The 72,089-nt window shown below is 42.4% G+C and overlaps 1 protein-coding gene and 3 long non-coding RNA genes across 8 annotated transcripts; 3 read left to right on the forward strand and 1 right to left on the reverse strand.

Moving 5' to 3' along the window:
- The first annotated feature begins 5,491 nt into the window (after window positions 1-5,491).
- Window positions 5,492-11,698, forward strand: LOC125383715. Its single transcript, XR_007222877.1, has 2 exons — window positions 5,492-5,811; window positions 11,210-11,698. It is a non-coding gene; the product is annotated as an uncharacterized LOC125383715 (long non-coding RNA).
- An 8,220-nt stretch (window positions 11,699-19,918) lies between these two features.
- Window positions 19,919-21,886, reverse strand: LOC125383696. The gene is made up of 3 exons (XR_007222862.1): window positions 21,734-21,886; window positions 20,852-20,913; window positions 19,919-19,986 (listed from the first exon to the last, which is right to left on the reverse strand). It is a non-coding gene; the product is annotated as an uncharacterized LOC125383696 (long non-coding RNA).
- An 8,202-nt stretch (window positions 21,887-30,088) lies between these two features.
- Window positions 30,089-48,440, forward strand: LOC124126964. 3 transcript variants are annotated; one of them, XM_046490489.2, is made up of 6 exons: window positions 30,092-30,683; window positions 34,781-35,062; window positions 36,444-36,833; window positions 40,079-40,201; window positions 45,000-45,083; window positions 45,260-48,440. In XM_046490489.2, exons 1-5 carry the CDS (start codon window positions 30,623-30,625, stop codon window positions 45,068-45,070), a joined length of 927 nt encoding a protein of 308 aa, XP_046346445.2. In that variant the 5' UTR covers window positions 30,092-30,622; the 3' UTR covers window positions 45,071-45,083; window positions 45,260-48,440. The 3 variants fall into 3 exon arrangements, with proteins under 3 accessions (XP_046346446.2, XP_046346445.2, XP_046346444.2); XM_046490490.2 differs by lacking the exons at window positions 45,000-45,083; window positions 45,260-48,440 and adding an exon at window positions 37,025-37,120 and having other exon boundaries at window positions 30,089-30,683; window positions 40,079-40,186; XM_046490488.2 differs by having other exon boundaries at window positions 45,000-48,440.
- Window positions 35,075-36,085, forward strand: LOC124126965. Of its 3 annotated transcripts, XR_007222879.1 has the most exons (4): window positions 35,075-35,266; window positions 35,531-35,728; window positions 35,801-35,872; window positions 36,035-36,085. It is a non-coding gene; the product is annotated as an uncharacterized LOC124126965 (long non-coding RNA). The 3 variants fall into 3 exon arrangements; XR_007222878.1 differs by having other exon boundaries at window positions 35,531-35,872; XR_007222880.1 differs by lacking the exon at window positions 36,035-36,085 and having other exon boundaries at window positions 35,760-35,801.
- Window positions 48,441-72,089: the final 23,649 nt, after the last annotated feature.

Raw genomic sequence — 72,089 nt, forward strand, 5'->3', positions numbered from 1 at the left:
AGGACATGACTCCATTATGACAGGCTCCGCCATCATGCATGATAGCGGAGCTTCAAATTAAGACAAGAGATATTATTGGATGAAATGGTAGCGGATGTGGAGGTACTGGTGGACTTCGGCAATGAGCTTAACCCCTGTTAAGCAACCCCAACTGCAGCAACCGCTGCCCTGCAACAACCGTTGCCAAGCAACCCATGTTGCTTACCAATGCAGCGCCTGCTGCCCTGCAACTACCGTTGCCAAGCAACCCATGTTGCTTACCAATGCAGCGCCCGCTGCCCTGCAACTACCGTTGCCAAGCAACCCATGTTGCTATGCAGCTATCGCTGCCAGGCAAGTACCATTGCCAAACCATGAGCGAGGGCAACTATTGTTGCCAAGCTGACCATTCGCTGTAAAACGGACACTAAGCCATCTGCTGTAAAGCAGAATGGATAAATTGGTTCCTGCTGTAAAGCGGGTAACCCTATCCTAAATAATTTATAATTTGGGATGTATCCCAAGACGCCAAATGTAACTTGTAATGCAGTCCACCAGCACCCCGCCACAAGCACCAAGGTGCTTCCCCACAACCGCGACCATTCGCGCTCATGTACACCCACCGTGTTATCCTATACTGAAAATGTTTCCTACAAGCATGCTGCGGAAAGGGAGCTGCCAATGTTTTGTGTGTAAAGATCAAGTCCGGCCGGTGACAAATGAACCCCGTCACGCAGGTACAGTTGCTGCTCCTGCTGGTTGAACACTGTGTTGGGAACCCGTATCCCCCCAAGCTCACGGGCCCTGTTCCCCACTCGTCTGTTCAGCTTCTGCCTGGCCCCGTCCAGGTCCCGGGCACGGCTGGCTACATGCCAGTACCTCCGTGGCAGCATGTCTGACCACAGAATGACAGCACCAGGTAGGAGGAGGTGTATCCTCAGGAGTGCCAGCTTGATCTCATGATATAGCTGACACGTGGTTACCTTACCCAGGTCGTTCGAACCAAGGTGAATCACCACCGCCTTTGGTGGTGTCTGCATTGCTTTGACCTGGGCATCTATTAGCTCGGTCAGCTCTTCCCACCTCATGACGCCCCTTGCCAACCAGAGACATCCCCCTGGAATACCGAAGTCACTGTCCTGTAGGTGCTCTCTCGCCCGGGTCAGGAAGCTGGACCCAATCAACCATACTGAAAACCTGAATCAATAGGAAGAAAACTGTTCTTGCATGGTTGGCGATTTAAATGTTTGCAGGTATGCGTATATAGCTTTTATAACATTCTGACCCCCACCTACCAAGGTGCTGTATCAAATCTGAACTCACTCCGTTTCAGGCTGCTGTCGTTGCTGCGCCAATCCTGAAGGAATGCGAAGAGTATGCTGCTGTGCAGATGCCGCTATGCGCCAGTGCTCTTTTTAGCACGGCCTGAAATTGATACCTGGTCAGGGGAGATTTATCAAAGTGTACGAAAGCTTGAGTCTGACCCTGTGATCGAACTGTTAGGTATGCTTTAACTGCAGCCACTGGACACAGATTGTGGCCAGGTATGGCGGAAATGGAAACAACTATGCCATGTGAGTGCCTGTCCGTTTTTGAATGCCTTAGAGCGACTGTTACTGTTTTAGTCGTGTCTTGGACTTCTAGGTCCAAGAAAGCGCACCCTGGCTGAGAAAGTTTGGTTTGCACGAGTTCACTCACCCGAAAGAAACCAAAGAAGGCCAAGCAATATACTGCTTTGAACAATCTTACTTCATAGGTAGAAGAGCAGACAAATTGCAGGTTGTTTACAATTACTTTGAGAAGGTCTATTGTTATTGGTTTTCTGTGATCCTGCCTCCCCTGACACTTTTGCATCCCCGTAATCATTTTAGTAATAACAAAGTGGCCTGTGCGGTCTTCCATGCTGTGTAGCCTATGGTACGTTGAGATACCGGCCATATACGTTCTTACCGTACTCGGTGCATGTCCTGACACTGACAGGTGAGCAATAAAATGTACCAGATGAGTTATTGGAACCGGCCAGACATCTCCCAGGTTTTGTGATGCCCTGAATGCTTGCAACGCTTGGGTTCCTGCCTGGTAAGTTGCCCACGTGTTTGCCGCCAATGATCGCTGAAGGAGCCTCTCTGCCTCGATTGTTAGCCCTGCCAGAGATTGTCTGGAAGTGGTGTGGGATGCAGATTGGCTGATGGAGCTGCATTGCGGAATCGTTCCCACTGAAATCTCGACAGTGCATCTGCGATAATATTGTCGTGTGTTGTTATATATCTGGCCTTGAACAAAATGTTGTGTTTGAGGCACTGCAGCACTAGCTGCCTAATCAGTGACATGATTCTGGGTGCCTTTGAAGACTGTTTATTTATTATTGACACTACAGCTTGGTTATCACAAAAGAAAAGTACTTTCCTGTTAGCAAAGACTGTCCCCCACAGACAAACTGACAGCACAATCGGAAACAACTTCAGCAGTGTCATGTCACGAGTCGAGCCGTCCTCCACCCACTCACGGGGCCAGAGCCCGTTTGCCCAGTTCCCGTTATCGTATGCGCCGAACCCCACAGTGCTGGCTGCGTCAGTAAACAGCTGCAGACATGTATTGTCAGCCCACTTTTTATTCTGAAAAACCGACACACCGTTAAATTCCCCCAAGAACCCGAGCCAAACCTCTAGGTCCTCCTGAACTCCCCGCGTGATGCGAACACGGTGTGCTTGATGACTTACCTTTGTATAGGCATCAATCAGTCTGCGGCAAAACGGTCTACCCATGGGTATTGCCCGGCACATGAAATTTAGCTTACCCACCAGAGACTGCAAAGCTTTACGGGTCACTTTGTGCTTACCTGAGGCCAGCATATCGTGTATGATTGCGTTGATATTTACAATCTTTTCCTGTGGTATTCTAACCTGCATCCTGACTGTGTCGATTTCAAGACCTAGGAATGTTAAGCAGGATGCAGGACCTACTGTCTTCTCATGTGCTACGGGTACGCCCAGCTCCTGGAAAGTACTGAGACATGTATCAAGGTTGTCACCACAGTCTTTTGTTCCTGCAGTTCCGCCTGTGAGAAAATCATCAAGGTAATGCATGAGTTGGCCGTTAGGCAACTTTTGCTGGACACACCATTGCAAAAAGGTGCTGAATTTTTCAAACATTGAGCATGATATGGAACAGCCAAACGGCAAGCATTTATCAAAGTAGTATTTACCTTGAAAGCACAAGCCTAGCAACTCAAAGTCCTGAAGGTGTACCAGCATAATCCTGAAAGCCGATTTCACATCAAATTTTGCAAGTAGAGCATTCGGACCAAGTTGCTGTACCATACTGACAGCCTCGTCGAACCGTGCATATGACACGGAGCATGCTTCGCTGTCTATGTTGTCGTTGATTTATCTGCCTTGAGGATAAGAAAGGTGGTGTATTAAACGAAAATCGTCTGTCCCCAGCAAGGACTGACTCTTACCCGTTTGCTTTTTGGGTACGAGATCGATGGGTGAAACTTGTAGGTTCAACAGGGGCGGCGTTTCAAAAGGACCTGCCACCCTACCTAATTTTACTTCCTTTTTCAATTTGGCAGCTACTATCTCTTGTAAAATGGGATCCCTGGCTGAGCGTAGATTCTCAGACCAACGACTTAGGCGTGCCCCACTATATTCCAGTTGAAAACCTGATTCCAAACCTTGTAATAAATAAATGGCATGGGCATGGTTAGAATGCTTGTACAGTTGCAAATGTCGCTTTAATCTAGTGAGTATGAGTGGAGTTGGGGCCAGTGCCTTTAGCATGGGTTGCCTGTGTGGAGTTAAGTTGTTTGGAGGGTCTACGACCCCCCTTTGCGCGAAAGCAAGAATAGGCGGGATGTTGTTCGCCACAATTGGAGCATTTATGAATAAACTTGCATTCTGGCCTGGCGCACCTTGACCTGTTGTAGTCCCAGCATGTAAAGTCACGGCCCCTGCTGAAAGGCACTGTAAAGTCACTCCAAAAAAATTGCCATGGGCTGAACAGCCCATTTAAACAGGGTACTATATTCTCCTATTTTCCTTCCGGTTCATGGTAAAACTTAGGGGGGATAACTGTGGTCTGAGGCCTATCAGGACAGAAAAAACTATGCAATTCAAATAAAACTTCATCAATACTAAGCCCATACACTGTTGAAGGCTCACAGAAAATTTGGAATCCCTAACTCATACACAGCTTGACTTATAGTCATTTGAAATCATGCTGCATCCATAGCACTTGAGAGTACATTTTTGGCATGAATTCATTTCAAATGCAATTCTAATTAGTCCATAACTCCATAACCAAAAGGAAATTGACAGAACAAGCAAGTGTTCCTGTCTCGTCATTACATATACTATCAACAGACATCAATTTCAGTCCGGTATATCAATTCTTTCTTTTTTTTCCTATTTTTAGGTACATGCATGCATTTTTTAACAAAAAACTTAGGGGGGATAACTGTGGTCTGAGGCCAACTTTGAAACTGGTACCCAAAGCTTAAGAAAGCTGCTTTCTAAGTGGCTAACGTCGACTTCCTGTTGGTCATTTCATTGGTAGGTCATAGTTCGCGAAAGGTTGTTCTGACGTGACTTGTAATGGGATGTCCTCGTCTATAGCGAGAACTTGTATCTGATTTTAATAAGATTGAGGTAATCTAAGCATGTGAATTATCCTGTTTTCTTTATTTAAAGCATTAAATGTTTATTGTTAAGTAAGTTTACCGCTGCAGCTTTGTTATATGCAGCTACCAGCCGACTCGCCTCGCATCAAAACACTGGCTGTGTACTCGCGGGCAGATGACCACGGAGTACGCTGATCACTGTGTCGGATTAACGAGACTGATTAATGAGTGATTTCGGTATTTCGTTGCAAATTAGGTGTGTCGGAGTCGGAGTGCGAGACTGTCGGGTTAACGGGTCTAAATAGCACTGATTTAATCGGTTCCCATCATTAGTGTCGGATAAAGCCGATTGTCGGATTAACGAGTGTCGGATTAATTAACGAGACTTGACTGTACTCTACTCAGCGCTAATAAGCGGTGCTATTTGGTGTGTGATTGGATTAATGTAAGGTTGGATTAAGGTGAAGATTCTCCTGTAAACCTGACAGAGGACATTTTGTTCAGATAAATATCCACTGATGCTTGAAAGGAGGGGGTGTCGCATTCATATTGAGTCGCATTTTTTGCTAGGGGCCAGCGGTCGCATTCTTTTGGAGACGCATTAATTTCACGTTTTACAGTATATGGTTGCTACGCCTATATTTTTTCAACAAAGTCTGTAGATCTCCACATTAGACTTACTTATATTACCCTTCCTGTGCTGCGTAAAACAACTACAGTAATCAAAACTTAACGAATATTAAAAAAGCCCAAAATTATTGTCTTCCATCATACTCACACATTATAGAAGCCATTACACCAAACGAAAGGCCGGGCACATGCTAACCTTTGAAGGGGGGAACAAAGGCAGGTTACAAATAAAACATTGATTGATTTATGAGATATTTTTACAGTCATGTAATGTAGTCGACACGAGGAGACATTGGTAACCTCTCCGGTCCAGTTAGCCCCAAAAGAGGAATGTGTGTGTACATTCGTTGTTTGGCGACTACCACACACGCTGGGTTTTTTTTCTGTCCGTTCGGCTATTTCCGTGCAAGTTGTTCCAGCACACTCTGTCGTTGGGTGTATCTATTGCGCAGTTGTGCCTGGTAGACTGAGCTTTTTGTTCCCGTTTGAAAAACTTGAAGGATTTGTTTGTTGGAGTTTACCAGTGCCGTCCTTTTGTGGTTTTGATTCTGTTACCGATACACTGAATTACAGACAGAATGGTGAGTATGATTGTACTATTAGATGTCTTAATTTCATAAATTACCATCAGTGTGTATTCGTACGAGTAACGAGGCTGCCAATCCCCTTTTGGTATCCATGATTCGGGGGTCTATTTAAAGGTTATTTGGGACACAGTGGTGTGTAGTGTGTTACGTGGTACATAGAATTTATTTTGCTTTCAGCATTAAGAAAATGTGTATTTGAGATTAATGTTTGAAAAGGCCTTATTGATTGCTTGAATTGTTGTTTGTTATGGCGTAGCCATGACAGCTATGTGCGTGTTGTATGGTGAAAGACGTGCAGGCCGAGCAACATAGGAAGATATACTGAAATTTAGAGTTTTAACTGGACTTAAAAAAGTGGGGATCCAAGGGACTCCCAATTATTCGGTTCAGTGTGATTTAATTCTGCTTCTTCATATACCTTCCTAAAACACAAGGGGTAATCGTTAATAAGAGATGTTCACAGAAATGCCAAGAGATATCGAGTCATCATAATGGATGGGTAACATGGTCAATTTGAGGAGTCTTGTCCTCTCCTCTTGCAATGCCTTCCCCATTTCGGGGAACGTAGAGGGTGGCATTTGTCGCCTACGGACGTAGCCAATATGTTCAATGCGTCTAAGTCTGTGATAGCAGATTTTTTAACAGATTTCTGCAGACACAGCATGACCAAATGTGCACAAAAACAACAACACAAGTCCAGGATCGATTTATTAATCTTTATGAAATGGAGTCGAAATCGAATCGCTGTTCTCTTGCACCATTGCCACCAGAGTTCCTCCCAAGTTACTGACCGCGCAATTAGAAACCGTCTACTTGCAGCCAATCTGCATGTTCGGGACCACGTGTTGTACTGGTCAACCTTAAAATATCGACACATTCTAGCCAGGCGTCAATGGTGTTCAGAGCCTTAAAACTGTGGTAATCGCCGATTGACCTTCACTGGTGAGTGCAGATTCAACCTGGACTATTGGGATATCGGTTGATGTCATGCGAACGTCAACGTAAGGCAAAATGACAGATTTGGTGATGGGTCATGATATGGGGCGGGATCACCATGACTGAGAGAAAGCCACTGCATATTGTCCATGGAAGGGTCACTGGACACTACTTTTGAGACAGTATACTCGCGCGAATAGTTGTGCCGTTTGTGTGCCATGCTGGTCAACGTTTTGTCTTTCAAGGCGATAACGCTCGTGCCCTCCGTGCACGTATGGCAACTGACTACCTGCAGCAGCAAAACATCACCAGATGCAGTGGCCAGCTATGTCCTGACCTTTCTCCTATAGAGCACGTTTGTGATAAGGCCACCCGTTACTCCCTCAAAGTGTCATTAGGAGATTGATTCGGACCATGCCACGCTGCATAAAGGAATGTTTGACCAATTTCTGCAATCCCATGTTATTTTCGAATAACCCTACAATTTTGGAGAGAGTATAAAAAAACTGCATGCTGCGTTGAAATGTTGAAGAAGAGTCAGTATAATATGATAATACCTTCAATGCCTTTACATCGACCCTCGAGCCATGAGCATTGTTGTCTTGCAAGTCTTATTTATAGTGGGTATATGCATTTAAAAAACCCCTTGAAATCCATTATTACCTACCGCCTTTATTATATAGGAATAATGGAAGTGTATTTTCGGGGGGTTCACAAGACAACAAAGTGGTCTTAGGTTCAAATGAGGGTGGGGTTTGTATCTTGGGGATAACTCAATGAACATGTGCTCCCCGTTCTTGCTAATCTGTTATTTTATGTATATAAATCAGAATTTCTGTTCGGATTTGCAAAGTCAAAGCAAGGTAATTTGGCGAAGAAGTTTAGCTTAAGCTTCAGGTATATCGATGATCTGATATCATCAATAAAACATCAAATAGCCAATTCCCTTCCACTGATTTACCCACCTGAACTGGAAATAAAAGAGGAGCAGTGAGACCGCCTCATCTGTTTCATATTTAGATCTATGCATAAAGATTCAGAGAGACAAAACACTATCCACAAGACTGCATGACAAGAGGAATGACCTCAACTTTCCAATAGTCAACTTTCCCTTCATGTCGAGCAATATTCCAGCGCAGCTCCAGCCTTTGGTGTTTATATTTCGCAACTTTTGAGATACAATCGAGCATGCTCTTTCTACCAAGATTTCAAAGAGCGTCATATGACTTAATCAAGTTTACAACATTCTATGCCTCAGTAAGCTTTCAAAAAAAAGGTTTAAGGGAGACATGTGGAGGAAATTTCAAATATTGACGCATCAGTGACAAAAATGATGTCCGATGCAATTCCCCATTTTGACCATGTATTTTCAAGTGAACAGTTGACTGGCTTACGCATGTGTTTGTGACGGGTGCCACTTGTTGGGCAGGATACGCTCACCTATTCGCGAACACCTAGTATCATTACTATTTGATTGTGATTCTTAAACACATGCTCGTGATGTAGTCGGAATTGTACAATCAACTATGCTCTATGCAGATACTTGGATATGGAAAGGGTTTTGTCGCTACTGTATATTTAAAGTGATAGACATTTCTTTGTGGGATTTCGTTTTTATACTGGGTGATATATTTTTAAAACCGGAAGTACAAACTAATTTGCTTCAAACTGAGCTTGTGTTCGGGAGATAACTCTAGTTAGTGGAAGTGACAACAAATGTAAGACTGTCAGTGAGTTTGGACATTCTAATGTTAGTAAGTGTTAGGTGACACCTTCGACAAGCTCCCAAAATAGGCCGAGGCTGGATATCCAGGGTGAAAACACGATCTTCATACAACCGCTGGTCTTGATTATCGTGTATAGCTGTTAAAGATTCCAGATTACAAACTCCAAAACCATGTAAACATAGTAACTGCCACGGCTCTGCTTACATTAGATAATACTACATTCCTGACAACTAACCATTGTCAAAATCTCAACAGAAAGAAGGTAAGACAGTTACAACATTGTTGAACAATAAATTATACTGCCCTATAACAGTAGGTAACTGGTAAGTGACAGTAACTGATCGACTGTTTTGTATAAGTCGCTATGATATCAAGTGTGGAAGTAGTGAGTGAGTGAGTTGGGTTTGCCGCTTTTAACAGTAATCCAGTTATATCGCGGCGTGTCAGATAAATGTGTGAGGAAAGCCCAAAGTGATGCAGGTTTCAGACGTTTACCACTTCGGTGAAACCCACGAGCACGGATATGGTACTGACATGCCTTAAAACATAATCGGGGAGAACCAGCATTCGAAGCCACGATCATAGGTTTCTGGCGCAAGGGACGCAACTCTGCACAGCGAATCGCGGCGCCTCAGACACCTGGGCCTCTCGTGCTCCCTGTGTGGAAGTAAGGGATATTGTAGGAACGCCAGTTTGTGTCTAGATCTGATATAAACAAGTTGTATTGTAACCCGTTTTGTTACGGTCTTTCACTCGAACCATGGACATTCTGCTTTCATAGAGAAATAATGTGTTTCCAACATCAGGAGGTAACATAATCCAAACTGGAAGAACTAACACCTTTCGTAGCTTGAACCATATTTTTTGGCTTCCGAAAACGGAAGTTATTAAATAAAGTTGTTTAATACAACTATATAAACAGAAAGTCCTCTCACTACCTTAATAATTGAGTTATAAGTACTTTCGGTTTGACAACATTACTTCCTGTTTGGGGAAACACAAGCCAAATGCAGTACAGGTTCGAAACTGAAAGAGTGGCGTAAAACCATAATCACTCACTAATTCACTCACCTAAATAACGCAGCCATGCGCAACCCCGGTTAAATGGCATCACTTCCGGTTTTGGAAAACATGCATCTGATGTGTTTCTTCCAGATGTCCAAGGCTATATTTTTCATTTACTATGGCAGAATTTTAGGGTAAATGTGTACAAATATACAATATATATATTGTATATATATATAGTCATGACTCGTTAATCCGACACTCGTTAATCCGACAATCGGCTATATCCGACACAAATGGTGGGAACCGGGTAAATCAGTGCTATTTAGACCCGTTAATCCGACAGTCTCGCACTCCGACTCCGACACACCCTAATTTGCAACGAATTGCTGAAATCACTCATTAATCAGTCACGTTAATCCGACACAGTAATAAGCGTTCTCCGTGGTCATCTGCCCGCGAGTACAGAGCCCCGTGTTTTGATGCGAGACGAGTCGGCGAGTAGCTGCATATTTCAACGGCTGCAGAGATAAACTTGCTTAACAATAAACAATTACTGCTTTAAAAAAAGAAAACAGGATTAATCTCATGTCTAGATTACCTCAATCTCATTTAACTCGGATACACGTTCTCGCTACCACTACATGTCACGTCAGAACGACCTTTCGCGAACTATGGCCGACGAATGAAATTACTTACAGGAAGTCGACATTAGCCACTAAGATAGCAGCTTCCTTAAGCATTGCGTCACTAGTTTCAAATAAGCGACTTCCATTCCTGACTATGTTTTAAAAATCAGTCAATTTTGAATCAGTCATACAGTCCACAACAGTAGTCTTGTGTTAAACTTTAGTGGTTGCATGATTAGAAAACAAATTCCGCTGACAATGTAACACAACAATATGAATATTTCATTTTTCATTTTCCTACGTGTCTGTATCGTTATATATCGTGTAGTTGTCCAATTTTCGATCACGAACGTTTATACTACCTAATTTCGTTTATCCGACATACTCGTTAATCCGACATAATCATATGCAACAAACAATGTCGGATTAACGGGACTTGACTGGGACGGACTAACCCTGTATAATCCAATATATATAATATAATCCAATTTATCTCAATTGTTCGTCCGTTTGTTTGTTGTTTAACGCCCCACACAGCAATAGTCCAGCTACATGACGGCGATCTTTAAATAATCGAGTCTGGACCAGACAATCCAGTGATTGACGTCATGAGCATCGATCCACGCAATTGGGATACGATGACATGCATCAACCAAGTCAGCGAGCCTGACCATCCAATCTCGTTAGTCGCCTCTTACGCCAATTTATCTGGATCATTGACATTGATGTTAAGCATTGGTGTTTAACAAGTGTGCAAGATGGCAGATAGCCGTGTGTACATGTGACTATTATTCATATTCATGTGTGTTCAGTCAGTTCAGAAGTTGTGTTTGCTTCACAATCATTACTAGCGGGAAGACCATCAGACGTGAACATCTTTGTGATATTACTTCTCGCTTCTCACGTGCAGGCATACAGGCGTTTTTTATTCCTTGTGATGCCACGCACAATGGGTAACAGAGGTCATCAAATAATGTCAGTCAGTAACTGTGTGCAGCGTAGTGACATATGATGTATACGTAATACCTTACAGCAATCTGACGGGTATCACAGTTGTATAATAAAAACACCCTAATGTTATTATTTGTTTTCAAGGACAAGGACAAGGACAAGGGCAAGGATACTGGGGAGAATTTTGCAGTGAAGTACAAAGACGTAACAGTAGCAGCGGCAAATTGTGAACCTGGAACTGTTAAACATGTCGCAACGTGTGCTGCAGTTGCTACGGTTGTCGTAACTGCTGGATATGTGGCCGTGAAGATACACGATTCCAAATCCAAACAATAAGGCACTTTGTTTTCTGCCTTTCTGCTTTTCACAAAGATTTCTTATGAATATGAAAATGGTTTCATACCATTTGATAGAGATTGAGAAACACGTGATGCAATCGGAATAGTACAATAAACTTTGCTTTTGATAGATATTTCTTATGATTATTAAAGGGATTTGTCGCTTCTATTTCTATTCAATAAAATGCCTTTATTTTCCACAGTAGTAACTTCCACACTCCAAGATAAGTGGGTACTGTACTGAACATTTTTATGCAAGAATTCTATAATTTGTAAATAAAAGTTTACCGCTGAGGCTTCGGTTTATGTTTTTGGAAATATATTTTGAACTATTAAACAGAAATTATTCTGGATTGTTCGTCAGTCTGTTGAGAAACATGTGCATGTATTAGACAAATCAAACGACATAATAACATGGTGTCTGCTCTCAAAAGACCTACTCCCTGTAGATAATGACGCATATCTTGGATGTGTCTACATACCCCCGAGAACAGTCGATACGCCTCACCTGACCACTTTCTTGGATGATTATAGTCAACTTCTCTACTCATTCTGACTATATTTGCGTAGCGGGTGACTTTAATGCAAGAACTAAGAATTTTCATGATTTTGTAAAAATCGATGAGTTTTTCGTGACGAAAGACAATATTGAAGGTTATATATTATATTCGAGTATTCAAGTGCTTGAAAATCTAAAATCTATCTCACTCAAACAACTACGGGAGGAAGCTGTTAGACTTATGTAAGAACACTGGAATTTATATCGTTAATGGCCGTCTCGGCTATGATAAGGAACACGGGAAGTTAACCTGTAAGGACGCCAGTACAGTGGACTATTGGGTTCATTCTCAGGACGACGACCCCCTGTGTCGTATGAAAACAAACTAGCAAAAAGTGAGGTCGTCGTCCTGCGAATATTTTAATCCGCCAATCTAGTTAAACAATGGGTATCGAGTGTTATTTTAACAACTCGAGCAAGTAAAAAAGTGGAAATGGATTTGAAACGAACGAAAGAAAGACAATGAGGGTGGAATATTGATTTGTTTTTACAAATAATTTGAATGTATACATGTATGTACAAGATGACGTAAAAGTTATGGGCAATTAGGACAGAAGAAGATGAGACACTGAGTCAGTCAGAAAATTACGCTGACTTCATTCTAGATCAGTCTGGTCTTCAGTTAATCGATTCTGCCTTGTATCTCACAGAACTTCTTCTCTTTTGGTGGGAGACGCTGGCCGGCCTGGTACTATCTTTGTCGCTGCTTCAAAATCCATCTGAAAATAGAAAAATATAAATAAAAACTTGGTATATGCGCTAATATGGACAGGTTTCATAAATCACATTACACTAAAATATACACCCCAAATAAACACATTTGTCCTACCTGTATTGTTTGGGTCAGTAGCTGGAACCCTCGGTTCTCAGCAGCATCCTTGACCAGGCGGAAGGCTCTGTCGTAGGTCTCCTTCTTCTTGTCTGGCAGCAACAGGAATACCAGGGGCACCATCTTGTTGGCGACGAAGGCGTGGATGGTGTACAGCTGGTAGAAGAGACGTGGAGTAACGTAAAAGGTTCCATCTCCGTAGATGGTGTCGGCCGCACACAGAAATCGCAGGTTGCTGATGGTACTGAAGCCAAGGATCTTGTTGTCATCGCCATCTCGTACAGTAATCTAGTCTGTTTTACCTGGAGGACTTGACTCTTTCGTCATGATGTCATTGACTGTCGATACTGTGGAACGACAGTCTTTGTTGGTGTACTTCCAAGAGATCCAGGGGGCACGGGTGGTCCAGTCGTCTGAGGCGCCGCGATTCGCTGTGCAGAGCTGCGTCCCTTGGGCACGCCAGAAACCTATGATTGTGGGTTCGAATCCCGGTTCGAACCCAATTATGTTTCTAGGTTTGTCAGCCCCATACCCGTGCTCGCGGGTTTCACCGAAGTGATAAACGTCTGAGATCTGCATCACTTCGGGCTTTCCTCCCACATTAAGCTGACACGCCGCGATATAACTGGAATACTGTTAAAAGCGACATTAAACCCAACTCACTCACTCCAAGAGATCCAGGTCCAACTCGGTAGGTGTAGCCACCAGTACAAAGGTATCTACAAAGGTAATGACAGTTATATCCCTTGCGTTTTGCTTTGGTGAACTCAATTATTGCACTTTTTGATGGATTATATGTTAGGCGCCACCTTGAGGCATATGTATGTACAATATCAAGGGATGTTTGTAAGCCTCTCGGTGATGCGCTAATAAGTGTAGTATCGTCGGCAAGCAAGACTGCAGGAATATCCATACCATATGCACGAATGCCACATTGTGCATGTCTAAGGGCTGTAATGAGGTCATTTATAAAAACAAGAAAAAACCAAGCAGAGATTACTCCGCCTTGGCCAACACCTTGTTGAACCATATATCTGTCTGATTGTTCACCTTGGTAGGAAATATAAGCATAACTATTTGTATAACAATGATGTAGTAATTTCCATGTATTACCTCTAATGCCAAGTTTATGTACTTTGTAAAATAATCCATCGTGCCATATCCTGTCAAATGCTTTTTCATTATCTAAGCTGCATAGACTGCAGAGTCCCTTTGTATGTAATACTGAATGCCTTCGATCAAAGTAAATACTGACATAATAGCTCGATGTTCTTTTCTAAAACCAAACTGTAGCATATCAGGAAAGTCTGGGTTAAGCCTACATAGTTTGTCTTCTATACGTTTGAGCAGTATTTTTTCAAAGAGCTTACAGAGACATGATGTGAGAGTAATGCCTCAGGCTATAATTTCGAGGGTCAGATTTTTCATTCTTCCCCTTATATATTGGTATGACCATACCAAGTCTATAATCATAGGGTACATATTGTAGTTTCATCATATGATTAAAAAGTATACGTAAGGAATAAATAAGATTTTCTCCTGCATAGATAATATGTTCATTTGTAATCTTATCCGGACCTGGGGATTTATTCCTGCTGAGGGATTTGACGGCCTCTCTTATCTCTTGACATGTAAATTCTTTTTCCAATTCCTCATCAGGCCTCTCTCGAACTTGTTTAAATATCTGTACCTTACTAGTTATATCTTCTTTAAATACATCATCAAATCCTTCGGAATGGTAGGGTTTGGCTAAATCTGAAAAATATTTACCCCATAATCTGCAAATAGCTGAGGTTGTAGAACCACATTCATCCTTATAGTTATAGGTATCTCGGCCACCCGCCCTCGTTGTTTTCTAACAGTTTTATAAAAAGAATTTATATCAAGTTCAGCTGACCTCTCAATTTCCCTTAGGGTATTCTTTTTGTTGGACCTTTTCGAGTTTCGATAGAGGCGCCTGAAGTGTCTCTTTTCAGTTTTATAAGAGATGCGCGATTCCGAGTTTTCGTCCCTGGGTTTACCGTTATTTAGCCATGCACGTCGAGCAGCCCTCATACGGTAATGTGCATCATTTAGTCCATCAGGTTTCCAGATTGGTTTAAGATAAGGTTTATATTCACATTTAGGGATACATTTGGAACTTGCAAGTAAAAGGCATTTACTTATATGGTCGCTATATGTATCAACATTTTCAGGCTGACAAGACAGATTACAGTCGTGAAAGGAGTTAAGATATGTACCAAATTCACACTGGTACATGAGTATATCATCTTGACTTGCTTTGTTCCATTTTGGAACAGGGGGGTTAATATTGAGATTATTTCGACCAAAGGCTCTCAATGACATAGATAATAAACATGGGAGATGATCTGACACCGTATAAGGGCATGTATCTATAACATGGAGATCGGTAACAGGGTCTTTTATCCACGAGGGTACCAGGATATAGTCAATCATACTCTTTAAGGTGTTACCCTTGGATCTACATGTATAACGTGGGAAATGGGTTGCGAGCTCACTAATGGTGTGTAGGAGGTGTCTATCAGATATAGCAGTGCTAACTAGCTTATCCCTGGCAGAGAGATTGTGCTTACAAATATCTGCATTAAGATCACCAAGGATAAAGGTAACACCCTGTTCACAGAGATCATCATACATATCTATGAGTTCGTTAAGGGCGTCACAATACACAGAATGTAGTACATTAGTTGAAGGTAGGCGACATGCTATTACATAAATATCACAGAAGTGTCGCCGAGTTATTTTGATAGCTATTGCGTGGTCTGTGCTTACAGTGATAGTGTGAGCTTTCCACTCGCTGTTGCTATTAACTAAGATTGCTAGTACATCTGATCCCCGAAAAGCATGTTTCCGGAGAAACAGCATTATAGGATATCAAATTTAGATCCTGAAACATATTTAATTTAGACATTCAATTTGCAGGCAGCCAATGCTCCTGTAGGGCCACAACATCAACAGGTCGAGACAATGTCTGACGAATATAGTCCGTACCGTGGAGAACTCCACGTACATTCCATGTTAGTAATGATAGCGTCATTAGGAGTACACCCACCTTGATCAAGCAAATGATGCACTGAAAATGACAATCATACCGCGACCGAGAAAGACGTCAGAGCCCCCCAAAGTTGGCTGTGGTACAAAACTCGAGCTTTCAGAATCATGGACAATAGGCAGAGTACATAAACAATCGCTCACGATCAATAACAAGTCATTCCATTAGTATCGTGTGTGACCACCAAATGCCTCAATACACGCAACAACTCTTCGACGCACAGAAAAAGTCAGTCGTCTGATGAGGTCACGTGGGATTTGACGCCATTCTTCTTGGAGGGCCAAGATCAGTTCTTGCCGGTTGGCTGGAGAGTGTGGTCGTTGTCGAACACGATGATCCATCAAGTCCCAGAGGTGTTCTATGGGGAACATGTCGGATGAGCGTGCAGGCCACTGCAGGACGTTGACGTTGTTGGCTGCGAGGAAGTTAGTGACAATTCTGGCTGTAGGGGCTCTAGCGTTCTCATTCTGATAAATGACACCACGTGGCTGCTGTTGGAGAAACGGTAGGACAACTGGACGAAGGATGTTATCAATGTACCGCTGAGCTGTCAAGTTTCCGTCAACGATGACCAGCGGTGTCCTCTCCTGCCCACAGATCCCTCCCCACACCATGACACTCCCTCCACCATATGGTAAGACCTCCTGCACGCAACACGCCGCCGTTCGTTCACCCCTTCGGCGGTAAACACGTTGTCTTCCGTCAGCCCTAAACATTCGTCAGTGAAGACAACCCTCTGCCAGTCACGTCGTTGCCAACGCCGTACAGTCCGGGCCCATCTCAATCGCAGACGACGATGTTGCGCTGTCAATAGCTGTCCTCTGTATGGTCTAAAAGCCCTGAGTCTCCTAGCCACTGTCTGTCAACTAACCCTGTGACCTAAGGCATTTGTCGCCGATGAAATCACTGTGAGGAAGCGATTTCGGAGGTGCAAGGTATGCAAGTACCGGTCATCATGGGGCGTGGTCATCCTGGGTCTGCCTGTTCTTGGCCTGTCAGCGGTCCGCCCTGTCTGTCTGTAACGTTGCATCAAGTTGGTAACGGCAACACGGGAGCAACCGAAGGTTCGTGCAATATGGGCGTGGGTTGCTCCCATCTGTACCATACCCAAGGCTCGTTCACGTTGTTCGACTGTGAGTCGTGGCATTTCTTTTGTGTGTTTTTTTTTATCACTGTGGATGTCTGACTTGCCGTTGCAATCGTTTTATACCCTTACCCGCACGCGCATTTGCAGTTGTCCGTGGTGCACGTGTTTATCTCGCAAACATGTAACAGACGATTAACATCTTCTGCATACACTATTGTTGTATTTAGGTTATGTGTTTTAGATAGACTTCATCGAAAGAAAATTTATACTTTGTCTGAAATTTATATTTTCAGTTGGTAAAGTTTCTCTTGGACGTCAGTTTATTTTAAAAGCACTCGTAGATGTATACGTAAACCATAATAAGAGGCTGTATTGTGTTTTTGTTGATGTTAGTAAGGCCTTCGATACGGTCTGGCGTTGTGGCCTATGGTACAAAATGATTTAAAGTAATATCACTGGTAAATGCTTTAATGTTATCAAAACATGTACAAACACATAAAATCATGTGTTTCTCATAATGGTAGTGTCACTGAATTCTTTCCTTGTAACATAGGAGTCAGGCAAGGTGAAAACGTATCGCTATTTCTCTTTGCCCTTTATCTAAATGACCTTTTTGTCAGATAACGACGTTATTGGGCTTGAAAAAGTTAACGATTATGTTCTAAAAGAAATTGGATGTTTTATTAAGCTATTGGTAATTCTTTGTGCGGATGATACAATCCTAATGTCCGAGACACCTTCCGACCTGAAACTATGTTTAAACGTATTTGAAAAACTATTGTAATCATTGGAAACTCAAGGTAAACACTGCTAAAACAAAAAATAGGGCTAATTTGGTGTTATTGCTTTAAACGACTTCCTCTCTGGAACTAAGAGATAGATCTCAACCATATTTGGTTGGTAGCATTCTCCAATGTGGGGATTAAAATTGGTGAAATGGAGGGGCTGAATCTCTACCCCACCCCCGGGGACTGAGGGGCGGGGCTAAAAAGGTAATTTGGTAATATTGCTTTAATCGACTTCTTCTCTGGAACGAAGAGATAAACATCAACCATATTTGGTTGGAAGTATTCTCAGGTGGTGGGAATTCATAATTGTACAAATGGAGGGGCTGACCCCCCTAGGGGCTGAGGGTCGAGGCCAAAAAGAGTTTATAACTTTGACACAGTTAAGATTCCCGCCGTATAACCATTGGTACAATTGCTGAGTATAATGAGAGGAATGCACATATGCTACCAGGACTGGCCCTGCTGTTCATCTGTCAGACACTCACAAAGGAGTTAGAACCTTGACCATAACATGCAAACTGATATTATCCCCACCCTATAATATGTAGATACATTGTATACACTTGTTTGTTATGAAGAGAATAATGCAATTATGCCAATTGGATTCGCCCTGGGGTCCAGCCTTGCCCCTGGAAACTTAGATCCTGGATCATAACATGGAAACGGTTCAGGTCTTTATGCTCTTTTTGTATCAAGAGAAATACACGTTCATGCTGTCAGATTTGTCATCCACCTATTTTAAATGCTTACTAAGTCAAAATTACGAAATATTTGCAGTATTATATACATGTACAATTTTTGTATATGTATATTTTTGTCATGATTGTGTAAATACCAAGGTGAGCGATACAGGCCCTTTGGGCCTATTGTTAACTTTGTATATGTAGTGTATGCATTTGGTTTTATATCGAGACAAAACTACCTTTGAAATGTACATGTATTTACTTGCTCATAACAAGTATGTGTTTACTTGAAAGTACCAAATACCGACCACAATAGCCAGTACATTTACATCAATGGCACCTATTGTGTCTTATCTTATTTGTATGTGTATATCTCTTTTAATACGTGTATATTGTTTTTTATCTGTTGTGTTGTAGATATGATTGTTTCAGGGTTTACGTTCATAGCATCTGGAAATAAGTATTGGCCATTGACAAACGCCGTAGCGTCTGTTGTCTGCACGGCTGACGCAGTCTGCTGCATCTTGGTAGTTTTCCTACTGATTTGTTTATTTAAAATTGTCTGTAAAAGGTAGGATACGCCTTGTAAAATGACAGGTATTTTATTAAAGAACTTTGGAAATGTTTATCATGTTTAACATTTGAACTGAGCATATTTATAGGTATGCATAACATATTCCACAATATTACAAATACGTTACTCGTGTTAGCAAATAGGAAAACAATGTTTTATACCATTTTACCTTGAGTCATATTACCATTAACGTGGAAAATTCATTAAGACAGACAGAGTGAAATAAGTGAAGGGTATTCATATAATATACTCAACAACAAAAGTTCCTGTGATTACATTATTTTAGTGTGTTTTTCAAATAAGTACAGTTTGGTTTTCAACTACTACAGAAAAGCATGCATTCCATGCAAAAGTTGACTTTTATGCAAGCCCCATGCATTTCACTACCCAAGAATGGGTATAAAAACATGTGCGTTAAAGGGAATCCATATGCATTGTTTAGCATCGTACTGACAACAACCATTTAGAAAAAACAACATAATTACGCAATTATTCAACATTACAATATGCCACGCCTGTCCGAAAATGAGCGTCCGCGGGCCATTGGTATGCTTGAAGCAGGATCGAGTCAACGGGATGTTACAAGACAACTTAACGTCCACAGAAACACCATTTGGTGTTCATGTCAACGTGGCAGGCCACGCGTAACCAATAATCGACAAGACAACTGGATTTGAACAACACACCTACGAATTCGATTCCAGCCAGCAACAGTGACTGCAAGACGCATCCCTGGCCTTAGACGAATATCTTCATTAACCGTACGTCGTCGCCTCAGATGTGCAGGGATTGTCGCCAGAAGACCCGCCAGACGTCCGATTTTGACAGGAAACCACCGTCAAGCACGTCTATAGTGATGCAGACAGCGTCTACTCTGGACGGCCATGCAGTGGGGACAAGTTCTATTCTCTGACGAGTCTCGTTTTCACCTCAGCAACAGTAGTTATTGTTTTTACGAGTATTCCCCATCGTCTAGTTTTAAATAAGAAGCTAAAAGGACAAAAAACAGTTGACTCTTATAACAGAAGCGAAGTCGCATTTCATAATAGTTCGTTTAAGCGGCATTCACCCTTCGACAATTTATACACATGTTGATTCATGTATAACAGTACAATAATAAATTCAAAATGACTTGGCATTGGTTGTTAATATTAACTTCAAACGCGTGTCGACAGTGTTCCGTCACTCGCTTCTACGTCACTAGGCCCCTTATTATGGGAAATCGCACAATGGACTCTCTTGGGTTTTGTCGCTTTATTTAAGAGAGTGTGTTACAGTCTTACTTTGTATCCCAGCCACAGAAGCGACTGTTTCCGTCATGGAAGTCGCCAACTAAAAGTCTTTTTGAGAAAACGTTTCTTTTTATTAGCGTTTACATTTAAAAACAACTTACAGTATGCTTACAAAGCTTGTTTCATGCTCGTACATCTGGATAATCTTTGTAAGAGTACATGGGCTTCTTGCATACGCACATTGCATTTTACATGATGACTTTGGTTTCATCTGGCTGTCCCAAACAATTAATAATGTTGTTTATTTATTTTAGTACTTTCACATGAAATGCCTCATCAGGAATGGCATTCAGATATTTACGGAAGTTCAAGACATGATACTTATCATCAAATCAAGTCCTTGTTTGAACCAGAATCTTATTTGTCAAACATACGGTACAGGAATTTTCGAAACATCATTGTTCGTTTCAGACTTGGCATGAATGATCTAAAAATAACAAACAAAAATTCATCTATTGAGAAATCCTTAAGGTCATGCCCATTTTGTTACATTATAATCGAAAATGAATACCGTTTTAGGTTTATTTTACCTACATATGAAAATGTAAGAAACAAGTACTTACCGCAGTAGTGTAGTGACCCTCTAGTACATCAGCCAGCTTTGTACATACCGTTGTATATGGACCTGTATACCAAAAAGCGAATTGATTGTTACCCCCACTACTAAAAGCATGTGATTTATATCCGCCTTTATTTAATAGCTTTGAAGCATTACACACAGGTAATTCAGTTTAAGATAAGTGGACCAACCCTTCATTTACAGCTGTCTAAGTGCACGGACGTGTGTGATAAGGCGTTATGGCGCACATAAATTCCATGTGTTGCAATAAACTCGTAAGTGATCGGAGTATGCTATCCAGTTCCTGTTTGGTTTACAAAGTAAAAGAAAGAAACAACAGATAGATAACTTCAAGGACCTAAATAAATACTTATTTATATGATCACCTGGTGTTTTGTTATTTTGATAGTTATATTACGCCGCACCTTAATAATCCAGCGGCATCACGCTCGGCTGTAATAATCCAATCTGGGCCAGACAAAACAAGTGGTTGATATCATGAGCAACTATCAATGTCGTTGGGGTACGAATTCAAGCAATCAACCAGCCTGACCACCCGATCAACAGTAGCAACCTAGCCGTCGTCTGTTCGGCCAAAGACCAGGTAGGTTTGGAAATGTGACAAGCATGGAATATACTTTTAGAAAAGGCAGTTGTCAACGTACGTTCTCTGTTGAGTTATGGTTAATAGTTGATAGTTCATAATTTATTTAGAGATATGACTTGTACAGAAATTTCGTATGTGGAAAGGGGTGTTGTCGCCTGTATTTACACATCTGACACAACAACAGTTCCAGCATCCCACAAGGACAATCTAGACATTAACGTCAAGTTCTCATTTTCTCAATGCTCAGAACAAGATAAACATAACTACAATAACACTTACCATTGTGTGAATAATTCAATGAATCTATAACAGAATCAAAACCACACACCAACACAACAGCGAAACTTGCAAATATTCTGCAACCACGCTCAACTCGGAAAGGGAACAAGAAGCTCAGTCTACCACGCATACTACACTGCGCAACAGACACGCTCAAAGACAAACTTGAAGTAAACTGCTCATAAACAGCCCACTACAAAGCTGCTGACACGCTCCTACACTGAACAAATATTAGTCACACTCGCCTCTTGGCCGAGGTGGACTGAAGACTTTGAAAGAGGGTGCAAGGAGTGAACATACCTAAACAAAGGAACAGACACGTTGACTTATAATGGGCCTGTGTCTGCGTTCATGTGTGCCATTGCAAACAGAGGCTAAAAAACAAGCTAAAACACATCAATATAAACAACCGCGATTGCCACACCACTCAGGCACACGTAAACAGATATCAGATTAATCTGACTATCAAAGGAAAGTACACATTATAAGATTGGAAATAAGTCTTAATACCTTAGCTGAAGGAAAGTGACATCAGGTTGAAAACGATTGTCGAAACAAACCCAATATCAAATGTTAGAAAGTTGACAGTGTGAATTTTGTATAAAACAGGTTTGTTGATTATATACGAGATGAAAATGCATAGCGGGTATAAAAACCGAGAAGTTGGATCTTAAAGCAACACAGCTCATAACAGTATCTATACACATTTTAAGGTTATTAGAAGAGTGAGTGAGTGAGTGAGTGAGTATGGTTTTACGCCGCTTTGAGCAATATTCCAGCAATATCACGGCGGGGGACACCAGAAATGGGTTATTAGAAGAACCGAGAGAGAGAGAGAGAGAGAGAGAGAGAGAGAGAGAGAGAGAGAGAGAGAGAGAGAGAGAGAGAGGACGCGGGTCGTTATTGCAAGAACGGTCGGTTGCAGCCGATTGACCATTGCCAGACTACTTCAGCGATGCCACCAGACTGGGAAGACAAGGGACAGGTCACCAGACTGGGAACACAAGGGACAGGTCAGCGATGCCACAAGACTGGGAACACAGGGGATAGGTCACCAGACTGGACACACAAGGGACAGGTCATCAGACTGGCAACACAAGGGACAGGTCACCAGACTGGGAACACAAGGGACAGGTCAGCGATGCCACAAGACTGGGAACACAGGGGATAGGTCACCAGACTGGACACACAAGGGACAGGTCACCAGACTGGACACACACGGGACAGGTCACCAGACTGGACACACAGAGGACAGGTCACCAGACTGGACACACAAGGGACAGGTCACCAGACTGGACACACAAGGGACAGGTCACCAGACTGGACACACAAGGGACAGGTCACCAGACTGGACACACAAGGGACAGGTCACCAGACTGGGAACACAAGGGACAGGTCACCAGACTGGACACACAAGGGACAGGTCACCAGACTGGACACACAGAGGACAGGTCACCAGACTGGACACACAAGGGACAGGTCACCAGACTGGGAACACAAGGGACAGGTCACCAGACTTGACACACAAGGGACAGGTCACCAGGCTGGACACACAAGGGACAGGTCACCAGACTGGGAACACAAGGGACAGGTCACCAGACTGGACACACAAGGGACAGGTCACCAGACTGGACACACAAGGGACAGGTCACCAGACTGGACACACAAGGGACAGGTCACCAGACTGGACACACAAGGGACAGGTCACCAGACTGGGAACACAAGGGACAGGTCACCAGACTGGACACACAAGGGACAGGTCACCAGACTGGGAACACAAGGGACAGGTCACCAGACTGGACACACAGAGGACAGGTCACCAGACTGGACACACAAGGGACAGGTCACCAGACTGGACACACAAGGGACAGGTCACCAGACTGGGAACACAAGGGACAGGTCACCAGACTGGACACACAGAGGACAGGTCACCAGACTGGACACACAAGGGACAGGTCACCAGACTGGACACACAAGGGACAGGTCACCAGACTGGACACACAAGGGACAGGTCACCAGACTGGACACACAAGGGACAGGTCACCAGACTGGACACACAAGGGACAGGTCACCAGACTGGGAACACAAGGGACAGGTCACCAGGCTGGACACACAAGGGACAGGTCACCAGACTGGACACACAAGGGACAGGTCACCAGACACAAGGGACAGGTCACCAGACACAAGGGACAGGTCACCAGACTGGACACACAAGGGACAGGTCAGCGATGCCACAAGACTGGGAACACAGGGGATAGGTCACCAGACTGGACACACAAGGGACAGGTCACCAGACTGGACACACAAGGGACAGGTCACCAGACTGGACACACAAGGGGCAGGTCACCAGACTGGACACACACGGGGCAGGTCACCAGACTGGACACACACGGGACAGGTCACCAGACTGGACACACAAGGGACAGGTCACCAGACTGGACACACAAGGGACAGGTCACCAGACTGGACACACAAGGGACAGGTCACCAGACTGGGAACACAAGGGACAGGTCACCAGACTGGACACACAAGGGACAGGTCACCAGACTGGACACACAAGGGACAGGTCACCAGACTGGGAACACAAGGGACAGGTCACCAGACTGGGAACACAAGGGACAGGTCAGCGATGCCACCAGACTGGGAACACAAGGGACAGGTCACCAGACTGGGAACACAAGGGACAGGTCAGACTCGACACACAAGGGACAGGTCAGCGATACCACAAAACTGGGAACACAAGGGACAGGTCACCAGACTGGGAACACAAGGGACAGGTCACCAGACTGGGAACACAAGGGACAGGTCACCAGACTGGGAACACAAGGGACAGGTCAGCGATGCACCAGACTGGGAACACACGGGTCAGGTCAGCGATGCCACCAGACTGGGAACACAAGGGACAGGTCACCAGACTGGGAACACAAGGGACAGGTCACCAGGCTGGACACACAAGGGACAGGTCACCAGACTGGACACACAAGGGACAGGTCACCAGACACAAGGGACAGGTCACCAGACACAAGGGACAGGTCACCAGACTGGACACACAAGGGACAGGTCAGCGATGCCACAAGACTGGGAACACAGGGGATAGGTCACCAGACTGGACACACAAGGGACAGGTCACCAGACTGGACACACAAGGGGCAGGTCACCAGACTGGACACACACGGGGCAGGTCACCAGACTGGACACACACGGGACAGGTCACCAGACTGGACACACAAGGGACAGGTCACCAGACTGGACACACAAGGGACAGGTCACCAGACTGGACACACAAGGGACAGGTCACCAGACTGGGAACACAAGGGACAGGTCACCAGACTGGACACACAAGGGACAGGTCACCAGACTGGACACACAAGGGACAGGTCACCAGACTGGACACACAAGGGACAGGTCACCAGACTGGGAACACAAGGGACAGGTCACCAGACTGGGAACACAAGGGACAGGTCAGCGATGCCACCAGACTGGGAACACAAGGGACAGGTCACCAGACTGGGAACACAAGGGACAGGTCAGACTCGACACACAAGGGACAGGTCAGCGATACCACAAAACTGGGAACACAAGGGACAGGTCACCAGACTGGGAACACAAGGGACAGGTCACCAGACTGGGAACACAAGGGACAGGTCACCAGACTGGGAACACAAGGGACAGGTCAGCGATGCACCAGACTGGGAACACACGGGTCAGGTCAGCGATGCCACCAGACTGGGAACACAAGGGACAGGTCACCAGACTGGGAACACAAGGGACAGGTCAGACTCGACACACAAGGGACAGGTCAGCGATACCACAAAACTGGGAACACAAGGGACAGGTCACCAGACTGGGAACACAAAAGACAGGTCTCCAGACTGGACACACAAGGGACAGGTCACCAGACTGGGAACACAAGGGACAGGTCACCAGACTGGGAACACAAGGGACAGGTCACCAGACTGGGAACACAAGGGACAGGTCAGACTCGACACACAAGGGACAGGTCAGCGATACCACAAAACTGGGAACACAAGGGACAGGTCACCAGACTGGGAACACAAAAGACAGGTCTCCAGACTGGACACACAAGGGACAGGTCACCAGACTGGGAACACAAGGGACAGGTCACCAGACTGGGAACACAAGGGACAGGTCTCCAGACTGGACACACAAGGGACAGGTCACCAGACTGGGAACACAAGGGACAGGTCACCAGACTGGACACACAAGGGACAGGTCACCAGACTGGGAACACAAGGGACAGGTCACCAGACTGGACACACAAGGGACAGGTCACCAGACTGGCAACACAAGGGACAGGTCACCAGACTGGCAACACAAGGGACAGGTCACCAGACTGGGAACACAAGGGACAGGTCACCAGACTGGACACACAAGGGACAGGTCACCAGACTGGACACACAAGGGACAGGTCACCAGACTGGACACACAAGGGACAGGTCACCAGACTGGGAACACAAGGGACAGGTCACCAGGCTGGACACACAAGGGACAGGTCACCAGACTGGACACACAAGGGACAGGTCACCAGACTGGACACACAAGGGACAGGTCACCAGACTGGACACACAAGGGACAGGTCACCAGACTGGGAACACAAGGGACAGGTCACCAGGCTGGACACACAAGGGACAGGTCACCAGACTGGGAACACAAGGGACAGGTCACCAGGCTGGACACACAAGGGACAGGTCACCAGACTGGGAACACAAGGGACAGGTCACCAGACTGGACACACAGAGGACAGGTCACCAGACTGGACACACAAGGGACAGGTCACCAGACTGGACACACAAGGGACAGGTCACCAGACTGGACACACAAGAGACAGGTCACCAGACTGGACACACAAGGGACAGGTCACCAGACACAAGGGACAGGTCACCAGACTGGACACACAAGGGACAGGTCTCCAGACTGGACACACAAGGGACAGGTCACCAGACACAAGGGACAGGTCACCAGACTGGACACACAAGGGACAGGTCACCAGACTGGACACACAAGGGACAGGTCACCAGACTGGACACACAAGGGACAGGTCACCAGACTGGGAACACAAGGGACAGGTCACCAGACTGGACACACAAGGGACAGGTCACCAGACTAGGAACACAAGGGACAGGTCACCAGACTGGACACACAAGGGACAGGTCACCAGACTGGGAACACAAGGGACAGGCTACGAAGCGGTAGACCATGTGACCACACCACAGGAAGTCCGCCATCTGCGCATGTTACTGCGCTTACCGACGGTCACGTCACTGGCATTGACGAGAACACCACATAAGCAGACACACGGTGTAAGGGACGATTACCTGCTGCAGGAATTCAAAGTTTTCAAAACGTTGTAAAAGGTAGACATGTGGAGGACATTCGACGCATCGCTTGGCAAAATGATGTCTATGAATGTTAGAACCTGCGATTAAGTACACATTTTGCGTTACGTCAAAATAGGTTGACGTCATGACGCTATTCAAATTACCTCCCATGTGAACTAGCGTATCCTTGGTCACATCGTTCTTTCACTACCAGCAAGTCCAGATCAATATCGATTGGTGAAATATTTTAATTAAACGTATGGACTAATTTAATATTATTCCGAGGGAAGACATATAGCAAGGGGATATCAACCATGTCTCATTCCACGGGGTTTTTCCCAACATATTCACACCATTGTGCCACATCAGCCACAAAGTTGGCGGGCGTTGGTTCTCGAGGCCTAGGAATTATGTCTCTGGACACCGGAATGGGCAATGTTTGAAGAGCACTATGTCCACATGTGCATCGGTTGCTTGGTGTAGTTAGCAGCATAAAATTTACTGCAGTCAAATAAACAGAACGCGGTTGCTCTTCCTCGGCCATATCCCGTCCCAGGCCGTCGATTCACATCGATGACGGTGTCAGCCTACAATCATTAATGGTGGAAATAGAGTTGTAATATTTGCAACACAAAACACATCAAGTCACAATAACCAGCGACACCAAACGTCGGCTATATGTACATGTGTCAGCTCGGCCCCACAATGCACTTGTGGAAAGAGCAGAGTCACAATTATTACACAAGATAACTTTGAACAGAGGATTAACACGGCGCAAAGAATTTTTTGTAGCATACCTACCTTTTGATGCAAGTACCTATATTGTAATTTACATGTGGCACCTTCAGAATCATGAATAAGAATATTGCAAATTTCAGTTTAAATATTTATGTAATATTAAAGAGAACAAACAGATTATGATAACAAAACCAGTAAAATGGTTTCACAACAATGACTTCCTGAAACATTTGTTATTGTTTTCAAGGAACAAGGGGTATTAGGTTGACACAATCATAGTGGTATTCATGATACTGTTGACATTGATATATCTACAGTGGTCAAATTCTTCATATTTTGTCATATATATTCTTTTCAAATTAATAGCTACATTGTTGTAATATTATTTTATAATGGTTGGTTTGTTTGTTGTTTAAGGCCGCACTCAGCAATATTACAGCTATATGACGGCGGTTTGTAAATAATCGCGTCTGGACCAGACAATCCAGTGATTGATATCATGAGCATCGATCCATGGAATTTGGATCGATGACATGCTTCAACCAAGTCAGCGAGCCTGACCACCCGATCCCGTCTCGACAGAAAAACCCGCTTCATGGAAATGGTTCAACGTTTCACCGCAGCGAAATGCTGTATGGGGAAATTGGTCTGATAGAGCTGGACTGGTACCCTTCTCTTCGCCTTCAAGCGGCTGCAGGCGAGCAGCTGAAGCGCTCTAGGCCAGGTAAACCAGTCTAGGACAAGGCGTGTCTCCCTCTTATGACTGTTGCTGAATAACATTAACAAACACTATGTAATAATTTATTCTTAAAAATGTTTTAAAAATATTTTCATGTTTATTTATGTATTTCGTTATCATTATACTTACACTCTGAAAAACACGCACAGGTGGTATGTAGTTCATTGAACCTGACGACACAAAAAAATCCGGTATATAAATTGGATATATGTTATTGGAAAATGTTGGTGGCCTGATATTCGACAAACGGTGCGTAAAAACGCAGCCATTGTCGATTTGCAATGTCTTAAACGACGTTGTTTTCACACTTGTTCAAAAATGTCATGGAGTAAAAAACACTAATGCAAAATGCTCGTGCAAGTTATGGCATTCGTAACTCGTGGTAGTGGTTATAAAAAGGAACGCATAAGCCAATAATTTGTCGTTCAATTGTCAACATTTTTCAAGTTCTTAAATAACGAGACTCCGCGCTGTCGTTCGGAACATCGCCATAAGACGTATCCAAAGATTGAACTCCTCTGTTGCACGCCACTTCAACGTCCTCCACAGCACCATTTATGACCGATACACACAGTTCAATTCCACTCATGGGCGGATACAGAGGGGGGCGGGGGTGGGGGTGGGGGTGTCTGCGGGGGTGCGCACCCCCCCTTTATAATTCGAAAATGCGGGGGTGCGCACCCCCCCACCCCCCTTTATATTTCGAAAAAAATCTTCATTTCTGTATAAATTACCACCAATGACAATAGATGGGTCATAATTGTGAACACAACCCCACCACCCCCACCCCCCCCCCCCCCCTTTAAAAAAAGCTGTATCCGCCCATGCCACTGCAGACCGTTCGAGAACCGGCCGACCAAGAGTTGCCACCCCTGCACAGGATCGGTACATTCGACTGTCCAGCCTACGTCATCGCAATGCCACTGCTACGGAGACTGTAGGACGCATCCCTGGTTTGAAGAGCAGACCAGACTGTCAGGGACCCTCATCGCGGGGCTGGAATCCGACCCAGAAGAACAATTATCGTCCTTGTTTTGCAATAGAACCATTGACAGTGACGTTACATTTTCTTGAAAATTCAATTGATTCTGTTTTGTCGGGATTAAATTCTTAATCAATCACTCTTTTGATTCACAGCAACAGTGATAACACTGTCCACTATCCATATATGTTGAATTTGAAATGCGACGTAAAAAAATCTCAGCTCACCTTTATAAAAAAAATCTCAGCCTCTAAAAATGAAGAAAAAATGTTTACCCAAAATACTCGCCTATATGCCAAATGGTCCGCCTATAAATAGTATTTCAACAAAGCACGTCCGTTAAAGAGAGGCCCATTTCAGGAAGGTTAACGTGGGGGACAATCAGTTGATTTATTTTTAACAAATAATATGGCTTTGCTCACGAGAGTATCTGTGTTGATGAAGATCGACATATTTAAGTCGAGATTTCTGTTCAAGCAGATGGGGGCTAGGACATTGACTTTACACTGCTTACCGCACAATATGAATACAGGTGCGTTTAGGGCCATTTCCTTGCTTTCAGGATTTGAAGAACATCAGAACTTGATGCGTTACAAATCCTAGTTCACCAAATGATTCCTCTTTTACACTTTTCTTGTTTTTCTATTGTTTTATTCACAATTACATAGGCCTAATTATTTTGCCGGTGTACGCTGGATCAATATTGCCGACCAGCGTTTTTCAACCAACCAATCGTCAGCATACCTGCCCCTCCTCAGTTTACCGGGCGATGCCAGAGCTCTACCATCCGCGCAATTACCGCGCTATAGTGCGACCGATGAATCGTTCTGCGTAACACGACCACGCCTTATAGTGCATTCGGTATGCGGTCTCTGGTGCATTGCATTATAGCGTGTTTTTGGTGCTATAACCATTATTGATTTATGTAGATGCAAATGAAATGACAGCTGTTGGTCAGTGACATTGTGAACGCGGACGGAAAGTGAAGGTTGTAAGAGATATTGTGCAATACTGTCAATAAGTAGTGAGTACGGTACCGGGATACCCCAAGACTGCATTCACTCGCATCCTCAAGTCCCCCATCTCTCAACATGACTACGACAAGGTTGGCTGTTGTGTGCTTCCTGTATAGTCTACATCTCATGGTGCTAGGTGAGTTCAACTACGACCACACAGTGTTAGAGCTAAACGCAAACCTTTACTGATCTTTACTGGGCTAGCCCGGCTGAAGATAACATAATTTTCACTAACAAATGTTACATTTGGGATAACACTTTCTGATCCGGGATTCGAACCCACTCTGCCAGAGTGAGGCACCTAATCGCCAGCACACAAGTCAGCAATCTAAGCCACTCAGCCGCCAAGGCTTCCACAAAGGTGAAAGTCCGACAACTGGTAGTCCAGATCACGTACTTTGTGTGATGAAGTTCATGCAGATAAATGTATATGATTATACTTATGATCAAACAAAAATACCAAACTATTCTTTTCATAAAGTTTCAAAAGTAAATATACAAATATATATTTACAGTCTATATATACACTCTTGAAAGCTGGCTACATGAAAGTATTACATTGTTAATAAAATTGTTAGTAAAATATTACATTGTTTTTTAATTATCCAAAACTGATTATTTATACCATATCATACATGTAGATAATCAAGTTTCATGATGAGAAAATGTTAGTTTCGCAGGAAGTATTGAAATTATGTCATTGCAATATGCTTTCATTTATTAAGTCATGATATCTCACAAACTTTTAGCATGCTTAAAATATATCCACCATGTCCATGTTGTTTAGTTTTACCCCCAAAATGGAATAAAATGTCATCTTGGAGAATTACTAATGTCCCCCAGTCTGTTCAGTCAGTAATAAAATGTCAAAGTAGGTCGGGGAAAAAACTATCTGACATATAATCCCCAAATGATATTTTTTCCCTGTTTCCAAAACCTGACAATATGTTTATGGAATCACTTTTATTCTAATTTGGACAACCTGTAAACCAAATAATTAAAATCAATTCTTATATCTAGAACAGGCAAATAAAATGTGTGTTGGTTCAATTAAATAACTCTGATTAATCTTATAGTCGCATATTAGTGCCTGCGATGCAGCAATCTAAAATTATCTGGATTCCTCATATTTAACAAAGAAAACAAACCAAAATTTTCATGCCTTTATTTCTCACAACGAAAGCCTGTTTATCGTTCACTTCAGTTATTCAGACTTTTAAAACTGAACATGTCCGTCAGCTTGGCCAAGGTGTCTTTGTCAGTCAAAAGCACCTAATTAAATTCCAGGAGAAAATAATTTTCTTGCTTGTAAACAAATGGTACAATGTGTTTTTGTAGAATACTTTTATTCAAATGTCATGAGTCTGATAAATATTGCCCATGTGGCTGGTGAGTGAGTGGGTGGATATGGCTTTGCACCTCATTGTCCTATTTAAGTGAAATGTGACAGGAAGCACAGTGTGTCACTATCAGCAGAAAGCTCCTCCAGATCTCCATCACCGGAGATGGTTTCAGTTTCAGCATACAGCTTCTCTGTGAAGAAAGGAAATCAACAGAGTAGACTCAACTAGACTGTATAGATATTCATTGTGTTGACTCTCTGGAATCAAAACCTGAAATAACTAATTCAATAATATAGTAATAATATTTCTACTCCTATGATTTTTTTTTATAAACAATGCTTTATTCACCTTCTCTCAAAATATTGTTTATTCAGAAAACAATATTCTTCTGAAATAGATGTTTTAGGAAAATTAATCACAGTGATTAATAATATTTGCTAGTTAAGAACAATCTTGAAGGTATCAATTCATCTGATGTCTAAAACTCGAACTGTATATTCTGTGTAAACACAACAGATACATCAGTGTAGTGACAGGGTACTACAGTTCTCTAGATTAATGTCACACAGAAATTCACCCTAGTTTGAATGTAACTGGTACTGATATTTGTATTATGTATTTAATCATGAAATACTTTGTTTAGACTGACCATGCTGAAAACATACATAGTGAAACGTGATGATTAAAATCAGGTGAAATATCACGTTTTGTCAGCCCTACAGTCTGTCTGCCTCATTGACACTATGGTTTTCTGAATAAGGTCATGAAGCTCACAAAGTAAATATAATATGAATAAGATGTATTATTTTTGTATTAACTTTGTCAGATCACAATATGAGATAAATTTCATGCTATCACCATTATTTGAGAAGGAAAACAAATTTCCTCTATGTATTTATACTTTATTTATTTCTCATCTTGATTGAATTATCAAAATGATCACACCACTTAACTTGAATAAAGTTAACTAAAGTTCTAAAGATTGTCAACAAAAGCAAAATGTTACAGACTGTTAAAGAGTGATCTGTCTGTGTACATTACATAAAGATCATATGTAGATTGAACATTTACTTGCCATTAACTAGTTGGGTTTTTGTTCATTTCATGATATGAATATTTTGGTACAGAAAAGTAAATATCATTTTGGTAGAAATATTGTTTACAAAATTGCAGATCAAACTGTACTTCAATTTAAATATTTACATGCCTTTTATGTAATAGTTCAGTTGAAATATTACGCCTCATGCTATCGAATCAGTCAACATTGACAATTAGAATAACTACTGTTCACAATCACAACAGCACTGGTAGATCTAGAGGTCTAATATGTTATTGGAATGTATTTGAGTCCATTACAATATACATCAAATACACCAACAGTTGAAAATTCTGATTTGTTTATGATTGTAAATTCTTAATAGGTTACAATAAGCATGATAAGATATAATAAAAAAATATAATCAACATATCAATTTAGTTAGTTTCTGACATCTATCTAGATATGGTCAAGAGGTCAAAATTTTCTACACCTTGACTAAAACAAATAGATAAATAGTTTGGGTTAATGGTATGTAATCAATTAATTATTCTTTACACAATCTGTGTAGGATTTGTATTAAGTCTGTTCAGCTACCATAAACTGCACTGGGAGTTATCAGGTGGTCATGGTAATTTGAAATTGAAATTACAACAGATCGGCCAGACTCACTTGCTAAAGTTATATCAGTAAGGAGATCCGATAACTGTAAAATATTTTGTCAATGATAAGAATAATAATTATATTCAATACTTACGATAAATGGTTGCCGTGATAGTACCGGAATGGTTAAGATATCACACTTTGTCCGGACTGCGTGCCTTGTTGACATCTCCATGTGTATCATGTACTGTCCAGCCTTCACCTTCGGCTCTCAAAGTCTCCCTTTCAAACTGGAAGTAGCAAAGTGTGAAAAAGGCCAATTGTTCCTTTCATGTGGATATCTGCGGAAACATTTCTCAAACAAGGTAACTGCCTGATATTACACAGATAACTTTTGTCGGCTGTAATTACGATTTTTGCATTTTGTTTTCATTCATTTGCTGTAGCAAGAACACGGGAGGCCTTAACGGCAATTGATCAAATTGTTCCATACCTAAAACATATCCGGCAATCAGTTGTTCCAAAGTGCTACACTTATGGTTATTATTATTCTACATATACATAGTAAAAGCTGGAACTAAAATAAGTCTATGTTGGAATATTTTATATCTGATGAAATAATAGTTTCAGATACTATTCATTCCATCATGGCATCAATATTCTTTGAAGTTATTTTTGTTGTGTATCTTTTGCAGATTGGTAGAATAGGTGTATACAGCTATATACTATCCAGCTTAGTTCACGAGAAAATACACTTGTTATTCTTTACTTCTGCGTATAAAACATTGCCTAGAAGAACAGAAAATACAATGTAAATGGTAAATCATCATATTAAGTGGTAATTTATCTGAATTTCACATTTTTTATCAATAGAGAGTGTTATCACCTCATCAATTACCTGAATTCTCTGTAGGTTTTTATTGTTCAATGTTGACCCCCTTTCAAGTTGTGCATATATTAATCCAGAACGAAACACATGTCAGTTTGGCTGCAACCCTTTACTGTATACCTTTGTTATGATATACGGCTTCTCATTCTTTGATCCTCCAACAGGTGTCACTTCACACATCGCAGCGAGAATAGCACCGAACACAAGTCAAGCCAGTTGAAACTATAGTCCATAATAAGCGGATTTTGAATCCATGAAGACAATGCCGATCAATATTTAAAAACTTTCCAAATTGGAGTGTTGTTTCCCTTTAACGCTAGGTACTATGTGTGTCTTCTGGCCATACTGATACTTCATTCCAGGTGACGACGTGAAGGATGTGAAGCCGTGTACCTCCGATGCCAATACTACATTCAGTATCACCTGCCCGGAACAGGAGATGATGTATTTCATCGATACAAATGTGCAAGAGATGACAGATGACTGTAAGCCTGGCAGCTGCTCTACCCGATACTACATCAGTTCTGACACTGACTGCACCGGTGTCAGAGGGTGTAACAAGACGGTGAGGAAAAGCTGGGTAGAAGACAGTTGTAACAAGGCGAACTTCTATCAACCTACGTTACTTTATGAGTGTATTTCTGGTATGTATTGTCTGGATATTACTTTAATCGTTTGATTGTCATATTGTGTGAGTGAGTGAGTGTGTATATATGCCTCAGTTGGCAATAGTACAGCTGTGTCAAGGCAGCCTGTGAATCAAGTCGTGTCAGGCAGATTAGGGGTGGACAGCTGAAGCTAATGTACACACGGCCAGGTCCCAGGTCACACGCTCAGTCAGGTCCCAGGTCACACGCTCATCCCAGGTCACACACTCATCCAGGTCACACAGTCAGGTCCCAGGTCACACACTTAGTCAGGTCACGCTCAGTCAGGTCCTAGGTCACACGCTTATCCCAGGTCACACACTCATCCAGGTCACACAGTCAGGTCCCAGGTCACACACTTAGTCAGGTCACGCTCAGTCAGGTCCTAGGTCACACGCTCATCCCAGGTCACACACTCATCCAGGTCACACATTCAGTCAGGTCCCAGGTCACACGCTCAGTAAGGTCACACGCTCAGTCAGGTCCCAGGTCACACACTCAGTCAGGTCCCAGGTCACACACTCATCCAGGTCCAAGGTCACACTCAGTCAGGTCACGCTCAGTCAGGTCCCAGGTCACACGCTCAGTCAGGTCCCAGGTCACACGCTCATCCAGGTCCCAGGTCACACGCTCAGTCAGGTCCCAGGTCACACGCTCATCCAGGTCCCAGGTCACACACTCAGTCAGGTCCCAGGTCACATGCTCAGTCAGGTCCCAGGTCACATGCTCAGCCAGGTCACACGCTCAGTCAGGTTCCAGGTCACACACTCAGTCAGGTCCCAGGTCACACGCTCAGCCAGGTCCCAGGTCACACACTCAGTCAGGTCACACACTCAGCCAGGTCCCAGGTCACACACTCAGCCAGGTCCCAGGTCACACACTCAGCCAGGTCCCAGGTCACACACTCAGTCAGGTCACGCTCAATCAGGTCCCAGGTCACACGCTCAGTCAGATCACACACTTAGTCAGGTCACACGCTCAGTCAGGTCCCAGGTCACACGCTCAGTCAGGTCCCAGGTCACACGCATAAAGAGATTATTAGTCTTTTTTAGTACTAAAAAAATATGTAATATCTCACTCGGCTAATAATCTATAGACCAGAATATATCTTACGGAAGCATGACCTTGGATATGGAAAAAAACCTATTATTAACATTATACACAACAAAATATTGAGGTCATTCACAAAATGTTTTCTTAGATTTTCAAAGAACCACTAAATGGCATCTTCATAATGAGTTGTGTAATGTGCTGGAGACAGGACAGCCGGGATGGCCTGTGAGGCCCGGGTCCTACTTAGGACCTGACCCGAGTACCCAAGTTACGCTTCCCAGCCTTAATCCACTCACTCACTCACTCAGTGTGTGTTGTTTTCCAGAGACCCCACTTGACATCTGCAGTTTGGGCGGAGTTGCATCCGGGCCGGACAGTTACTTGTATCTGAAGTCTCCAAACTACCCAGGGAACTATACCGTAGACTACCCAAACAAGACCTGCACCTGTGAGATCCGGGGAGCGGGAATGACAATGCAGGTCATTGAGGCCCTGATCCAGCCCCGCGCCAACGACACCGACAAATATACCATGACTGCAGGTTCCATCGTCCATCCCAGAGCTGGAGAAGTTAACACTGTTTCGGGACTTAGATATTCTGGTACAAATCCATTTTCTGCTTGGGAATTGAAGAATGTGAAGCAGGTGCAGTTGGTGTACAATGCCGGGGGGAAGGAGGGCAAAGACGGCAACTACTTGTGGATGAGAGTGAAGGGTAAGAGGCTTGTGTCACGGAAGGCAGCCCATGTTACTGAATGTAGACATTTCTGCACCAGTTCTTCCGTTAATACTTCGATTATCGATAAGCAGAGGGAGGTTTCCAATGAAGGAGCTTTTAGACATTTGAGTTACTTAGGAATGAATTATGCACTGTGAATAATCCAAGTTCATGGTTATGTTTTTAAGTCTACGCCATTGGGTGTCCTACTAACTTCCTCTTCACCGGGATTGTCCAAGAGCGCTGCGGTAGTCTCGCAAAACTCTGCGTGTTCGGACAGTAAAGTAAGTATTAGAGGCACAGGTGTCTGCAAATACTTGCGAAAACAGTGCAGTCCCTTCACTGACATTTCCTCAATGCTTCTAAGGCCTAAAGATATCGACCACTCTCAGATGGGGCGGTGGGGTAGCCTAGCGGTTAAGGCATTTGCTTGTCAAACCGAAGGCCTGGGTTCGATTCCCCACATGTGTGAAGCCTGTTTCTTGTGTCCTGCTGTGATATAAGCTGTGTAAAACCATTCTCACTCACTTACTGACTACTTCCAAACCTTGTTCATTAAAATTCTTTAGATCCCACAATTACCAAATGTCAGGATTGTAAGGGTGCAACTGTAACTGACAATGAACATGCAGGGTTTTATGAGACGCACATTTGTACGTCTGGTAAGCACAAATGTAGAGAATGGATGCAGAAAAAAATTAAGCTTATAAATATTGATATTTTGCATAGTACAGAGAGATTATACAAAATATCTTTCATGAAATATGCACTTACTCACAACCATGTCAATAGTGACTGCATTAAATTTTTCGCTTCTCAGTAAGTTTTTCAGTTTCAATGCACTCGCACTCGGTGATAATTGGCTCCCAAAACTTTGTTAGAAGTTACAGCAGTAGGTTTTTCTTTTTAGACAAAAAGCAATCCTCTAGATCTATAAGGTTTTTCACAAGAATCTCCACGAATAAGCACTTCATTTGAAATGAAAGGCCTAGCTATTTAAGTCATGGTTTTCCATCAATATAAGGAAAGATGTGTTTACATTCAAATGTAATTTTACGTATACTCAAACGCCTGAAACGATGGAGGAAATGGGATTTAATTTTTTCAAGACAGGACAAAAATTTAATTAAGTACCTTTAATGACAATGACTGTGCCCAGTAAGCACTGTACATAAAATTCAAGCGTGCCATTTCCTAATTATGTGTGCTGCGGGAACAATGGCACTCTGTCTATCCCTGAAATATGGAGAAACATGTCTATAGAGATAACATCAGAATCTGACAATGATGTGACAAAAAGCTGTACTCTGACCTTTGACTTATTTTGACCAAAGCGTTTCCAATCAGGGCTACATGGGGAAGGTGTATCCAAGTTTGAAGATAAATGTATTTGTTACTTTTTGAGAAAGTGTAACCATAAACCTTATATGTTAATTGTTTCTTTCTCATGACCTTGACCTTTGACCAATTCATGACATGAACCAAAAGAATTGCCAAGGTCAATGAGAAGTCCAGGGAAGGATATTCTCGGACGTCAATGATCTTTGTGTATAAGACATTAGAAAAAGTACAGGGGAACGAATTCCAACAAAATCTTAAAACAATCCTTTTTATTTGGGGAATGAAGTATTCCAATATGCCGGGAAGTACTCCGCCAGGAACAGAATGCACAGTGAATGGGAAGGACAGTAGTTGTAAATGATTGTGTAGGCTAATTTATCATATAATGGGTAGGTTTCTCGGCAGGATAAAGCCAACGGATAAAAACGATATCTGTTGGCGTCATATGCGGATAGAGATGCAAATATCAAAGGTCAAGTAGGACTACTTTCACTGTTTATAAACAAACATGGCGTCGCACTCGTCATTCGGCGATCGAGTCAGAATTAACCATCGGGAATCTGGATAAACTACAGGGATAATTGCTATCATTATCAAAAGAGCAGTCTCATATATACAGAAAAACAGTGTCTAACTGTGACGTAGCTAAGGCATTTTATAAGTTTTGGCAACTCTGTGCTTGTAGACCTCTGCCGCTTGAAACCTTCTCCACAAATCAAAATAGTTTGATTTGGCCGAAATATGTTTGAATTGTTACCTTGTTTCGTTTTGTCGCTGTGTGTACATCTGACTACACTTCTTAACGTTATGACCGGACAGACTGACTGTCAACAACGTCTGACCGTGGCCGTAACGTCTCATAGACTAGGGTTTAGAGTAGCTTCCCTTTGACAAAGGGCAGTTACTCTAGCGGACGGACCGATGGATTGCCGCGAAAGGCAATAAAAAACCCTGTTGTTTTGCGTATATGTTGCTTCGCCACTGTATAAGAAACAGATTTCAGTTGGAACTATATTGGCTACTGTCACTGTCCGACTGACGCATCACTTACTCTGTGACGTAATAACTATTAATGCAAGCATTCCAGGAAAACTCACAATGTTTAGGTAATGTTTGTGAGAGAGGGAAAGTGATTTTAAAGCACAGAATTAAAGAATGACATTTTATGATAAAGAGGTTATCATGCGAGTGTGTTTGGGGATGGTAAATATCCTGCATTAGGAATAAACACTATGTATTTAGCTCGCCAAGGCTTGCTAAATACAATGTTTATTCCTAATGCAGGATATTTACCATTCCCAAACACACTCGCGTGATAACCGCTATGTATGCATGGCCTCAAACTTGAGCGATGTTAAGTAATTGAATATCAAGGCAATAAAGACATATGAAGCAAAACATTTCATTATTATTATTTCTTACATATTGAAGCCAGTCGTGCATGTGTCTGATTTGCCTTCTTTGCCAAGATTTCAAAGAGCATCATATGAGTCTTGCTCAGAAGTTGTTTGATCAAGGCCTCAGTAGAGCTTTCAGAAAGTTTTATGGGAGACATCTTGAGGACATTTCATAATTTGAAGCACCAGTGACAAAAGAGATGTCCGATGCAATTCCCTATTGTGACTTGTACCATATGTCCCGTGTTTTGTCAGGTGAACAATTGACTTGCCTTTGCATGTGTTTGCGACACCAATGGGGGAGGATGCACTCTCCTTTTCACAAACACCTGGTATCATCAGTATTTAATACTCGTACAGTCGACTCTGCTTTATGCAGAGATTTCTATTGGATTTGGAAAGGGTCTTGTAGCTTTATTATTTTAACAACTTATGAAGCACTGAATAACATAAGGATCATATATTATGTTATGAATGTCGAATGTACTTTTGTATATGTTGTAGGCACATCAGCCACAACCGTGTCTTGCAATGGAGCTCCGCATCCAAGCGCACCTGCACCAACCAACACAGTCAGACCAACCAACACAGTCAGCCCAACCAACAAAGCCGCTCCAACCTACACCGGTATGTCCAACACACATTCCTGCTTCAATAGTCATGCTTTACCTCAACCGAAGTAGGGGCGGACAGGTAACCTACTGGTTAAGCGTTTGCTCGTCACACCGAAGACCCAGGTTCGATTCCTGACATGGGTACAATGTATGAAGCCCATTTCTGGTGTCCCCCGCCGTGATAGTGCTAAACTATTGCTAAAAGCTCAACCTGAGTATCTTCGTGCCAGTACCGACATGTTTGTTCCATGTCAATATCAAGTACAGAGGAGTCGATACTTTTGAACATTATGTGTGTAGACTTCAGAATGGAACTGGTACTCCTTGAACTACATTTTCCAGATATATCAAAACTTGGTGTATTTTTACGCATACATCTTAGGGTGCTGCCATCTCATGTCAGACAGTCTACACCGACCATAGGGTGTATATATATTAAGGGTGTGCTACCTCATGTCGGACACACACAGACCTCAGGGTGTATGTATATTAAGGGTGTGGTATGTATATTAAGGGTGTGCTACCTCATGTCGGACAGTCTACACCGACCATAGGGTGTATATATATTAAGGGTGTGCTACCTCATGTCGGACACACACAGACTGTAGGGTGTATGTATATTAAGGGTGTGCTACCTCATGTCAGACAGTCTACACAGACCTCAGGGTGTATGTATATTAAGGGTGTGCTACCTCATGTCAGACACACACAGACCTCAGGGTGTATGTATATTAAGGGTGTGCTACCTCATGTTAGACAGTCTACACTGACCTCAGGGTGTATGTATATTACGGGTGTTTTACCTCATGTCAGACAGTCTACACAGACCTCAGGGTGTATGTATATTAAGGGTGTGCTACCTCATGTCGGACACACACAGACCTCAGGGTGTATGTATATTAAGGGTGTGCTACCTCATGTCGGAGAGACACAGACCTCAGGGTGTATGTATATTAAGGGTGTACTACCTCGTCTCAGACAGTCTACACAGACCTCAGGGTGTATGTATATTAAGGGTGTGCTACCTCATGTCAGACAGTCTACACAGACCTCAGGGTGTATGTATATTAAGGGTGTGCTACCTCATGTCAGACAGTCTACACAGACCTCAGGGTGTATGTATATTAAGGGTGTGCTACCTCATGTTAGACAGTCTACACAGACCTCAGGGTGTATGTATATTAAGGGTGTGCTACCTCATGTCAGACAGTCTACACAGACCTTAGGGTGTATGTATATTAGGGGTCTTGTACCTCATGTCAGACAGTCTACACAGACCTCAGGGTGTATGTATATTAGGGGTGTTGTACCTCATGTCAGACAGTCTACACAGACCTCAGGGTGTATGTATATTAAGGGTGTGCTACCTCATGTCAGACAGTCTACACAGACCTTAGGGTGTATGTATATTAGGGGTGTTGTACCTCATGTCAGACAGTCTACACAGACCTCAGGGTGTATGTATATTAAGGGTGTGCTACCTCATGTTGGATACACACATACCTCAGGGTGTATGTATATAAGGGGTGTGCTACCTCATGTCAGACACACACAGACCTCAGGGTGTATGTATATTAAGGGTGTACTACCTCATGTCAGACAGTCTACACAGACCTCAGGGTGTATGTATATTAAGGGTGTGCTACCTCATGTCAGACAGTCTACACAGACCTTAGGGTGTATGTATATTAAGGGTGAACTACCTCGTGTCAGACAGTCTACACAGACCTCAGGGTGTATGTATATTAAGGGTGTGCTACCTCATGTCAGACAGTCTACAGAGACCTCAGGGTGTATGTATATTAAGGGTGTGCTACCTCATGTCAGACAGTCTGAACAGACCTCAGGGTGTATGTATATTAAGGGCGTGCTACCTCATGTCAGACAGTCTACACAGACCTCAGGGTGTATGTATATTAAGGGTGTGCTACCTTGTGTCAGACAGTCTACACAGACCTCAGGGTGTATGTATATTAAGGGTGTGCCACCGCATGTCAGACAGTCTACACAGACCTCAGGGTGTATGTATATTAAGGGTGTGCTACCTCATGTCGGACACACACAGACCTCAGGGTGTATGTATATTAAGGGTGTGCTACCTCATGTCAGACAGTCTACACAGACCTCAGGGTGTATGTATATTAGGGGTGTTGTACCTCATGTCAGACAGTCTACACAGACCTTGAGGGTGTATGTATATTAAGGGTGTGCTACCTCATGTCAGACAGTCTACACAGACCTCAGGGTGTATGTATATTAAGGGTGTGCTACCTCATGTCGGACAGTCTACACAGACCTCAGGGTGTATGTATATTAAGGGTGTGCTACCTCATGTCGGACACACACAGACCTCAGGGTGTATGTATATTAAGGGTGTGCTACCTCATGTCGGACAGTCTACACAGACCTCAGGGTGTATGTATATTAAGGGTGTGCTACCTCATGTCGGACACACACAGACCTCAGGGTGTATGTATATTAAGGGTGTGCTACCTCATGTCGGACAGTCTACACAGACCTCAGGGTGTATGTATATTAAGGGTGTGCTACCTCATGTCGGACACACACAGACCTCAGGGTGTATGTATATCAAGGGTGTGCTACCTCATGTCGGACACACACAGACCTCAGGGTGTATGTATATTAAGGGTGTGCTACCTCATGTCGGACACACACAGACCTCAGGGTGTATGTATATTAAGGGTGTGCTACCTCATGTCGGAGAGACACAGACCTCAGGGTGTATGTATATTAGGGGTGTTGTACCTCATGTCAGACAGTCTACACAGACCTTGAGGGTGTATGTATATTAAGGGTGTGCTACCTCATGTCAGACAGTCTACACAGACCTCAGGGTGTATGTATATTAAGGGTGTGCTACCTCATGTCAGACAGTCTACACAGACCTCAGGGTGTATGTATATTAGGGGTGTTGTACCTCATGTCGGACACACACAGACCTCAGGGTGTATGTATATTAGGGGTGTTGTACCTCATATCAGACAGTCTACACAGACCTCAGGGTGTATGTATATTAAGGGTGTGCTACCTCATGTCGGACACACACAGACCTCAGGGTGTATGTATATTAGGGGTGTTGTACCTCATATCAGACAGTCTACACAGACCTCAGGGTGTATGTATATTAAGGGTGTGCTACCTCATGTCAGACAGTCTACACAGACCTCAGGGTGTATGTATATTAAGGGTGTGCTACCTCATGTCAGACAGTCTACACAGACCTCAGGGTGTATGTATATTAAGGGTGTGCTACCTCATGTCAGACAGTCTACACAGACCTCAGGGTGTATGTATATTAAGGGTGTGCTACCTCATGTTGGATACACACATACCTCAGGGTGTATGTATATTAAGGGTGTGCCACCGCATGTCAGACAGTCTACACAGACCTCAGGGTGTATGTATATTAAGGGTGTGCTACCTCATGTCGGACACACACAGACCTCAGGGTGTATGTATATTAAGGGTGTGCTACCTCATGTCAGACAGTCTACACAGACCTCAGGGTGTATGTATATTAAGGGTGTTTTACCTCATGTCAGACAGTCTACACAGACCTCAGGGTGTATGTAAATTAAGGGTGTGCTACCTCGTGTCAGACAGTCTACACAGACCTCAGGGTGTGTATATTAAGGGTGTGCTACCTCATGTCAGACACACACAGACCTCAGGGTGTATGTATATTAGGGGTGTTGTACCTCATGTCAGACAGTCTACACAGACCTCAGGGTGTATGTATATTAAGGGTGTGCTACCTCATGTCAGACATACACAGACCTCAGGAAAACTCTGTAGACAAGTGCCTGATTTCTGATCATGTGGCCCAAAATATCCCAAATGTGAACAAAAACATTCCTGATCTCTAGCGTAAAACGCTATGAGTAGATCACCGTTGTTTTTCTTATTCCGGTGGTGACCTTGCCCTTCGTTCAAAGCTGTCAACAATCCCCATATTTGGGCATATATCAATATTCATGCGCAACCAGATTTTGCAACCAGTTTCAGTTTGGTCAATGAACAAAAGTTGTTATGTATTTACACTTAAATATATATATAACGTGGGTATTAATTACAATAGAACACTCATTCTTTTTAGATACCATTTTTAAGAAAGTCGACTTGTTTCCTAAAAATGGTATCTAACGAGGATGAGTAGTATTCTGTATGTGCCCTATGGTCATATCAAGTGGCACTGGTGGCCCAGTCATCTAAGGCGCTGCGATTTGCTGTGCAGAGTTGCATCCCTTTGGCACGCCAGAAAACCTATGATCGTTGGTTCGAATCAAGGTTCGCCCCTATTATGTTTCTAGGTTTGTCAGCACCATAGCCGTGCTTGTGGGTTTCACCGAAGTGGTAAACGTCTGAGACCTGCATCACTTCGGGCTTTCCTCCCACATTAAGCTGACACGCCGCGATATAACTGGAATACTGTTAAAAGCGGCGTTAAACCTCACTCACTCACTCACTCACTCACTCACTATGGTCATATCATGTCACAAGACAACAGTGTATTGTTTCCATCCTCCGGACATCATTCAAATCTTATTGTGACGTGAGGTCAGAATGACGTCACACTAGAAACGACATCATAGCTGAAGATTGTTAACGTCATTTGACAAATTGTGGTTCCGCTGCTGTTGTGACTTGCTGTTCTGATAGGTAAACACTGAAATTTATCTCTATGTAATAAATAGAACATCATATTCGTGTTCATGTCATACTATGTCATATGTTTCTATGGTTTTGCGTTTATTTTGGCGGTGAGTATATATATATATCCCTCTCTTCAGGCCATCCTAAGCTGACATTGACCAGTCTGGTTGCTATGGTTACTGCCGTTGTGATGTCCAGTGCTGCCTAACTCAAGGACTACTGTAGGTGACATCATCCACAAGACCAAGCCGTGTACTGAAGCACGACGAGTTTAATGTTGTTTATGTTAATAATATAAAACCAGTGCCGACACTAAACATAAAGTTTGGAATCAATGATGATAATCAGTTGACATTACATGTTTTGTTGGTGTATTCATGCGCTTGTCATGTTTCAGGACTGATGACACGGCAAAAGAAGATTGGTTGGAATCCTTCTATAACCAAATATATATTTCTTTTATACCACATACATGCTTTACTGAACAATTACAGAAGATTGGTTGGAATCCTTCTATGCCGGAATATATATTTCTTTTATACCACATACATGCTTTACTGAACAATTACAGAAGATTGGTTGGAATCCTCCTACCCTGGAATATATATTTCTTTTATACCAGATACATGCTTTACTGAACAATTACAGAAGATTGGTTGGAATCCTTCTATGCCGGAATATATATTTCTTTTATACCACATACATGCTTTACTGAACAATTACAGAAGATTGGTTGGAATCCTTCTATGCCGGAATATATATTTCTTTTATACCACATACATGCTTTACTGAACAATTACAGAAGATTGGTTGGAATCCTTCTATGCCGGAATATATATTTCTTTTATACCAGATACATGCTTTACTGAACAATTACAGAAGATTGGTTGGAATCCTTCTATGCCGGAATATATATTTCTTTTATACCACATACATGCTTTACTGAACAATTACAGAAGATTGGTTGGAATCCTTCTATGCCGGAATATATATTTCTTTTATACCACATACATGCTTTACTGAACAATTACAGAAGATTGGTTGGAATCCTTCTATGCCGGAATATATATTTCTTTTATACCACATACATGCTTTACTGAACAATTACAGAAGATTGGTTGGAATCCTTCTATGCCGGAATATATATTTCTTTTATACCACATACATGCTTTACTGAACAATTACAGAAGATTGGTTGGAATCCTCCTACCCTGGAATATATATTTCTTTTATACCAGATACATGCTTTACTGAACAATTACAGAAGATTGGTTGGAATCCTTCTATGCCGGAATATATATTTCTTTTATACCACATACATGCTTTACTGAACAATTACAGAAGATTGGTTGGAATCCTTCTATGCCGGAATATATATTTCTTTTATACCACATACATGCTTTACTGAACAATTACAGAAGATTGGTTGGAATCCTTCTATGCCGGAATATATATTTCTTTTATACCAGATACATGCTTTACTGAACAATTACAGAAGATTGGTCAGAATCCTTCTATGCAGGAATATATAATTCTTTTATACCAGATACATGCTTTACTAAACAATTACAGAAGATTGGTCAGAATCCTTCTATGCCGGAATATATATTTCTTTTATACCAGATACATGCTCTACTGAAGAATTACAGAAGATTGGTTGGAATCCTTCTATGCCGGAATATATATTTCTTTTATACCACATACATGCTTTACTGAACAATTACAGAAGATTGGTTGGAATCCTTCTATGCCGGAATATATATTTCTTTTATACCAGATACATGCTTTACTGAACAATTACAGAAGATTGGTTGGAATCCTCCTACCCTGGAATATATATTTCTTTTATACCAGATACATGCTTTACTGAACAATTACAGAAGATTGGTTGGAATCCTTCTATGCCGGAATATATATTTCTTTTATACCACATACATGCTTTACTGAACAATTACAGAAGATTGGTTGGAATCCTTGTATGCCGGAATATATATTTCTGATACCACATACATGCTTTACTGAACAATTACAGAAGATTGGTCAGAATCCTTCTATGCAGGAATATATAATTCTTTTATACCAGATACATGCTTTACTAAACAATTACAGAAGATTGGTCAGAATCCTTCTATGCCGGAATATATATTTCTTTTATACCAGATACATGCTCTACTGAAGAATTACAGAAGATTGGTTGGAATCCTTCTATGCCGGAATATATATTTCTTTTATACCAGATACATGCTTTACTGAACAATTACAGAAGATTGGTTGGAATCCTTCTATGCCGAAATATATTTCTTTTATACCAGATACATGCTTTACTGAACAATTACAGAAGATTGGTTGGAATCCTTCTATGCCGGAATATATATTTCTTTTATACCACATACATGCTTTACTGAACAATTACAGAAGATTGGTTGGAATCCTTCTATGCCGGAATATATATTTCTTTTATACCACATACATGCTTTACTGAACAATTACAGAAGATTGGTTGGAATCCTTATATGCCGGAATATATATTTCTTTTATACCACATACATGCTTTACTGAACAATTACAGAAGATTGGTTGGAATCCTTCTATGCTGTGGAATATATATTTCTTTTATACCACATACATGCTTTACTGAACAACTACAGAAGATTGGTTGGAATCCTTCTATGCCGGAATATATATTTCTTTTATACCACATACATGCTTTACTGAACAATTACAGAAGATTGGTTGGAATCCTTCTATGCCGGAATATATATTTCTTTTATACCACATACATGCTTTACTGAACAACTACAGAAGATTGGTTGGAATCCTTCTATGCCGGAATATATATTTCTTTTATACCACATACATGCTTTACTGAACAACTACTTTGCTTTCCTTCACCGCGTGAGACGTAGAGCAGTTTAAAAGGGAAACAACTTTTGGGGTGTGATATATTGAAGCAGCACCCACCTCTCTCACACCCTAAGACCCCTGCAGTCTCGAACTCCATCTCTTCATATACTGAGGCAAAAGTAACTGATCCGATAAATTTGTTGGTGACTGAAAACTATGCTTGTCATAAGAGGCAACAACCTGGATTGGGTGGTCAGGCTCACCGTTATTAACAGACTGCCATCATATAGCTAGAATATTGCTGAATGTGGTGTTAAACAAAAAACCAACAATTGGGGCCACTGTATTGTCAATACAGTCCATCAGATCATAAGCTTGAGTTTACAGTTTGGGCAATTGAATGATTGGGTTTATCACAAGTGTGTCACAGGTGTATCACAGGTGTATCGCAGGGGTATCACAGGTGTATCGCAGGGGTATCACAGGGGTATCGCAGGGGTATCACAGGGGTATCACAGGGATTAGATGACTGGGTGAATGAATCCCTGTTTGGGGATTAGCTGCGGAAACAGTGGAGGTCAGTTCAATTACCCGGGGTAGTTATAATTTGAATAAGTATAAGCACATTTCCAATTTTTGTAACCAGTGAATTGGAACGTTTGTTCTGAAAAACATTAGCATTGTGATCATAACCAGGGTGGCATTATAGCCTGGGAATTTTGTGCAGAAATCTGTTCTGAGAAAAAACCTGGCATTATAACCAGGGTGGATTGTAGATCTTTCAATAGTAGGGCTCATGCTCATTGAGTCTTGTTCTTGAAGACGATGGTGCTGGCGATGGATTAAAGATGTTATACTCTGCAGTGTATGGTTGGCATTATTGTGACGTCAAACGTATTGTAAAGTACTCGTTAACAGGTAGGCTATTGTGTTGATGGTGTTGTATTCATGTAATATATTATCATACTTGGTGCTTGGTCAGTAAGACGACTCTACGCTTGTGTTGCTTGGGCGTGTACTACCTCTTCAATCATTTTAATATATAACTGGAATGTTGTTGGACTGTTAGTGTCATGTTGTATTTGTCTCTGCACGGAGACTTTCCACAAAACAATTTAAACCCTACGAACATTGGACAAGTAACTCTCGTGCCATTTCATGAGAGATGTAAAAGGCAAAGCACTAAGATCTTTTCCAATTGGTTTATGAAAATATTGACTGTCCATTTTAGTGCCTTTCATAAAACTAAACCATATGGTGATATATATTGACATAAAGTGTCATATTGACTATGTTTTTATAATATGTTTGTGTGTCCCTTAAACAGTACATTAAGGCAAAATATGTATTGTTTTTAAAAAGGCTATGATTTAAATTCAATTTTAAATGGTGATACACATTTAATGATACATTTATAACAAATCTTGAAATTATGAAATCAGTGCACAGTTTTATTCTGTCTTCTTTCCGACTGAGAGATTTTGTCTGTTTTTTTTTTCCTTTCTTTTTTTGTTGAGCAATGTCCCAACTATTTTCATACGGGAGTTATTCAATTCCAGTAAGAAGTTGTATGCCATGTTGAGCGATAACATTTATACTTCCACTTAAATGTACCCAAACACTTTATTGAGAAGTTTTTTCCAACCGACCTTGACCTCTCACCTTATGACATAATTTATTGGCCTTATCATTGACCAGATATGAAACTGCCGGAGCCAACACGAGATATTGTTTTGCCTGCCTAGATTCTCTGTTGAGGGCCTTGTCTATCAAATGTGTGTTGGAAACATTGCACACAAACACATCTCAACATTTGATTCTGACGTGTTGAATGTGTATGGGGCTGTTTCAAATGTACTGACAGTAAGATTTATTTCCCTGTATGTTTCATTGTCTTGTTCGTTTCCATCAGTGTGTTTCAAAACGGATGTTTTTATTTCATGTGAAGAATGGTATTGTTTCATCCTCTATATGCTATAGTCTCTCAAAATGCTACAAGAATTGGTGCAATATATGTATATATGTTGTAGTCTGCTTATGATGTTCCTGTACATAAGGTTAAACTTAAATATAGCCTGTCTCTCTGACAAAACATCTACAGCTTAAAACAAAATGGTGCTAATCGCTTGTCTCTTCTACTCAGTGTATTCAATTCTTTTATTGTATTTTTCTTAATCTTAAAATCCTAAAAAAGTGTTATTTTTACTCAATAGCAGACACTTACCGTATTCGACGTAATAAGCGCCCACGGCGATATTTGCTGATGAATTGGCAAGTGAACAATCCCAATTAGCACCCCTTCTGATTGATCAATGTAAACAAGGCTTATTTATTCGCATATAATACACACCCGTGTGTTACATGCACCCTTAATTATGGGCAATTAAATTCTGGAAAAATATATCTGTCGTACATAAACATTTCAGGCTGTCACTATAAACCACGAAATTTATCTTTTAACATATTTTTTCACCATCATAATATTGTAATAAGAGCCTCCTGTTTCTAATTTTGAGAGCGCCCTGGGCGCTTGTTACGTCGAATACGGTAATAATATACTGATATAAACACATTAGTGTTCCAACTTTCCTCTCTCTCCTCGAATCCCTTCCCTGTGGCTTCTAAGTGTAGATGTTTTGGAAGACTTGTTTGGTGCGTCACCAGTGGTACACAGTCTGACCAACTGATGAAGCATTTATACTTGTACCCACCTAATCACAAAGTGATACTGAATAAATAAATAAAGACTGAATTTACAGTAACAAACAGTGTTCAATGATGTTGTCTGTTCAGTTTGCAACCAAGTCATCAAAGAAGAACAGAAAATTGAATATGAAGTGATCAACATGACCAGTGAGGACAAAAATGACCAGTGAGGACAAACATGACCAGTGAGGACAAACATGACAGTGAGGACAAACATGACAGTGAGGACAAACATGACAGTGAGGACAAACATGCCCAGTGAGGACAAATATGACAGTGAGGACAAATATGACAGTGAGGACAAACATGACAGTGAGGACAAACATGACAGTGAGGACAAACATGCCCAGTGAGGACAAATATGACAGTGAGGACAAATATGACAGTGAGGACAAACATGACAGTGAGGACAAACATGACAGTGACAACAAACATGACAGTGAGGACAAACATGACAGTGAGGACAAACATGACCAGTGACAACAAACATGACAGTGAGGACAAACATAACCAGTGACAACAAACATGACAGTGAGGACAAACATGACAGTGAGGACAAACATGACAGTGAGGACAAACATGACCAGTGAGGACAAACATGACAGTGACGACAAACATGACCAGTGAGGACAAACATGACCAGTGAGGACAAACATGACAGTGAGGACAAACATGACAGTGAGGACAAACATGACAGTGAGGACAAACATGCCCAGTGAGGACAAACATGACAGTGAGGACAAACATGACAGTGAGGACAAACATGACAGTGACAACAAACATGACAGTGAGGACAAACATGACAGTGAGGACAAACATGACCAGTGAGGACAAACATAACCAGTGACGACAAACATAACCAGTGACGACAAACATGACAGTGAGGACAAACATGACCAGTGACGACAAACATGACAGTGAGGACAAACATGACCAGTGAGGACAAACATGACCAGTGAGGACAAACATGACAGTGAGGACAAACATGACCAGTGAGGACAAACATGGCCTGTGAGGACAAACATGCCCAGTGAGCACAAACATGACAGTGACGACAAACATGACCTGTGAGGACAAACATGACAGTGACAACAAACATGACAGTGACGACAAACATGACAGTGACAACAAACATGACCTGACCAGTGAGAACAAACATGACCTGACCAGTGAGGACAAACATGCCCAGTGAGGACAAACATGACAGTGACGACAAACATGACCTGACCAGTGAGGACAAACATGACCTGACCAGTGAGGACAAACATGACCAGTGAGGACAAACATGACCAGTGAGGACAAACATGCCCAGTGAGGACAAACATGACAGTGACAACAAACATGGCCAGTGAGGACAAACATGACAGTGCTGACAAACATGACAGTGACGACAAACATGGCCAGTGACGACAAACATGACAGTGACGACAAACATGGCCAATGACGACAAACATGACCAGTGAGGACAAACATGACAGTGAGGACAAACATGACAGTGATGACAAACATGACAAGTAAGGACAAACATGACCAGTGACGACAAACATGGCCTGTGAGGACAAACATGACAGTGAGGACAAACATGACCTGACCAGTGAGGACAAACATGCCCAGTGAGGACAAACATGACCAGTGAGGACAAACATGCCCAGTGAGGACAAACATGACCTGACCAGTGAGGACAAACATGACAGTGAGGACAAACATGACAGTGACGACAAACATGACAGTGAGGACAAACATGACCAGTAAGGACAAACATGACAGTGCTGACAAACATGGCCAGTGACGACAAACATGGCCAGTGACGACAAACATGACAGTGACGACAAACATGACAGTGATGACAAACATGACAGTGACTACAAACATGACAGTGACGACAAACATGGCCAGTGACGACAAACATGACAGTGACGACAAACATGACAGCGCTGACAAACATGACAGTGACGACAAACATGGCCAGTGACGACAAACATGACCAGTGAGGACAAACATGACCAGTGAGGACAAACATGACAGTGACGACAAACATGACAGTGATGACAAACATGACAAGTAAGGACAAACATGACCAGTGACGACAAACATGGCCTGTGAGGACAAACATGACAGTGAGGACAAACATGACCTGACCAGTGAGGACAAACATGCCCAGTGAGGACAAACATGCCCAGTGAGGACAAACATGACCAGTGAGGACAAACATGCCCAGTGAGGACAAACATGACCTGACCAGTGAGGACAAACATGCCCAGTAAGGAAAAACATGACAGTGACGACAAACATGACAGTGCTGACAAACATGACCTGACCAGTGAGGACAAACATGACCAGTGAGGACAAACATGGCCTGTGAGGACAAACATGACCTGTGAGGACAAACATGACCTGTGAGGACAAACATGACCTGTGAGGACAAACATGACCTGTGAGGACAAACATGCCGAGTGAGGACAAACATCAGGCATTGTCTCATCACCATGATCACTCATTCCATGTTACAGCTGTATATTAAACCCCTGCAGGCATACAGTATCATCTCATCACCATGATCAGTCATTCTGTTCCATGTTACAGCTGTATATTAAACCCCTGCAGGCATACAGTATCATCTCATCACCATGATCAGTCATTCCATGTTACAGCTGTATATTAAACCCCTGCAGGCATACAGTATCATTTCATCACCATGATCAGTCATTCCATGTTACAGCTGTATATTAAACCCCTGCAGGCATACAGTATCATTTCATCACCATGATCAGTCATTCTGTTCCTTTTTACAGCTGTATATTAAACCGCTGCAGGCATACAGCATCATTTCATCACCATGATCAGTCATTCTATTCCATGTTACAGCTGCATATTAAACCCCTGCAGGCATACAGCATCATTTCATCACCATGATCAGTCATTCTATTCCATGTTACAGCTGCATATTAAACCCTTGCAGGCATACAGCATCATTTCATCACCATGATCAGTCATTCTATTCCATGTTACAGCTGCATATTAAACCACTGCAGTTATTTAGAAGAATTAATTATTACAAATAAAGTTCTCCCTTGATAAAAAACCAATATTCCAGATATATGACGGCGGTCTGTAAATAATCGGGACTGGCCCAGAATTCCCACTACCTGGGTAAACCCGGTATAGAAAAGACTAATGCCTGGTAATAAGGAAGGGGGACATATCACCCTTGTCCATGACAGCTGTACCTCCAACAATATCAAAACAAATGTAGGAGACCTCGAAACCCAAGTAATCTCCTTAAAACTGGCACATGGCAATGAATTACGCAAAGGTTACCCGTGGAACAAATACAGAAGAACTAACGAGACTAGCTCACATAGTTGACAACAATTGGATTATCCTAGGTGACTTTAATGCCTACAGTCGGGAAGACAGGAACAATTCGTGCAAATACGGCAAAATGGTAGAGAAATGGGTTGAAGACGACAATCTCATAACTCTGAACAACGGCAGTCACACACGTTATGACCATGTCCACAACAAGTGGGGTTCAATTGATCTCACACTTGCCACCATCAACCTGGCCTCACAACCTCAAGTACAAGATGACACTTGGAGAAAGCGATCACCTTCCTATACTCACCTACATAGGTAGCCGACCACAATTAGAGGAACAGCCCAATCCCCAGTCCACATGATTTGACTGTGCAAAGACTGACTGGCCCAAATGGGAGGGTGTGGTGTGATTAACGTACACTTCATGATAGAACTGTTATGTGCACTTTTACACAAATTGATTTGTTTGATGATCCTCTTGTGAAGCATGTCAAGACTCATGATGAAAACAAGGCATTCCACAGTTTCCGTAAACGAGCCAGGGACGTGGGACATAATCTCAATGCCAATGTTGATTTGTTGATGGTTCTGTACTGCTGGACGGTACAGACATGAGTCTCAACCAAGCTGAGTGCCATATAAAATCGGCACAGGTTTTTCAAGGGACGGCTGTTTGAACTACCACGTCATTGAGTTTATGAGCAGGGGTTTGAGAGACGTTTTCCTTATGTAAGACAGCACAAAACAGCTGTAACCCGTCAGTGTCAGTTGATGATGGTCTGACAAGATCGAATCATTCACTTTCTTTATAACGGCTATACTGGCAGCTAAGTCTTTCAGTCAAGACCCGTGAAGATCCGGGGTACAATAGGTCTTCAGTAACCCATGCTTGTCGTAAAAGGCGACTATGCTTGTCGTAAGAGGCGACTAACGGGATCGGTTGGTCAGGCTCGCTGACTTGGTTGATGCATGTCATCGTATCCCAATTGCGTGGATCGATGTTCATGATGTCAATCACTGGATTGTCTGGTCCAGACTCGGTTATTTACAGACTGCCGTCATATAGCTGGAATGTTGCTGAGTGCGGGCGGCGTTAAACAACAAACAATAGCTCCTTCAACCAATACTACTATTCTTGCACCAATTGAGACGTATGGAAAGGACATGTGAGGCGGTGTGAGTCGACGGGCAACAACTGATCCAGTAGCAAAGAACGTGTGGTGTTTATACTCATAGATGGTTTGAATGAGATACTTCTGAGTGCATGCTTCGATGCTCGTTTGCCTCCATTGAAATGCACAGTGGATAACATTTCCATCCATTCTCAATGTTAATACATTTTGGGTGCAATATTTTGCGGCTATGTATTATTGATAATATAGTCTGTAGTGTATGATGTATTTGCATTATTGTGACGTCAAATTCATTGTCAGGTATTCGTGAACATGTAGGCTATTGTATTAATGATCGTGTATTCATGTATTTCATTATCATGTATTCTCGGTGCTAGATTTCGTGGTGTCACCACTGATTTTCAGTGATCCATTCGTATAAGTTACACCACTATTTTGTCTTTTACGCCCCGTGGAATCGGTTTGGGCAGAATCTTGACTGGTTTTTGTTCTGGCGTTGACGTTTTATGTCAAGTCTTATGTTGGTTGTGTGTGTTTGTGTGAATTATGTTTGTGTGTTTAAGAATTAAGTCAGGAGTACAGATTTGTGATCTCCCACCAGTCATGATTTGTACATGTTATTTCCAGTGCATTAGGGACCGACCTCGGATATTCTTGGGGTGTGGGGGTGTAAGGCTCCTTAGAAATAAACCTCCCAAAATGTGAGTGAGTGAGTGAGTGAATATTTATGTCAAGTTTAGCTGGATGTGTGGAGACACCAGAAATGCAGAGTAACAGGTTGTGGAAGAAGCATTCAAAACACAGAGCAGCATATTACACTGACAAAAGTGACGGACGGTGTAGTGTGATAGATGTGTTAGATGTGTTAGATGTGGTTTGTGTGTTGTTTAAAGCATCACTCCACAATATTCCAGCCACACCATCGTAGTCTGTAATAATTGAGTCTGGACCAGATGACCCAGTGATTGCTATTATGCGAAACATCCCAGACAATCAGGGTAGGATGACACACAATCATCTTAGTCACAGAGCCTGAATGAGTGAGCGAGTATGGCTTTACGCCGTTTTTAGCAATATTACAGCAATATCACGGCGGGGGACACCAGATATGGGCTTCACACATTGTACCCATCAGGAATCGAACCCGGGTCTTCGGCATGATGTGCGAACGCTTTAACCACTCGGCTAACTGACCACCCCTCACAGAGCCTGACCTCCCGATCCATTCAGTTGTTTCTTACAACCAGCATTGGTGGCTTGGGCCCAATTCTCACCTGGAATCCAAACATGTGGTATTAACCAATGGTTATAAAAGAGTGAGTGAGTGAGTATGGTTTTACGCCGCTTTTAGCAATATTCCAGCAATATCACGGCGGGGGACACCAGAAATGGGCTTCACACAATGTACCCATGTTGGGAATCGAACCCGGGTCTTCGGCGTGACGAGCGAATGCTTTAACCACTAGGCTACCCGACCGCCCCTGGTTATAAAAGAAACATGTTTCTCCTCTGCAATCTCCTTCAGGATGTTCCTTCAGCGAGGACTATGGTAATTCCATCGTACATTGATCCAGATGTCTGGCATGAACGAGAGATACGGTGTCTGCACCTGAGAACCTTTGTACTCCCAGAAGTAGCCCTCCACTCTCTCCCCCCCCCCCCCCCCCTCCACTCCACTCTCCCAACAAAAACACAAGATGAATGATCTTAATTGATTTTATTAACATGGTGATTGTTGGTCCACTACAAACTGTTATTTCCCGGCATTTATACAATACAGGGATTTCCACAAGGTGTCCTGTGAAGTGAGTGACTGGCAACAATGCCAACCCATACGGAATCATGAGAACATGTATACTGTCACTCAGGAAAAAACAACTTCCTAATAGCATGTACATTCAGGAGTTACATAGTGAGTTGGGTTTAATGCCACTTTCATCAGTACAGTTATATCACAGCGTATCAGCTTAATGTGGGAAGAAAGCCCGAAGATGTGCAAGTCTCAAACGTTTACCACTTTGGTGAAACCCACAAGCATGGGTATGGTGCTGACAAACCTAGAAACATAATTGGGGCGAACTGGGATTCGAACCCAAGTTAAAGGTAAATACAGTATTTCGAGTAGCACAATGATACGGCAGTTCAATAGTATATAAATGAGAATTAAGTATAACAACAATTGGTCAAGGTAACATCAACAGCTGGTAACACCATCAGGTAACATTAACAGCTGGTAGCACAATTAGGTAACATCAACAGCTGTAACATCAACAGCTGGTAACATCAACAGCTGGTAACATCAACAGCTGGTAACACCATCAGGTAACATCAACAGCTGGTAACACCATCAGGTAACATCAACAGCTGGTAACACAATCAGGTAACATCAATAGCTGTAACATCAACAGCTGGTAACACAATCAGGTAACATCAACAGCTAGTAACACCATCAGGTAACATCAACAGCTGGTAACACAATCAGGTAACATCAACAGCTGGTAACACAATCAGGTAACATCAACAGCTGGTAACACAATCAGGTAACATCAACAGCTGGTAACACCATCAGGTAACATCAACAGCTGGTAACACAATCAGGTAACATCAATAGCTGTAACATCAACAGCTGGTAACACAATCAGGTAACATCAACAGCTGGTAACACCATCAGGTAACATCAACAGCTGGTAACACCATCAGGTAACATCAACAGCTGGTAACACCATCAGGTAACATCAACAGCTGGTAACACCATCAGGTAACATCAACAGCTGGTAACATAATCAGGTAACATCAATAGCTGGTAACACAATCAGGTAACATCAACAGCTGGTAACATCAACAGCTGGTAACATCAACAGCTGCTAACACAATCAGGTAACATCAACATGTGCCTACACAATCAGGTACACTGTAAAGTCAATGGATGCCCATAATAAGAACAGCTATCAACCCATCAATGTGAACAACACCTGGAAGTCAGACATGCACATCCCTGACATCAATGTGCATCGTGTTGCTGAGTTACATAACTACAGGTGGTAAGAGTTTTTTTAATTTGAAGACATAGATTTATTTATTATTCATAATTTTATTGCTGAGGCTACACGCCTTTGTCTCCTGGTTCACACGACGACTCCTGACACTGGACAAGCAGACACTGGACATGCAGCCACTGGACACGCAGTCACTGGACACGCAGTCACTGGACACGCAGCCACTGGACACGCAGCCACTGGACACGCAGACTGATTGCACCTGCCGTCGCACCTAGATTACATACTGGGTGGGGAAATAGTGATGTCACTTCTGTCCTTGTTACGGTGTAAAATTTGAGTAGCCAAAAACAAAGGTTGAGGTGATTTATATTTTGGTTACCGTATTTGACGTAATAAGCGCCCAGGGCGCTCTCAAAATTAGGAATCGGGGGCTCTTATAGGATTATTATTTTAGTGAAAAAACTCAGTGGAAAGATAAATTTTGTGGTTTATGCTGACAGCCTAAAATATTTATGTACGACATATTTTTTTCCAGAATTTAATTGCCCATAATTAAGGGTGCACATGAGTGCATATTATGCGCAAATAAATAAGTCTTGTGTACATTGATCAATCGGAAGGGGTGCTAATTGGGATTGTTCAACGGCCAATATATCAGGAAGTATCGCCATGGGCGCTTATTACGTCGAATACGGTAATTTGTTTGGAAAATGAAGATTCAGCGAGGACTCTGTCCTTGTTCTGAATTGATGCAGACAGACTGAGGGTCATAAACAGGTGTTGGAATTGGATATAGGCGGACCATGACAATAACCCGTAGATGGGACGCACAAGATGAGCATGATGTCATTTATCACATTCTACTCAACCTAAGCATCTATAAAATCCAGATTCAGTCTCACAAATTCAGGATTTAGATTGTCAAGTGGAAAGCTAATTAATGAAAAGAAAGAGCTGAAAATTTCTGAGGTTGTTCAATAATTTCAACTTCTGTTGGAATCATGTCTATAGTTTTATTACATTAATACTTTTGAAAAGAAGAATGATCTCATCATACTCCTCTATTAAAGTAATTATTTGTTTTGCACATATTCAAACTGAGGTGAAGTCATACAACTGTTGGACCGCCTCCGTGCTCTAATGGTAGAGCATCCGCCCGGAGAGCGGAAGGTACGGGGTTCGATCCCCAGCCACATCATACCAAAAGACGTTAAAAGATAGTACTTGTTGTTACCCTGTCTGGCGCTCGTCATTAAGGGGCTAAAACAAGGACTGGTTGGCTCGGAGTCAGTATACTGTGTCTGAGTGAGGTATTCATGTTAAACTGCGGCATAGTATCTCAGTGAGCTAGCACTATAAATCGGCATCAGTCCGGACTAGTACAAGCAGCCACAGACACACACACACATACGCGTGCATGCACGTCGCTATACAAGTGCAATAATCTTGGACGTGACGTTAAACCCCATTTCACCTCACCATACAGCTGTTCAGGTGCCTACCAAGGTACCTACATTTCTCAGACATTACTCACCACTTTCTCCCAAGGCATCTGGTCTTCACTGGGTCCATGCTCAATGTATGGGCATTGTTTTGAAGAGTTTAGTCTACACTCACTCATAAACCTAAAACTCACTGACCCTTGAGATGTCATACACTCTTTGCTTCGGCATATATTAAGGTAACCAAGGTTTTCATATCCAGTTTTAAACTCAGTTTGTATCTTACGTGGGTTCTTGTATTTGCATTCTCATTCTCATATTAAAGTGTTGTTTGCCAGCACTTGTATGGCACATTAAACTGGTTCTGTTATAGTCATGGGAGCAGCCATTCTGCCCCAACTGCTCTCAGTCTATTTTGCTTTTAGTATTGTTCATGTTTATTTTTTAATTTTAACTTTTAGCCTTACTTAGGTATATATAGTAGAAGGAGTATAGAAGGGTACAGCTCTGGGTGTTTGATTGATCAAGGTTGGTAGCGGAAATCCTCGATGGGAAGCTGGATACTGCATGTCTGGTAACCATTGGGGAGATAGAAGCTGCTTACAAAGAGAGATTCGAGGGTAGCTCGATCAAGGTAGATCTTACTGATTACCATGTTCCCAGCAAGTTGATTGACAACTCTGATATATTGAAGCTGATGGAGCTGAGGGAAATGCTCTCTGCAATGTGGAAGATGAAATCTGATACTGCAGCAGGACCGGACAGTATACGTCTGGATGCTCTGAAGAAGCTCAACTGAACGGGGGGGAAGGGGTAATGGCGACATTATGCAACTGCTTTTTGTTGTCCTGAACCATCCCCAACGAACTCAAGCGGAATAGGAGCTTACTACTACCGAAAGGGGGTGAGCCGAATAACATAGGCAACTGGCGTCCACTCATCATTGCGTCAGTCGTAGTAAGGCTATACACAAAGGTCCTCGCTAGCAGGTTGCAGAAAGAAGTCACACTGCATCCTAGAAAGCGCGGTTTTACCAAAGCAGCTGGTTGCGTAGAGAACATCCAATTACTGTTATCCATGATTGAACAAGCGAAAAAGAAAGCACTGTCCGTGGCCCTTCTAGATCTGTCTAAAGCGTTTGATACGGTGTCGCATTTACACGTGAGGAACGGGCTGGTGCGACATGGAGCGCACAATCATCTACTAAGTATAGTCAAAGATCTCTACACCGGCGCTTGTACTCAGTTTACGACACCCAACGGTCAAACATCCCCGATTCAGATCAAAAGAGGCGTCAAGCAGGGAGATCCCCTCTCTCCTTTGTTGTTCAATCTGGCAATTGACCCTCTATTCAGTCTCCTAGAGGAGCGAGGAACTGGATACCATCTTGATTCGGGGATGGCGATCACGGCAATGGGGTACGCCGATGATACGGGTCTAGCAAGTGGTGACATGAGAGGACTTCAAACCAACCTGGGCCTGGTAGAGATGTTTTGCCGGGATACTGGTCTAAAGCTAAACGTGCGGAAGTCATACTGCTTTACTATCACACCCAAAGACGGGAAACAGACGTACACGGTGAACACGGAAGTAGCGGCGGTACTCGATGAAGGCGAAATCCCATGGATTGATCCAGGTACATCAGTCAAGTACCTCCGCGCTCTTATCGATCCGTGGGTAGGGACTACAGGGAAGACCTGGTCTCATTTGCTGGTGCAAAGGTATATCCGGCGCACCGTTAAAACCCCGCCAAAAAGTGTGCCTCCTCACCAAGTACGCGGTTCCCAGTCTCCAATACTCTCTCGCGACAGTGGGGCCCGGTAACGGGATGCTCAATCACTTGGACAACATCCTGAGGGGGAAAGTCAAAGAGTGGCTCCATCTTCACCCATCGGTTGCAACTGCTTTTCTCTACACCAGTAGTAGAGACGGAGGTTTGGGCCTACCATGTTTGCGGTACATGGTTCCCTGTAACATTGTGCGGTCGAAAAGCCGGGTAATAAACTCTGGTGACCTGATGTTGCGTACGATCAGTGAAGAGATTAATGCCAAGGGGCACCTTAAACGGCTGGTAGACAAATGGGGGCTTCCGGAGTGTGCTACAAACCTCAAGGGCCGGCAGGCCCGAAACTGGTGTCGTAACACACAAAGGATGGCCTGGTACGCCCATGCGGCCCAAGGGCTGGGAGCAAGATTGTTGCGGGACAACAAAGCGGCCAACTGGTGGCTACGAGGTGAGACCCTCTCAGAGTCCGAGTACTCACTGGCTGTAAAGCTGCGCACCAACACCTACCCCACTAGGGAGGTGCTGCATCGGGGACGAGCGACAGGTGATGTGAAGTGTAGGCGGTGTGGGTTTCATACGGAAACATTGGGTCACATCAGCGGACACTGTGGTTTTGTCAAACGGAGCCGAATCAAAAGACACAATAAGATATGCACCGCCGTATCAACTGCTGCCAAGCTCCGAGGTTGGGCAGTATTGTGTGAACCCAGACTTCGTCTGGGGGATGCCTATTTCAAGCCTGACCTAGTCTGCGTGAAAGACGGGAGGTCGGTAGTAGTTGATGTGACGGTCGTATGGGACCCGAACAAGGGGGCCTTGGTAGCGGCGGCCAAGGAAAAGGAGAGAAAATACAGACCACTCGTACCTTCGGTTCTAGAAAGAACAGGGGCATCACAGTGTGAGGTCTATGGCTTCCCTCTCGGAGCGAGGGGTAGCTGGTGGCCCCGATGCTACAAGGTGCTCGAGGTCCTTGGCATCCCGAAGTACAGTGCCAAGTACTTTTGTCTCCTGGCTCTGTGCAATACCATAAGACTGCTGCGACTATTCATGGACCAGTAAAGAGGAATGAAAACGGTGATCTCGGATTGAACCAGGTGAACGTCGCATAATCACCATGGAATCCAACTCGGCACTGAACAGGGACACATGATTGCCGACGGCTTTATGAGACAGATTGTGATCATGGCGCTTGGTATCATAGATATTACAAGTATATATAACACTGTAAATATCATGTACAGTTCATGTATTTGGCTGACACGGCGGCCTTAACTATCCGTTTGTATACACTACCTCTCATATAGCTGTTGTCACTTGGGTACATCGGAATATACCATGAGTATAAGCCGATTCGAAGCGTAGCGTCTGGTCAACGCAAACCTATATAAATAGGTATAATTAGCCGCATTACTCAGTTTTGCAAGGCATCGGAATAACCCGACTTATTCACGGCGAGTGAATAGGCTATAGGTATATTGTGTTATACCGTGACATGTCCATGTATACCATATGTGTATGACTATTATAATTGGTGCCGATTGTCTAACGGCGAGTACATAAGGTACTGAGTACCAAACACCTATATATACATTCGGCAAGTAATGTATCAGAAGAAACCTACACCAACATCTTGGCGAGTGGGATGAAGATGGCCTGTCGGAGCATATACAGATCGAGTACATACGAGAGGAAGAGGCGAGAGCACAATGAGCATGATGAGATGAACCTCACTATATATAATCGGTACATTTCATAGTACAGTATCAAGCATACTTACTATAACAAATTCCCATTTTGGTTCCGATAACAGGAACAGAGTGGTATATGGCAGTATACCACTCGGTGGATATTATAATGTATACCACCAATTTTTTCACTTTTCTTCATTTTCTGGGAATTACCTCAAGCAGGTCCTTTTTCTTTTGGCATATATTATATGCTCCGATTTTAATATATATGTACAAGTTTTAATATATCATGCTTAGAGTACAATTTTACTCTAGATGTGCTGTGTTCCCTGTATTTTAATTATATCTGTATAATCATTCATGCAATGGTAAATATGTTAGCTCCAAGAGTGGACATTTAACTGTATACTACTGTGTATATACGTTAGGTGCAGGTTTCGGTGACGGTGTTTTAATAATAATAAGTCATAACACTAAAAAGTTATTCATCCAAAACAATAAGTACTAATGTATCTAGACAAGACAATACATACATGTAATTAATCCACTATAAACAAAAACAAGTTATGTTTAATTGGTGAAGGGTTTAATTACAATAAATAGTTAAATTTCATTAGTGTTCTGTAATTTCTACCAATGGAGCAGGTTCCAGATCACAGCTAGTCAATAACATTATGCCTGTTGGGGTAATCTGACATTAGGCGATGCTCAGAGTATTCACTCATTGACATCACACGAGGGATGTCGTCCCTTAGTAGGACCTCTATTTTCTAAATGTTATACCATACGTCCTCTCAATATGGGAAACATACTGTCGTGGCAGTTAACTTCATATTAGTAATGACTTAGTCATAACTAATGGAGAACCTCGCTCCAGCTTGCATTATGTGCAGAGAAGGATCGGTTTGCCGTGCCGATAAGAGGGAACCTTCTCATAAGTTGGAAATGACGGGGAGTCATCAGAGGTTACCAAACCCAGATATGGGAAGCTGTGGGGATCAACAGTTGAGCTGTAACGGTGAACGGTGTGACGCCTCCAATCTGATGGCGAAATAAGAATCATCACACAAGGATTCTAGCTCGCAAGGGGAAAAATATTAAGGCTGTCTGGGTGAATGTGGGTAAGTTTCAACCTAGTGCGGGTAAACGGCGGGAGTAACCATGACTCTCTTAAGCAGTAAACTTGCATCTTTAAAGAAAAGCAGAGGTTTCACTGAAGCAGCTGGTTGCGTAGAGAACATCCAATTACTGTTATCCATGATTGAGAGGGAAAGTCAAGGAGTGGCTCCATCTCCACCCAACAATTGTGACTGCTTTTCTCTACACCAGCAGTAGAGACGGAGGTTTGGGCCTACCATGTTTGCGGTACATGGTTCCCTGTAGCATTGTGCGGTCGAAAAGCCGGGTAGTAAACTCTGGTGACCTGATGATGCATACAATCAGTGAGGAGATTAATGCCAAGGGGCACCTTGAACGGCTGGTAGACAAATGGGGGCTTCCGGTGTGCGCTACAAACCTCAAGGGCCGAAAGGCCCGAAACTGGTGTCGTAACAAACAAAGGATGGCCTGGTACGCCCATTCGGCCCAAGGGCTTGGAGCAAGATTGCTAAGGGACAACAAAGCGTCCAACTGGTGGTTACGAGGTGAGACCCTCTCAGAGTCCGAGTACTCACTGGCTGTAAAGCTGCGCACCAACACCTACCCCACTAGGGAGGCGCTGCATCGGGGACGAGCGACAGGTGATGTGAAGTGCAGGCGGTGTGGCTGCATCGGGGACGAGCGACAGGTGATGTGGAGTGCAGGCGGTGTTTTCATACGGAAACATTGGGTCACATCAGCGGACACTGTGGTTTTGTCAAACGGAGCCGAATCAAAAGACATAACAAAATATGCACCGCTGTATCAACTGCTGCCAAGCTCCGTGGTTGGGCAGTATTGTGTGAACCCAGACTACGTTTCAAGCCCGACCTAGTCTGCGTGAAAGACGGGAAGGCGGTAGTAGTTGATGTGACGGTCGTATGGGACCCGAACAAGGGGGCCTTGGTAGCGGCGGCCAAGGAAAAGGAGAGAAAATACAGACCACTCGTACCTTCGGTTCTGGAAAGAACAGGGGCGTCACAGTGCGAGGTCAGTGCGTCACAGAGCGAGGGGTAGCTGGTTGCCCCGATGCTACAAGGTACTCGATACCAATGGAGCAGGTTCCAGATCACAGCTAGTCAATAACATTATGCCTGTTATGGTAATCTGACATCGCGGGATGTACAGAGTATTCACTCATTGACATCAAACGAGGGATGTCGTCCCCTAGTAAGACCTCTATCTCACTATTGTTATACCATATGGACTCTCAATATGGGAAAGACACTGTCGTGGCAGTTAAACTTCATATTAGTAATGACTTTGTCATAACTAATGGGTAACCTCGTGCAAAGAAGGGTTGGTTTGCCATGACGACAAGAGAGAACCTTCTTATAAGTTGGAAATGACGGCAAGTCATCAGAGGTTACCCAACCAAGATATGGGAAGCTGTTGGGATCAACAGTTGAGCTGTAACGGTGAACGGTGTGACGCCTCCAATCTGATGGCGAAATGAGAATCATCGCTGATTCTCCTACTAATAGTCCTGCTTGTCCACTGCTGGTATCAGTAAAAGACTCATCAGATAGTCCTGCTTGTCCACTGCTGGTGTCAGTAAAAGACTCATCAGATAGTCCTGCTTGTCCACTGCTGTCGGCTCTCAAAACATCTGACATCTGCTACACATTGACAGGGGAACTCGACATCAAAGACAATGTATACCTTTTGAAAATTGCTGTTCCGTAGGGCAAGAATGAAGATTCTATTTTTCCATTCCAAGTCTACCATGCCTAATCTTACATGGTATACAATAGAAAGTGAATGGAAATTGGAAAGGCCAATTTGTCTTTTTGGGTTTTTTTCTTATCTCAAATCCAGAAATCCAGAAAAACAAATTTAAGGATGCTAAGTTCCTCATTCCTGGCCTCTTAACAGCTGGTCTAAGCTTATCTCCCCGTACAACCTGCAGCTGAGTCTGATGCAACACCTGCATATCCTCCTCCTCCTCCTCCTCCTCCTCCTGCAAGGTTGGCCAGGATGTCCTTGTTCAACATGGTATGCCAGACGTGAAAGTAAGCTACAATGCAACAATCAACAAGGTTGAAAGATTTGCTTCAGACTGATGTGAGACTATAAATGTTGAGCTTGATGGAAGACATGAGCTACAGGAAAGTGAAGCTCACACAAGTCGGAACATGCTTGAATATGGCGTGACTCCTGATAGAATCCTCCATATTGCTGCTGAACAAGAATCTCTTGATGCTCACAGAGAGGAAATGCACAATGGATACTGTCTTGTTGGTGACACTGTTGACTTTTATACCCAGGTACAACTCTTTGAGGCCAATCAGAGCCAGCACGTTTCAGATGTGTGCAAACAAGAACAGGATATCAGGTAATAACCTGGATGACATCAACGCCATTCCGTTTTCAAAATTCATCCCAAATGAAGAAGGTCCTGTTAAACTCACCAAAGCATCTGCCTGTTTCTTGGCCAAAGCCTGTACACAACACATACCCTGCTTTCAAAGCTATGCAGCAGTCGTGTCCAAGTTTATTTCCCATGAATACATCTAGGAAACAAAGACTGAAAGAGTAGTATGTTATTTTAATTTATGTTACTTACTATAGTTTACTTACAAGCATCCTTCTGTAGTCACAGATTATCCATATTAAAAACATGTATACATTGTTACGTGTGTCTCTACTATAGCCAACAAACAGTATTAAACTACTATCAAAATATGTATACATTGTTACGTGTGTCTCTACTATAGCCAACAAACAGTATTACACTACTATCAAAATGGTGGGAAGATGGCACAATGCCGGTACATGTCCAAAATTCATTTCTAAGGAAGGGGCATTATAGATGATTTTGGACAATGTTGATGCATAGAGGTGTGGGAAGGATGCCCGTTACCTAGACAGAAAAAGACTGGCATTGGAGGGACATGCTAATCGCCAACATTATGTATGGAGTGGAACCAGACACAAGCTAGATTTGATGCCACATTGTGTAATAACGTTAGTTCGTACTTGGTTACCTAACCAACATGATCAACCATATATGGGACATTTGTGGGAATGATACCTTAACGCACAGCTTTGTGTCCAAGAACGTTTCACACAGACATTTGAATATTTATGTTTAATGTGCATTTATTTTCTAAATGATTCAATGATGTGAGGAATTATGTTTTTAATCCTCATTACATGAAAAGTCAAGATATTTAAATTTATCACATTTACGTTGATAACAGAACAGAAGAAATATATATATAGTATGTATGAAAGTAGAGATGTCTTGTATATTGATGTCAGATATTGAGTACATGTACACAAACGAAAGAAGGTCAAGTCTTGTTGCCAGGACTGTATTCCACATGTTGAAGCGGAGGCCATGAGAAATTCTCTTCTAGTCCATCCATGCAGTATCAACACTAAGTGTACGCTGCCAGCCACCTTATGATATACATAAATGTTTATATGCTGTAAATGAAATAACATGTAATACCTCTATGTATAATGTACATCATGGATATCTACCTTTCATGTCTATAATTATATACATGTCCATACCCTGCCCTACGAGGGTGTTCTGTACAATAAAAATTCTAAACTCTTGATTCTTGTACATGAAATTAACTGACCTTTTCCACAGTTAAATTAATAAAATAGGATATTAAATATTTAAATGTTTCTTTGTATGGTCGTAAATTCTAAATTATGTCTCTGTATTATTTACATTATGGTGTATGATGACAAACGATAAAAACAGTTTCTTCAGCAAAACCAATGGCACATACACAAATGTGTATCAAAAGGAAATTATGCCCCGGCTCAGAATAGTCAGTGTCAGCAGGCAATACGTGAATGTGTGAGTGAATGAGTTTGGTTTGACGCCGCTTTTAACAGTATTCCAGCTATATCGCGGCGTGTCAGCTTAATGTGGGAGGAAAGCCCGAAGTGATGGAGGTCTCAGACGTTTACCACTTCGGTGAAACCCACGAGCACAGGTATGGTGCTGATATATATTTGTGTACCATATTGCAGTTCATTAGTGGTGAATATGTGTTATTGCTGCATATTGTACATATGGCTGCTACGGAACATCAAAGGACAAATGGTATGTGGGCTACAAATTTTATAATAATGAAACTGCATAACTGCATAAACGAATATATCCAGTCAACGTGCATATCCTAATCAAATAACTTATATACATTAATCACGAAATAATGTTCCTTGTAACCATGTCAGTTTATAGAATAGATACATGCATTATATATACAATAACAATAAAATGTATTTACAAAACATAAGCATATACACATGTCATTGAACAGAAGTCAGTGGTTGAATTTGTTTTTATCACAATACAATCGTTCAAACGTTTTCCAGGAAACAAGAAATACTTCTCAGTTAATCCCAAACATCTACGATGGAATACACTTGTTCTATCCTCTGTTGAAACTGCATTTAGTCTAATTCACGTATATGGAAAATTCTGCGGTGCTGTACTATAAACTTATACAACCAATGGGAGATGGGTTTGGGCGAGTGATTCACTTATGCCTCATTATGTGACCAATCAGCAGCAACCTGGTAAGAGGCTTGACCCAGAACAAACTTGAAGATTATGCCGGCAAAAACCGCTGAAGGTAATATTGCCAAACTCTGGTTGAAGAAATTGTTATACAAACACCATAGAAATATTCAACTGTCAGGACACCATGAGAGGAAAAAAATATAAGTTATCTCTAATCATCAATGAAGAGGACAAAGAAGCCATGGAAGAATTCATGTGCCAAATGAATATAGAAATCTGTATGCAAGGTAAGCGAAGCATCCCTTATTGTTTCACGTAACATAAAACATATACATTAAATGGTTTTAAATTCATGACCAAATGTCTGGATTATTTAATTATTCATACTTAATTTATACCTATCCATTATATGCACTTGTTAGTCAGGCATGTTTTATTAATTATAGAATGTGAGGAGGTTCAAGAAAGTTCTAACCAAATTCAAGTGGACTCCCCTATTCCCGGGGGACAGTACATTGCAAAACAGCCAGATCTCGAGGGTGACAATCGAATGGAGGACACATGCCCCTACTGTTTTGTCAAACCCTGTGTAGCCACCCACAACGGAACAGCCAGATGGATGGGACAAGCACGCCCTCCAAGCCCTAATAACTGCACCATCAGAAAGGCTCTCTACTATAAATTCTGGAAATAATTGACAACTGCAATTAATTTCTTTAGGGAAAATTAAAATTCTGTAAAGTAGAAAACAGTAATGAAACTCTTGGCATCATGTAGCAGACTATGGCAATACAGTATCCTTATCAGACAAGTGATTGTGTTTTGTTTAGATAAAGAGTGTAATTGCTCCTAAGAGGTCAAATGTGTGACTTGTGCTGTGTCTCAAAGTTGACAGGCCTTCCATTCCCTCCTGGAGGAAAAAGTGGCGGTTTAAAGAGCATCACCCTTTCTGAACGATTCATTCAGAAATAGCTGGTTCTGGAATTCTGTTAAGTGTCAACAGTTTAAGTTTTATCGCTGATATCTGATCTTGTTGAAAGACCTGTCATCCTAGGGCACATATAAGGCCTTTGTTATGTTGAAATATCAGGATATCCTCCATTTAAATGGACAGTTCTTCATTAGGGGTTAATGATGTGACTAGAGAGATCTTTCTATCTCACAAGTGTTATAAACAAACAATCATTGCTATACCCTGGTGGGATAATTAAATAAACAATTTATTAAATTGTACTGACACTTGTATCCTGTGGAAATGAAGAAAAACATTCAGAATCCAGTAGTTGATTCTGCACCCATAAGGGAGTGTTTAGGTCATGTGATCAAACCGAGACACTGATTAGTTGGAAATGGAAAATTGTCGTCTGCTCCAAATTACTGTACATTTGCAGACTTATACTGCCAAGTAATACCAGGAAGATACCTGTTTCTTTGTTTCATGAGGACTCGGTAAGATGTATTCAATTCGGTTTATTTTCGTAAGTGTAGGCCATCGGCCCATAGTTACATTTGTATTACAATGGACGTGATGTACACAGCTGTTATTGTTGTTGTGACAATAATGTACCACGAAGTGACATCACTTGATAGATATAGATAGCTAAACATTCAATTAATTTACAATCAGTTGTAGACATAATGATATTAAATTTTTGTATGGTCGGATTTTCATAAAATGTTTGTGGTAAGTGATCCACGCGTAGCTTGTTTAAACCGGAAAAAACTAACAAAAAATGATACTCATCATCCACATAGCCAGCATTACAAACACAACATAGTCTTCTGTTTCAGTAAGATGTAGTCGTAAAGCACATAAAAATATGTGTGCACTTTAAGGAAGAGGATGTAAAAAGTGTTGTAAGATGTGCAAACTATGTCCATCTTTGTGATATTGCAAGGGTGGTCCTCACTGCATGAACTCACACCTGAATGGAGGCACGTGTCCAAAATGTCAAGTGGAAAGAACAATTTCTCCAAATGAAAACTCAGATACAGAAAGCCTAGTTTAAAAGTACTGACTGTGATTCAGACACTTCACTGCACTATGAATGGAATCATGTTACCTGGTAACACATATTATGATGGATACAACTAAAATATTCCTAATGAGGAGTACCAACCGCTGTCCAGTGATAGTGGGGAGGAACTTTGAAAACACAAATGGATTTTTTTCTCTGGGGGAAGTTTGTGGATAGCTGGAATATCTTGTTTATCCAACTAAAGATATTACATGTATTCTTTTAACAGATACAGACTGAATACGATTTAGTGATCAGAACTAAATGCCTTCATGTCAGGCTTGGCACTGTTGCTATTTTGCTATTTGTTGCTACAAGGCAAGAGCCCTATTGTAATCGTTTGTTTCATTACGTGTGGGGTCCTTGAGTCAAAACAGACCTACCTCACGCCCGAGAACACCTCCTTCATAAATCCTTTTCAGACTGTAGGATTTACGGTAGGTTTGTGATTGAAAGTTTGATATCGCTGAACTCTTATTAATTTACCATCTTTTAAACGAACTTGTCATAATTTTGTAACCACAACCACAAGTAATAACAGACAGGTTATAGGTTGTTCACTTCAAGTTTCGACGGTAGCAATTTCTATAGTCTGTTTCTGTATGGATTTTCTTCACGCTATATGTAGTACTCTCTGCCAGCGGGAAGCACGCAGTTTCGCGCACATGCACGTATGGAGGATCCATCCCGATGTGTGTAAAATGCATAACAGAACCAGACACCGTGTACGACATGATGTATGGAGAGCATTAATGTTTTCAGCTGGATCTATATCAACATCGTATTTTTTGTTAGTTGGTGGTGAACGTGAAAGCTCATATCTGTATTGGCGCGAATTCACACTTCACACTGTCAATAGAGTTAAAGGCCCGAGAAATACTCCCATGGGAGAAAGATATTAGCCTAGCCCATGCTCACCAAGCAGAGGGGTGACTGAAATATGAGCCTGATAGAGATCTCTGCTTTGGCCATGGGGCTGTGTAGGTGTCTGCCATATGTCACTGCATGGCACCTCTAATGTAAATTTAGTGGGGAAAAGAATGATAAAAATTCTACAGAAAATGTTCCTTACATTTGTTGAAAAAACATTTTAAGTAATTGTTTCTTGTCGATGAATACAAAATATCTTTGTGTATGTTGTTTTTATGACAATAGGAAATCTGCATAAGAATTCCAGTATTTGAATGTTGAATCTATTAAACTTGTTACGTTCTTTCCTTTTTCTCATTGGTAGTATTTGTATTTTATGTATACTGAATATTAATGTGGGACAAGATTACAGTATTAAAATAATCATACCTTTTTATAGAAATGAACAAAATAGAACAAATTCGGCACCAGTTATCAATCATTCAATCTTTCCAAAGAAAAATGCTCTACACATTCTCCTACTGATGTCCAACATACTCCTCCCTGTCAGTCTTAGGCATCCATTGTCTTGTTTTCCTGATAACACAGTTGGGCGTTATGTCCCTCCTATGCCACCTGTAGTATGTCTGTCTTGTATCCTTCTGTCTTGTTTCAGAGCTGAACATTTCCTGGCTATATATCGTGGATCACGCCACATATTCCTGTTTCGGAGTAATGTCCAATATTTCTTATATAGTACCTTCCGGAATTGATGGTTTTTAACGCTAGGAAAGGCATTTTGAGATGGTATCCAA

Source organism: Haliotis rufescens, unplaced genomic scaffold, assembly GCF_023055435.1.
Source record: "Haliotis rufescens isolate VD_foot unplaced genomic scaffold, xgHalRufe1.0.p SCAF_26, whole genome shotgun sequence".
Taxonomy (NCBI): Eukaryota; Metazoa; Mollusca; class Gastropoda; order Lepetellida; family Haliotidae; genus Haliotis; species Haliotis rufescens.

Excerpts from the sequence above, each read along its gene's own strand:
- LOC124126964 (XM_046490488.2), top strand. The coding sequence starts at position 30,623 with ATGACTACGACAAGGTTGGCTGTTGTGTGCTTCCTGTATAGTCTACAT. Across the intron at positions 30,684-34,780 it reads TCTACATCTCATGGTGCTAG|GTGACGACGTGAAGGATGTG; the intron begins GTGAGTTCAACT and ends ACTTCATTCCAG. Across the intron at positions 40,202-44,999 it reads AGCCGCTCCAACCTACACCG|GCCATCCTAAGCTGACATTG; the intron begins GTATGTCCAACA and ends CCCTCTCTTCAG.